Source organism: Nyctibius grandis, chromosome 4, assembly GCF_013368605.1.
Source record: "Nyctibius grandis isolate bNycGra1 chromosome 4, bNycGra1.pri, whole genome shotgun sequence".
In the NCBI taxonomy this organism is placed as follows: domain Eukaryota; kingdom Metazoa; phylum Chordata; class Aves; order Nyctibiiformes; family Nyctibiidae; genus Nyctibius; species Nyctibius grandis.
The window spans coordinates 25740345-25811544 of NC_090661.1; the positions used below are offsets into that span (position 1 = coordinate 25740345).

Genomic DNA, 71200 nt, shown 5'->3' on the forward strand with positions numbered 1-71200 from the left:
AAATGCCCAGGTTATTGGGGAGGTGGCGGTGAGAGGAGACGTATCCCAACCCAGATCTCATTGGAAGAGGTGCTGCACCGCAGCCTCCATCTCCCTGCCTGATCCCAGGAAGCTGGGAGCTGCTGCGTTCATGCTGGAAACATTCCACTTACGTTAACATATGTACTTTATATACCTAGGGTAGCTAAAAGTGCTGCATTCAGATCCCCGAGGAGGCAACTGCTGTCTGGAGTCCAAGCGGATGGATTTATTCGTCTGTCCCCGTGTGCTGTCTCCGTGTCTCACGGGCACTGGGCTGCAGCCCTGTCATGTCGCCCAGGAGATAGCAGCACTGTGCTCCTTTGCTTTCATCCTCAGGGCAGCGATGCTGGAGGTCTTGCGGTCCGGCTCGCTGTTCAGCTCGTAGCCGTTGAGGCCGGGGCTCATCCCGGCTGTGCCGAAGAGGCCGCCCATGTGAGTCTGTCCCACGTGGCTGCCGGGGCTGGAGACGCCGAGGAACTCAGAGACGCCGCTGGCGGCGTGGGGGTGAGCATGGGGGGACATGCAGGAGGGCACGGTCTCACAGGGGACGACGCAGGCGGGCACGGGAGAGGCGGCGCCATTGTTGCCAATCCAAGACGGGTTCTGGATCTGGGAGTGGGAAAAAAAGCATCAGGGCTGCCCCATGCGGGATGCGGCTGGTGGCAGGCCTGAGGGGAGAGAGCATGTCCGGCACCGGCCCCTACCGTCACGCCGCAGGGCAGCCCTGCAAACAAGGGGCAGCCGGTGCGGTGGGATGGGGTATGCTGGCCCCTGCCAGCAGCAGCATCAGCGCCCCTAGAGCCTGCGAGTTCCCTCCAAAATCCATGTGCCAGCCCTGGCAGGGGCAGGGAGTGCTGGAGACTAACTCACAGGGCAGCGGGACTGTGTCCCTTGCTCTGCCGTGTTGTCTCTCTGTTTGTCCGTTACACCTCTCCCAGCTACTTTTCTCTTTTTTTTTTTTTTTCCCCACTGTGAGCACTTTCTGGAGCTCTCAGCACAGGAGACCTGGTGTCATTGACCCTGTGTCTGTGGGCCTACCCGCTGTAGAGGGAACAGGCAGAAAGGGGTGCTGCGAGACCACCGATCCATCCTCCTGCCCCAGCTCAGGGCAGCTTTGCCGAGGCAGGAGCCTTTTTTCACCCGTTGGACATGCCTGTCGGAGCAGAGCTGCCCTCAGCCCCCAGCACAGGCAGTTCCCTTGCCCCTCTCCCCAGCCGTGCTCATTGCCCATCAAGGAAGCATCGCCTGCCCTGATGCAGCCCTGCGGGGCTGCCTCACATGGCCATCGGGGCACCTGCAGTGTCAATTATTACATGATATTGCCGAAGAAGAGAGGGGTGGCTCAGTATTTGCCAGCAGGAATAGGTGCGCTGCGGCGGGAGGGATGGGCACGCAGGATGAAAGCGGGGAGGAGGCGAGCAGCTGGCTGGAGCAAGAGAGCAAAGGGCCCTTCATCCCACCACCCCGCTGCACCACTCGCCCTTGGGCCCTCTCTGATCTCTTACCTCCTGCAAATTGCTTTTCATTTTTTTGATCTCTAGAGCAAGGAGAGGAGGGCATTATGGAGGGAGGGAGCAGTGTAAGTTACAAAGGCAAGAGAAGGGAGTGCTGAAAAGGCTGCTGAGAGTGTCCTCTGCTTGAAAAGCTGCTTTGGCATCTCTCAGCTGTTTCATAAGGGCTGCTTGTTCACTTTGGGGGAGACGCCAAGCAGGAGAGAGGTCAAACGCTCCCAGCTTGGCTGCAGGGGAGCTTTGGTGCAGTGCTGGCTGGGGAGGTAGCTGACAGCCGGGGCGTCAGGGGGAAGGACTCCCAGCAGATCTGCGAGGACAAGTTGGGTTCAGAGCATCACGCCTGCAAAACTGCACCCTCGAGCAAAGTCTGGGTGGTGGGAAGAGGAGTCAGCAGGGTGGAGGGAGTACTTTGTGGGGGCACAACCTAGCCCTCCAGCTAATGAACGCCTGTCCGCCCTGGCAGTGTCTGAAGGCAGCATTGTGAAACAGGGGCTGGCCCACTGCTTAGGATGCTACCGTGATGACAGATTTCCCAGGACGGGAGATTAAGGAGGGAGGGAGCTGTGTCACCTGCCTCCTGGGCCAGGGCAGGAACGGTCTTGACAGTCCCTGGGAGCAGCCCCAGATACCCCAACAAGGCTGGTCCCACCCTTCCTTTGGAGCACAAACCCACAAGACCCTTGGGAAGCATCCCCAGATGTCACCGAGTGCGCTGCGGGTACCACAGCCCATTGCCGGGAGACGGCTATGGGAATTTGCCAGGGGAAAAATGCTTTTGTCCAACCTCCTAAAGAAGGGACATGGAAACATAGTCACGGCAACAAGAAGCCTTCCTGGGAACTGCTAGTTTTAAGGCCTTAAATAGCCTTCAGGACCTTTTCCAAATCAGTGGGAAGTTAGTGGGCAGTAGCACATGTGATGGGAGAAGGACAGCATAATAGGATGTGCTGAGCAGAGCGACCTGTGCCCAAAGGGTGCCTGCACTACGTCACCCAGGGCTGGGCTTCATGCCTGCTTTAGAGATGGCTGCACCGGGCCAGGGCATGAGGGAGCCGGGCAGGACACCCAGCTAAATAATTCCTGGCCCTTCAGTGTTCAGTAATGTAACCCCAGCCCTGGCACTCTTGCAGCCTTGCCTGAGGGCAGGTGGAGGAACCCGAGACGCAAAGCATCACTTGGAGGGGACTGGGAGCAGAGGCAGTGTGTCCAACAGGCATCAGGACAGATGGACCAGGGCGGGGAATACACTCACCTGGGCGTAGTTCTCAGCACGGGTGAGCAGGGGCAGCTCGTAGGCGGTGGAGAAGTGGGTTCGGACCTGCTGCATCTGGCCAAACCGCTCCCGCTTGCGCCATTTCGCTCGTCGGTTCTGAAACCACACCTGGGGGAGAGGGTGACAGGGGGCTGTGAACAGTGGGGCCGGCAGTGGCTGGGAGACTGGCAGCCCTGGAGAGCCCACTGGCATGCAGGGCTATGCCAGGCAGGTGGCTGTGCATGGCATGAGGACAGGGCACTGCTCTGTGCGCAAGCCCCTGCGGGAGCAGCACTCCTGCCCCTCATCCCAGGGGGGCTGCGGCCAGCCTGCACTCCCAGACTGGGAGCACCCAGGGCAAAAGGCAATGCGCAGCTTTTGGTATCCTGCCTGTCTGGGGACATTCCCAGCTCTTGCCTCCCACAGCCTGGTTTGCCCTCGGATAACTCATCTTCCTTGTGCCCCTAAATCAGCGTTACTCAGGCACTGCCCGCAGGTCTTGTGCTCTCAGCCAGTCTTAGATGAGAATACATCCAAGTGTGCTACTACCAGGCTGAAACCAGCAGTGCTGGGGCTTTCCCCAGGCCTAATCCTGGCTATGATGGTGCCATTGGCTGAGAGGTTGCATTTCTCACTGACCTTAATTTTCTTAACTGTTAAAAAAACCAAAACGTGTCACACCCCTTCCCTTAGCTGCAGGAAAGAACAAGTGCCCTCTACAGAGTTGCATGTCCTTTGCTTTACACTGAGTTTTCTTTGCAGGGTTTGCAGCTCTCTGCTTCACAGTGCTGCTCAGATCCCTTCAAGGCAAGAGGCAAGACCAAAACACTGTTTCTGCTCTTATTTTTACTGGCTTGACATCAGTGTGGATTATTGCACTGTTGTCAGCACCATTGCTCCTGATTTGCATCAGCATAAGAGAGATCAGAGCCTGGCCTAGTGGCTTCAAAGCCTCTTGAAGCTTGTGAGTCAGGGAAACACATCAATCAAGAGCTGCTTTGAAGGCACTGAGAGATGCAGGCGATCACCAGGGGCTGGGTTGTGCAGGTCACGCCAGCGCATGAAAGGAGCAGTCCAAGAGCCGCTCGGTTCTGCTTCGAGTTTTACACAGTGACTTGCAAGGCGGGGGGCACCACTAACCAACAGCTTGGCCCTGCCTGTGCCCGGCAGCTCCGCTGCTTCACAGGCAGCTGGGGAAACCTGACGCTGGTTTTGGTTTTGCCAGCTGCCTTCTTCGGAGGGTAGCTGGGAGAGCCGGGCACTTGGCACAGGGGAGGGCAGCAGGGCGGCTACAAGGAGCAGGAGAGTGGTGGCATTTACAGCCTGTGCCAGCACAGTTAGAAGCTGCTACAGGGAGAGACAGGCCCGAGGGTCTGTCGTTTTTGGTCTGAGCTGACCTTCTTTCTTGTGCTGGGAGAGTAATTTCAGGCTCTCCTGCTTTGGTTTCTCCCTCCCCACCATGCAGGCAGCCTCACACTGGTCTCCCGCAGCCCTCCGCCGTGGCCAGCCCCACAGTACGAGTGGGCAGCTGAGGATCTGGCCATGTGCCGTGGTCTGCTTGGTGCGGGGAGCAGATGGTGCAGCGCCCGGGCATTTCCTGGCCATGTGGGCTGCCAATGGTGTAGGATATAGTACCCTGCACCGCTGTCACAGCAATGCCACTGGCGTGGGCCGTGCACAAGCCAGACAGACTAACCAGTGCACAAGCCAGACAGACTAACCATACCCAAAGCAGCAACCTGATATTAAACCCTTACCCCGAATCAAAAACCCTATGAGGATTTTCAGCGGGTGCAAAAAAGCACCAGCATGAAGGTCCCAGCTAAGCACACGCTGCACATGAAGAGAGTCCTACTGGAGCAGGTTTGATGCCCGAGGCATCTGTCTGCTTTTCTTCTACCTCTTCTTGGCACAGCCACTCCAGCCCAGCTGCAGGCCAGTCCCAGGGCTGGCCCAGATCATGCCGCTTTGATCTGCAGATTCAAAGTTAGCAGTGGTGACCCGGTTCCTCCTTGGGCGGAGGAGGCCCCGCTGTGCACAGAGGGGTAGAGAGCAGGTAGGGAGCAGAGCACTGGCTGTGCGCGAGGCTGGGGCAAACATATGCCAGGCATATGTGGCCATTCCCCCGCCTGGCGAAGGCACGGACTGGCCTGCCCGCAGCCCAGCTGCACACCTGCGCTGCCGTGCAGGGGAGCCCCCCTGAGCATCCCGCCCGGGGCACCCGCCTGGGAGCGGGGTGGCTGAGCGCAGGCTCCGACAGCGTGCCCGGCTCTGCAGCGTGACCTCCAAAGCCGACAGCACAGGGTTTGTGTGCGCAGCTTCCCCGGGCCTGCTGGAGCAGTGGGGAGGTTTCCCAGGGCCAGCAGAGGCGGAGCAGGGTCTCCAGCACTGGCTTTTCCTCTGCTGCTCCTCATTTACCCATTGAATTGAACTTGAGCAAAATGGTTTAAGCTGGCAGCTCCCAAATTGCAATCCCCACATGGCTGGTGGGCTGGGAGGCTGTGGCAAACCATCACGTTAGGCTGAAAGGAAGAGTGTCTTCAGTCCAAGCGCTGGTGCCGGGGGCACTGGAGATGCTCCAAGGGCTAGCTTTGAGCCACTGCTCCGAACCACTTGCAACAAGGTTTGGACCACTTTTTAAAGTTCTCCTCTCTCCTCTGGTCCAAGTCCTTTTAGGCTGCTTGGTATCTTGCAGTCGGGTTTCTCCAGGCCTCCACAGTGCTCCAGGGAAAACAGGGCAGGCAGGGCAATGTATAATGTGAAGATGTCAGCAAAAAACCAACTAATTCTAAGCATTTCCTGGCTTCCTCAATCTTAGAAGACACCTACTTTTAAACAGCAAATCTAAAAACCAACAGAAGTCCATTTTCCTTTCATTGTCTGTCATCTTTGGTCAAGAGAGGCTGCTATGGGATGGGGATATGGCAGCGGCGGTTGCAGCAGTCGGTGCAGCATGTCCTCAGGGGTCAGGATGGGGTAATCTGTGCACGGATAAGCAGTCATCGTGGGCTGCATCTCAGTGTTAACAATTAGAGAGGGAGTGTAGGGTAATGTCATGTATCTGACTCCTGCAGACAATGCTTTGATAAGCCCTGATGTACCAAATCAGCCCTATAAAAATCTACAGAACAGAAAATGTTTCATGTCTCCATAAACATTCAGCCATATGCTGGTACCTAAATCCATATGCATACACAGCTGACATGCTGCGGCGGGTGGAGAGGCCGAGAACGGCCCGAGACAAAGAAAGCAGGAGGCTCCTGCTCGCTCTGCTACCCTGGCACACAGCTGGCACTGCCGGTCTGCCCTTGTGACCAAGCCCCACGTGCCCCGCACAGGGTATGGGTGGATGGGCTGAGCCAGGACCTCATCCAGGCCCCTCTGGCCAGGCTGGATGGTTGGGGACTGCATCACTGCATTCGTCCTTCCTCCAAGTTAAAGAAAAAGGTGATTTCCCCTCTCTCCTACCCACCCCAGCGCAGCAATGGAGGGTGAGGCTGGCTCTGCACATGTGATGGTGGGCTGGTGTCAGCCACAGGACAGGATCTGGCTCAGCACCCCATGCCCTGTGCTCAAGCCCCCCTCACTGCATTGCTGCCCGGCAGCAGGCAAGAGCTGCCTGCCATGTTCAAACCTCACATTCTCCCACTCTCCCCTGGCAGCCTCTCAGCATCCATTCTGCTCGTCCCTGTCCCCCCAGCCCCGCTGCCCTCCTCCCTCTGTGTGTCTGTCTCTCTGTCTCCAGGGCCCCATCCCTCTGCTACTGGCCAGGCCGTCTCTCCTCTTCCCAGAGATGGCCACCAGCCCTTTGCTTTCCAGCCTGCAAGAACAGAGCCAGAATTCATCCTTGAGCACTGAAACTGGACACCATTTTATCAGTGGCCTGGAATGGGAAATTGGAGCCTGGGATGAGAGAATTGAATAACTTGAGCTTGTTTTCATTTCATGTTTAATTTCCTGCAGGCTTAGCTCAGTCTTTCCTCTCCTTCCACCAGCCTCCCAGGGTTTTATGGGGGAAAAGGGATCAAGATATATTACTTCTTGCATTGCTTCGCTTTTTTTTCTTTTCTTTTTTTTTCCAAGGTGGTGATTTCGCTACAGCGGAGTTTGACATTTCCCTCTCACTTTCATGCCCCCAACGCATCACAGGGTCACCGCTGAAAACATTTCATTAATGGTCCCAGCAATCATAAGGCTGCCTCTGAGGACGGCTGGCTGAGGGGTTATGTTCCCTGGCTGCAAAGCCTCCTTCCAGCCCCATCTCTGTCTCCTCTGCCACAGGGCAGGCCAGGAAGCAGAGATACTCATAGCCCAAGGGAGATGAGCAGCCAGGGCCAGGCTGGCGTGGGCTTGGGGATGTGTATGTGGGTGTCTGCATGCAAGGGGAAGGAGCCGTGTGTCTACCATGTTCCTCTAGTGCCACTGCCTCAGACATCTGCTACAGCTCTAGACGGACTGGAAGAAGCTCAGGCAGTTGCTGGTTCTGCAGCCCCAGACATGGAAAAGGAAGAGAAAGGAACAGGATATGCATGCTGTGTAGGACCTACATGAAAACAGCACCCACTGTGCACCCTTGCAGGTCTGTTTCTGAACCCTAGCAGCCTCTTCCTGGATGGGTGGCCCTACCTCTGTGCAGGGCTTACACACAGCTCCCACTAAGGAAAACAGGGACGTGCAGTAGCTTAATAGTACTTGGCAACAAGGGGCCAGGTTGTGGGGGGCAGGCAGGGAAAACGTTGCACTGCATTGCAGGGGAATTAGCTTTAATGTTGTCAGACACCAGCACTGGTGGCTGGAAACCAAGGCAGGCAGAGAAATGGAGCAGGAGAGAGGCCAGGCTGTGGGATGCCGCTGCTCCACAGACAGCATGGCCCGCCCCACGCCCACTGCTGGCATGAGCTCTTCTCCAGGTACTGAGATCTCTGGCAGCTATTTCCCTAATGAAGCGTGAGCTTGGGAAAGGGATGGGAAAAACCAGAGCTGCCGCTTGCCTCTCTGGGCTCTGCATCTGCTCCTGCCTGCAGTGCGGCAGCTGGTTGCGCTCCCCAGGGAGCCGAGCCTGGCCAGAGGGCATGACCTCCAGCCAAAAGCTGGCTCAGCCACAGGAGGGAGCATCCCACCTCAGACCTGCTGGGTGCCTCACCTTCCTGCTGCTCTGCTGTGCTCTGCCTTGCAGGCAGCTGAAGGTGGCCTCCAGGAAATTATTCCAGGACACTCAGCATCCCTTAGAGGACCGCACCTTCCTTGGGAGAGGGATGGTTGAGCTCCCCTCAAAGCCCATGGGGCTGTAGTAAGTGTGTGCCCAGACACCCCACAGCAGCCAGTGACCGTGCCAGCTTGGTGGAGGGCCTCTGAGTACATAGCAGCTATTTGGCTTGCAGGAGGAAAGAAGTAAGGGACTTGTGGCTTATTTGTGATTTCTGCCCTCGGCCTTGGCCCTGGTTGGGCCCTTGGTCCTTGCAGTAGGCATTTGCTTTGCCATCGGTCTCCTGGGCTGCTGTCCCATGCCCATGCCCGCTCTTCGGCTGTGAGCTGATGGCCCTTGGTGCTGCAGTGCTGGCATGGGGGGAGCCCCTGCAGAGCAGAGCTGCCCAGAGGGGTGGGAGGCCAAAGCCAAGCCTAAACAAGCTACAACATAACCCAGAGCTGGAGACAGGCACTAGGTGATTCACCAATGCCCCGGCCCCGAAAGCCTCCCTTGTGCCGTCAGCAGAAGAGCCCTGTGGCACCCCAGGCCCATCCCCATGCCTCCTGGGGGCTGCCACCACCGTGCCGAGGCTGAACACTCACTAGCCAGCAACCCCAGCCCCCTGGGAACCCACATGAAATATCTGGCACCTGGGTGCCCCTGAGCCTGCCCAGCCAGCACCCACAGCGCTCAACGCGAGCCTGCTGGTTCTCGCTCTCCAGTGACAGGGAATCTGCACTTCTATGGACAGCAAAGCAGCCCTTCATCACGAGGCGGTGGCTGGGTGCCAGCCCGTAGCCTGAGGGACAGGGTCCTTCCCGGTGGGGTTGGGGGAATGAGTGAAATGCAAGTGCTTACCCCTTTTACCCTGGGGTAAGAGCTTGAGCAGCCTGGCCACTTAGACAAGTCCTTCAGCCGCTCTGTTACACACGCCCTGTCATCGCCATCCCAAGTGAGAGGTGTGAGCTGGCGGTCACAAGAGGAGAGAGGCTGTTCTCGGCTGCCTGTGGTGGCAGGCTGCTGGGGCACTTATCTCAGGGCAGGGTGAAACCCCAGGCTGCACCCTCCCTCTGCCAGATTTCCTCCTGGCTGCCTGGGGAGGTGCTTCTGCCATCAGCTGCCATGTTATCCAGTGGCAAAGTGGGGAAAAAAAACCCTGAAATCATGGGTCATATGTAATGAACTTGTGGATTGTATCTGCCTCATCTGCCCTGGATCTGCTAGCCCACCCTGCGTGCTAGCTGGGACATGCCAGCCACACACCCTGGCTCAGGGGCGAGCAGAAGGAGCTCGCCACCCTCCATCACCTCATTCTCATTCCTGAGTGCAAGGAATTTCACACACTGTGCAGTCAGTAACCCGATGCTGTGCCTGGCCTCCCAGGAGATCCCATCAGCACTTGTGAAGTGTCCCTGGGAAATAAAGGGCAGCATCCAGTGGCAGAAGTAAAGAGCTGACGTTCATAGCGCTGCCTTCCTCTGCCCATCCCGCAGCACTCAGTACGCTATGCATGGGGCCAACGGGAACCGCACTGCTTTCTACTGAAATAGATCCGTGTCCAGCCTGAAGAGAAACAGCTGTGGGGAAGAAGGGCACACCAGCCCTGCAAACCAATTTAGGCAAGCAGACAAGAAAAATCCTGCAGCTAATTGAAACTGGAAGTGTACAGAGAAAAATGGACTTATGCAAGGATGCTGGCCTGGCTGCTTGGACTGTTTGCAACAACTGCTTGTAAAGGTTAGAGCAGAGGGCAAGCCAGGCTGCTTGGGACCTGGGAGTCTTCCTGGTATAAGAGGATAATCAGATGCCTCCACACGCCAGCTATTCTCAATGCTAATGCAGGTTCTGGGGGTGGTGAGATAATAAATGCCTGCAGGTGGAAGTCACAGGATAGCTAGGCTGGAGAATGAGAGCCTAAGCTTCAGGAGGACCTTTGATGGCCATCAAGGCGTGAGCTGTGGATGTCTGCTCCAAGTGATGGTGCTCCTTTTTGCAAATGCTTCTAAGCTCTGCCAGGCCTTCGGTTTAACCTTGACTCAGAGGAAAGAGCAGCATTCAGCGAATCATTCACTCCTTCAATGTGGAGTTTAGCTCTGCTGGACCCCCAGGTTAGTTGAGGGGAGCTAGTTCATGGGAGCTGTCACCTGTGTGGGTGGAGGTGGTGAGACTGCAGAATGGCTGTTTGACTCTCCTGCTCCTCTCAAGATGGTGGGAGCATTTTTACTCCAGATCACCAGGCTTTGTGCAGTCTCAGCACCTGCTTAGCCAAGCAGGCAGCAAGAGCTGCCTCTCGTGTCACCTCATGCTCTCTGGTACTGAATGTCCTGGTCACCTCTGCATCCCCATCTTGCCAGAAAGAGCCCATACTGTGGGAAAGCTTGCTCCCACTCAGACTAATGAACCTGTGTCCCCTGCCAAGTCTCCTGAAGAAAGGAGTTTTTGTAATAGCTTTGTTTAGGGTGATGATGAGGCTTACCTGCCTGCTGTCCCATTAGCCCAAGGACAAGAGGCCTCTCTGTGAACACTGCAGCTCAGGACACCAGCCCAAATAAAGGAGCTGACCCTAGTGTCAGACATAGATGTACCTCCCTGTCCTGTCCCTCAGCACACTGGAGAGGCGTGCCAGCCTGCGGCACAGGCTCTGGGTAGGGCTCAGCTGCCTGCAGGATGTGGTGGGGCTGCAGGTGATCTCAGGCTCAGCAAGGGACAACGAATTTGCAGGGCTCATGTCTTCATTCCCCAGAGAGCAGAGACTTGTTTGCAGCTCGCCCACCCCTCTCCCAGCCCCAGGGCATTCCCGTTACCTGTACGCGAGCCTCAGTGAGGTCTGTCCTCATGGCTAGCTGCTCCCTGGCATAGACATCTGGGTAGTGGGTCTTCTGGAAGACCTTCTCCAGCTCCTCCAGCTGGTAACTAGTGAAGGTGGTGCGGTTCCTCCGCTTTTTGCCCTTGTTGCTCTCTGAGTCGGCCTTGTCCATGGGGCTGGGGAGGTCTGTGCTGGCCCTGTCCTGGGGCACTTTCACCCCAGCCTCCTTCACACTGAGGTAGCTGCTGTCCATTCCGGAAGGGTCAGAGCTTGGCTGCAAGTCAGCCTCTCCCAAACTGCTCTCCTTACCTGTTTGAGTAGGAGGGCAGGTTTGAGCAGGGTGGGGAGGAGAGGAGAGAGAGAGAGAGAGAGAGAAGGAAACAGATGTGAATCTTTTGACCAATTAATTGGTTCAACCAATTAAAGCTAGCCATGGCAGGCAAAGAAGCTGACACCACCCTGGGCAGAGGAGGGAGGCAAGATAGAAGGCTGCTGGCCTCAGCCTCAGCGGGTGCTGGAGCTCAGCTCGGGGGCGGCATCAATGCCTGGCCGGGCTGTATTCAAGGGAGGACGTGGCTGTTATGCTGGGGGGGGCTGATCACAGCCCACAGATGCCAGCACAGATGGGGAAGGGGAGGTCGGGGCAAGCTCTGCTAGCTCTTCCCAGTCACCTTCCACAAGCCTGTTGTGCTCACATGCACACACCCTAGTGAGACCCTCCTTCACCCTCCCACTGCCCACAGTGGGACTGAACCCCACAGAGCACTACATTCCTTGGTCCTGGCCACAGGAGAGGTGTCTGAGGACAAAGGGACCCAAAGCCAGGCCTCAGAGGATGGTCCCCCGTCACCAGCCCATCTGTGCTCCCCTACCAAAAAACAGTAACGGTAGAAAACCAGAGGCACACAGCAGCTATGCATGGTGCTTGGGGGGATCTGTTTTCTGCTCATGCCTCCCCAGGCAATAGTGGTGTGTCAGCAGAGGTGTTCCTGACTGACACCCCACAGTCACCCCACAGCCTTCTGCGAGGACTTGCTATGAATGGCGCTTCGTGCCTCAGCAAAGACTTATGTGAGACACCTATGGAAACGCCCCAGCCTGTGTGCAGGGAAGAGAGGAATGAGAGGAGTCTGGCAGCAGCCTGGGAGGCTGCTCCTGCCTGGCTGCCCTGAGCAGTTAATAATTAACAGGCCATGACGTACAAGAGCAGTATGGCAAAGCAGGAGACGGATGTTTCAACCACTGCAGTGAGCTGGTTCCTCTCTAAGACTTAGCAGTGAAACCAGGTGTACGTGCACTCAGGCACAGGCAGAGGGTGCTGTGATGGGGCAACCTCTCCTGCCCACCTCCTGATTCCAGCAATGGTGCTGTCCCCTTCACTATCAAGACCACGGCCATGCCAGCAGGATCCTGGTGGGGCCCCAGTGGCATGTAGCACCTCTGACGACAAGTGGCCATGGCTCTCCCTTGCCTGCTGCCACTGCTTTGCGCAGCAGGCTGTCCCTAGACCAGAAAAAGAGCGGGTTGTGTGAGCGGCTGGCCTGCCTGCCGTGTGCTATGCAGCCCAGTGCACACCTGCCCGTGTTTCTTGGCTGGGATCTTTGGACATAAAACATGGGTAGCCCTACTGCAGGGTTTATCCTTGAGATGCTACACTCAGCTCCTAAAGGTCTGGGAAGGAAACGGTGCAGCAGTACTTCCTATCCATGCTCTCCTTACCAAGCCAAGATCATGCCAACTGGCTAATCTTTTTAAAAAAATTTCACACCAGCCTATTTTAAAATGTTCTCAGTCCTGGATCAGTCTTTCTGGGAAACAGCTCCACCATCTAGTGATGTCCCCACTGGGAGATTTCCCTCTACAGTGTCATATCCAGGGTCATTAATGCCAGCTCAGGCATCTTAGCCCATGTGTTTGGAAATCCACATTTTTTCCAGCATTGGTCCCTCGTTACAACATCCTACCACGTAATTCACTGTGTATTTACAGTTTAGCCCTTCTGTGAACAGCTCTGTCACAGCTTCATAGACAAAAGCCTGTGAGCGTGCTTCTGAGAAATGTACATATCTTTGCCCTTTACTCACTCTCGCAACTGAAAGACTGTGTTGAGGTGATTGGGGTGAAAACAGGAGGATGAAATGTAGCTGTCACCCTTGGGCACAAGGGCAAGGAAGGCCCAGGTGTAAGCCTGGGGGGATGAGCTATGAAAGGGATTTGATAAAAAAAGTGCCCAGGTAGTACAGAGGAGTCGAGGGCAGGACTGGGATGAAGGCACTGGAGATACAGGAGGTCTCTGCCACCACCACCCTACTGTGTTTTCAGATTTATTGCTTTCTCTAATACCGTTCCCTCAAGCTTTTGAGAAGCTCTATGTAAAGCTCAGCAAAGCCTAATGTTGATCTCAACTCTCTTTGCTTTGACCCTGAAGAACATTTTGTCAAGATTTGTACTCTCTGGGCACTGCGGCCAGCATCCAGGCCAGTAACTGCCACCCTGACTCCTCTTTGCACCTGCACTCTCCAACAGGCTGAGCTGCTCCACTACTCCTTGGGGATGCAGGTGGACAGGCCCATCCAAAATGGTCTTGGACAATGCCCTGCCCCACATCCTGGATAAATTGTATGCTATGGCCATGATATTTGAAGATATTTATTATCCTCAAAACTAATGATAATAAAACAGTTCCAGAAAGTCTGTAGCACCTGACTACCACCTATGAGAGTCAGTAGAGATGGAGTAATAAATAAAGTATTAGAGGAAATTTTTCCTCCTTTCTTTCATTTTTTATTATTTACGCCACCAGGAAGCTCAGTACTCCCCCGTGCCTTGTGCCGGCTGCCTCCCAAACTCCCAGGTCCCCTGCAACTCCAGCAGCAGCAAACGTAAGACCTGAGGCCTTTCCTCGGGAACTCCTCGGCCGTTTCTTACCTGCTCGAGTGGCTCAGCCAGCTGGGGAAGGTCTGCACACACACACACGCAGAGAAAAGCTCTGGGTCTGATATAATTTTGTTGACTGCATAGCTTAAACTGCAGCTGGGAGCTGGGCCCAGGGCTTTCAGCAGTGATAGTTATCTCTGCCACAAGCCATCAGCCCTGAGGAGCAAGCGACTGTCCCTGCTGTGCACGTGGCGGGTGTCCCCATGCCTGCTTGCCGCCAGCCAGAGCCCTCCTTGCTGGCTCGGACACGCTGCTCTTGTGCTCCTGCCACTGCAGTAGACACGGGCTCCATTACCTCCAGCCCCTGTGGGCACCGGCAGGGATGAGCTGTCTCCATGAGAGGGGCAGCGAGAGTGGGATGGAGGGCAGGAGGCAGGGAGCAGGGACGGCAGCATAGGGAGGGGATGGCATGCATCCACCCTCGGCTGAGCATCCAGAAGAGTAACTCTCATTGCCTAGGAACAGGCTCCCTGACCTCAAAACAGTCGTGCTAACTGCTGAAGTGAAACAAATTGCATACATCTGCATATGGATATACCCAGACTTCCTGTAACTGGAGATGGCCTCAAAGTTTCAGTGCAAAGTTTGGGGTGTCTGTTTCTAATCAAATCTAGAGAGAGACCTTGAGTTACATATTTGAAGATCTCCATGACAAGGAGGTAATGTTGAGTATCATTGTTACCCTTACAAACCCGACAGGACCCGCTTGGTGCCTCCTTCACTGCTTACGAATCTGTCTTGCCCTCATAGCAGTAGAGGAGGATATTTTCTGGCTTCCCACACTGACACCCTGCTCTCCCAGTGCCTTGGCTGCCTCCTAGATCATAAGCACTTCCAAGACCTTCTCTGAGTCACCCTGTGTCAGTTGCCAATGGGCAGGGACAGCCCAGGACAGCTGGGCACATGGGCCCCCAGCATCATGCTGCTCCTTTTCGGGCAGAAGAACTGCCTGCATCCCCAGTTCACCTGGAAGGGAAATGCCTTTCCAATCTCACCACATCTGTCCTGAGAACCCCATGAAGGAGGAATGGGGTGCAGAAAACACAGATCATGCTTCATGCATGGCCACGCTGTGAGCCCCTGAGATGTCCACGCAGATACTGCTCTGCCAACACCCCTGCTGGATGAAACAGGCATTTTAACCATGCCGTCACAACATTTGGATTCACAACTTGTATGTTTTTTTTCCTGAAGTGTGTTGTTCTGGGAAGGTGATGAAGTAAAATCTTCTCTATATACAATCTTAACCATGAAATTTAATTTAGTGCCATGTCGGCTTGGTGCATCCACACGCCAAGGGAGAACGGGATGTTTCAAATACACAACTTTGGGCTCAGCTTGAAACGATAGGTCTCTTTGCACAGCACATACATGACAAGCTGTGATTCCTTTGTGACAGGCTCCTTCACACAGATCCCGTGATTGCAGCCCCACAGCCTAAGAGGCTGGAAGACAGCTACACAGCCAGCAAAACCCAGAGTCACAGGCAGCACAGGGCTGTTTCGCCTAGGCTCCAGGCAAGGAAGCCTACAGGGTCTTGGCTTAGCTAATACGTACTGCTCTGGCAGCGTCTTGTCCGAGCTGTTATGGTCTCAGTGAGGAGCTCCACACTATCCCAGTCCCAGGGGACTCTGATAGTAGCCCAGGACACCTGGACACCTACCAGCACACAGCAGCTCACAGAGGCTGCCTGCTGGCAGCCAACCCACCTCCAAAGCACGTGTCATGGGCAGCATGTGGCTGTGCCAGGCGGCCTCTCTGCCCCCACACTAAGTGGCCTAGGGGCCTTCTGCCTTCCCTTCCAGGTGTGGGCACAGGGGTTGTCTCTCCTGCCCATCCCCAGATCCCTATGGCCTCCTACACTGGCCATTTCATGGTGCCTCTCCCTACCTGCACAGCTGTGGTCTGACTTCTACTTGCAACAATGCCTTCAAAAAACAAAACAAAACAAAACCTGGCACTTCTTTCATGTGGGTTCCCAGCTGGCACACCTCCAGGACTTGGCTGGCTGTAGTGACCTTATCCAGTCCTTGTGATCTTGCCTTAACACATGCTGAAGCCATTATGCTTGTTCCCAAGTTGTCTGTTGCAGCCTTCTGCCTCCTGTCTGTCATTGCAGCCTAGAAGTCAGCACAGGGCTATCATTTTAAAAATATCCACATTTTGGGTTATACAGAATAAAACGTAGTGGCTGGGTTTTAGACATACAAAGGCCCAAATCTTTAGGTTTATTCCCATGCAGGGAGTGAGCTTTCTTGCAGTCTGCAGATGTAGAGAAGAGTTTAAAGGTGGAGCCATGACCCAGAATTTTGTGACTGAATCTGGCATCACTGATTTTATTAGCAATGATCAGATACTTAATCATACCTTCACTCTTGGGCCCAACTAAAGTGTAAAACTGGGCAGCATTCATCTCATTTGCAGGTGGTAGAAGTCTACATAAGACACAAGCCATTGGCATCATTCTGCAAGCTGCAGTTACCCTTGCTGCTAAGCAGAAACTGGTTGGAGCATCTCCATTTCAACTCTGGATGAGGATGAACACATCTCCTTGTGTCCAGCCTACCAGCGGTTCCCTTGAGTTTGCATAAAGCACAGCTGGTTCCTGTATGAAAGTATGTCTGTCCATTTATCCCAGCCACGGAGCTCATTTGGTTCATCCTGCAGAACCCGAAGGAAAGCTGGAATATGCTCCAGGCAGCTCCTCTGCTCACGGCATGGCGCGCACTGACTTCCCGCTATGCTGAGGAGACCACTGCATGAATGTGCTCATCTGCATGGACACTGTCCATCTCTGCTGAGCCTGACCAAAGCTGCTGGCGCTGCTACTCTTCTGCCTGCAGCCTCCTGAGGCTCCACAGCAAAGGAGGGACATAATGAAACCCGCAGACTAAAAATAGCTGTGAAATACCTGGCCACCTTGGGGAGCTAATTACAGACAGAGCAAATTCCTACAGAAAAGCCTATTCATAGAAGGATGAAAGGGGGAGAGGAGTGTTTCTTTCTAGTGCACTCCTCCTGACCACACCTAGGGTCCCTCTCTTCAAGAAGAGACTTATTTTTCTGAGCACATAGCAGGAGCAAGACTAATGCCTGGAGCAGAAAAATCTCAAAAACTCCTCCTGTTCCTGAAAGGCAGTCTGGGGACAATGCCAAAGGTACCACACAGCACTGATGGGTCCACAGGCTTTTGGTGGCCTTGCAGCCAGTGTATAACATAAGTCACTGGTTCTATCTCCACTCTGCGTGCCTCAAAGATGGTTCCTTGGGAGTCAAAACCACCTCAGCCCTAGCTGCACTTAGACCCTCTTGTGCCTGGCTGGTTATGTTCCCCTCGAGTAAATCACTGTGTGGGTTTGGGGACAGACAGCTTGCTAAACGTTAACTCCAGCGCTGCTGAGAAACTAATGTCACAGCAAGCCTGGGGAACGTGTGCATGTGTGTCTGTGTGAATGTTATTTGTTTGTGGAAATTGCTGTTCCTCTTGCTTTTTTTCTGCACTAGCTTATTTTCCCCATACAAACATCTGCTTTCGAGGGCACGTATTACTTTATTGTCTGATTAGCTGAATTCATACACCCTGTGGCTACTTGGGGAGAGCTCAGCACTGTCTGTACAAATGGAACATGCACCACTTGCTCCTCTTTCATGTTATTTAAAGGATACTAACAAAACTGGCTTTTATATAAACAAATCAATTCTGAAAACTCTGCATAGAAGCTGTGGCTAGAGCAAAAAAGGCACAGTTTATGCCCCAGGTCCTTCTTCATGTGGCACATTCATTGGAACAGCAGGAAAGAGCTGACTAGCAAATCTTGGAGGCACAAAAATGCTTCTAGCAACTTGCTGTAATTGCAGCTCACTTTCTGTCTCCCAGAATGTGATATAGGAAAAGAGAAAGAGCAAGAAAATGTACTACCATTGCCTCCACAGGGAGAAAAATGAAACTGCTGTGTTGGCTTCCTCTCTACTGAATGTGAAAGATTATTGTTTATGTCAAATATTCTGAGGCTGGGGATCTTGGCTCTCCCTGAGGAACCCATGAATTTCTTCGTGACCTGGCTCTCCCCTCTCTCACCTGAATGCCTTCAGTGCCTTGGGGATGTGCTCTGCCGTGCCAGGATCAGCCACAAGATGGCTTTTTAAGTGACAGTGGAGGGAGGTGACCATCACCTCTGTGCAGCACAGTGGCAGCCAGACCCTCGGTCGATCCCACACAGTCAGCCCCAGGCTTAGGGCTGAGGGTGGTCAGCCAGGTGTTTTCAACATGCCAGGCTATGTGCAAAGTCCTGCTTGAAAGTATGACAGTCAAGATGAGTCAACTACCTCATTTTAAAATGTCTTTTATTTCCCACTGTAAGCATGTCACAAAGAGCTGGGAAATAATTTTGGGTTTCTGCTATGTCCTACTTGTGTCTCCGTCTAAAACAGTGTATGTGAACCAAAAGCCACCTAGCACCTCTGAACTGATATATCACCAGTGCTTGCCTGCCAAGGAAGATGGACAAGGCAGGCAAGGATCGAAAGGGGGCTTGAAAGGTGTTTCAGTTTCCCTTTAGCTCTGAATTTGATACCTTTTGGATAAATAGCTACCCTGTCCAAAGCAATCCTGCATTGCCTTGCCATGGCCATGGCCACGGTCACCTGTGGGTCTTGGCTTTTCTCAAGTCCCTCAGAGCTAGACGTGAGCACCTAACCGCTCTGAAGACCTGGTTCAATGCTGAATAAGTCAAAATATGGGAGCTCATAAAGAAAAAGAATCAGCATCACTAATATAGGACAAAGTATTGGATGGGATCATCTCAGTCATAGACTCATACCTACACACAGGCCAGTAGCTGTTCATTGGGAGTTAAGTCCAAAAGGGTCCACACACCCTTGGGTAAATGAAAGGCAGAATAGGCAGCTGTTTGCTGAATACTTTCACTCTCCACAGACAAGCACTACAGGCAGCTTGGGGTTTTGCATGCCCTGATCCAACATGGGGCCTCTGCCCCACTCCCATCTGAGCTGAGTGTCACCAACTGGTCATCAGCATCTGGGGCAGCATCTGCCCCATCTGCCTGTCTGCCTTATTTTAGGGTCATCCAGTTCTCTCAGGATTGTGTTTCCTTTAGAAAAATCTAGAAGAACAAGGTCGCTCCTCCCCTGCTTGGAAATTATGTCCAGCAGAGTTACACGAGGATAGTGTTTAAGGTAGCTAGGATTCAACCCCCTCCCTGCTCCGAGGCCTTATAGTCAGGCCCTGTACCTGCAGCAAGGAAAGGTAAGTGCTGGGGAACTCTGGGGCTGATGGCAGGCAGTGCCAGTGGAAACACTGAGGGTTGTTCAGATGTGAGTGACAGATGAGGGTGATGCAGGGCATAGGGTTAAGCTTTCACTCTGAAAGTAAGAGTATAAGCCGCCCCATCAGATGCAGATTTATGTATTCATCTTAACCTCACCCATGCCCTTTGGCCACTGCAAGGATCTGAAAAGATCCATTGCCTAAACACTGGAAGGAAAAAAGGGGATTCTTCACTACCGGTTGTCATCTCCTCCAGAGCTTTCCCCTGCAACCAGTCAGTGCCTCCCTCTTCCCAGCAACACGCCCCGGACATTTCCCCTACAATTTCGATCCAAGGCTGAGCGCTGGGTGAGTAGGGCATACACTCCATCGAGGTGAGAGGGAGGCACGAGGCTCCGGTGCAACCTTCCACGGTCTCAACGCGTGTTGCTTTCCATGTCAACTGCACACCACGCGAGGTACCACCAGCCGTTGCGTATGACAGCAGATCTAAATCAGCCATTTAGAGGAGAGCAGGGGATGCTCCTTCCAGCTGGTGGGGAGGGCTGGTGAGGCAAAACTGCCTGGAGGCAGTTGAGCCTTGCTCTAATGTCTGGCTATGGCACAGTTTAATTCCCTGCTGCCAGCCTGGAGAGTGATTCACCCCATCCTATGCGTCTGTGCCTGTCCAGACATCATTCATGCTGTCGGTCAGTCTGTCTCTCTCTGCATTTTTCTGTCTATCTGCTTCACCAAAGCAACCTCTTCACAGCAGAGGCAGTAATGCATTGCTGAAGTTCAGCTGCCTCCCAGAGGTGACTTCCAGTTGCCTGTTTTGTGCTGCTGGTAACAGGGCTGGAGCTGCAACCTGAAATAACCAGCGGAGCAGAGGGGCAGGAGGAGGGAGTTTAGAGCCATTTTGTCACGAGCTGAGCAAGACCTCAGCTGTCCCTGCATTATGGAGTCCTGTTTCAGATTAGTGACAGAGGAACTTCAAAAGGCTTGCAGGCACTGGCCAGAGCGGCGTCTGAGCGGGCACTGCCTAGCTCAAGCACCAGCCTGCGGCCCTAATCCAGCAAAGCGCTGCAGCATATGTGTGTCCCTGGACTACCCTTATGCCTAAAGTGAAGCATTATGTACTTCAGATGGGCAGTCAGACAAGCCCAAACAAATCCACCCAGCACAGCTCCTGTGCTGCTTCTCATGCTTCCTGATTTGGGCTCCCAGGTGCCCCCAGGGAGAAGAGTTGGGGACTCTGAGTCTGGATGAGATGTTGTGGCAGCCCCATTGCTACCCACGTACAGCACATCTCAGGGGGATTTGGGTGCTACCATTTTCGCTTGGAAACTGGAAAGCAGAAGTGATGGAAAGCTGAAGTAAAACCAGAAAACACCCAAAGCTGGCTGAACCTCACCGAACCACAGAAAGGGCTGAGTTTAAATGTTGGGCCAAAGTTTGGGCCAGGGTCTTTAAAAAAATAGTTCTGCTGTTTTTCAGTTTTATACAGATGATTAGTAAAGAAAGGCCTGGATGAGGGAAGAAACACATTCAGCCTTCCCCAAACTTGCCTGTTCTTGGAAGCACAGCTAAAATTTATTTCCATTCTGACTGCACATTGCAAAACTCAAGGCCAGCCAGGTCTGGGAATTGCTAATGTTCCTATGAGCACTAAGCTTTTAGAAGTATTCCAGAAAGAAATTAGGTTTCTGGCTACCAAACCCACCAATTCACAGTCACTGGGGCTGGGTGACAGGCTGGCATCAGCTTTTACTGGCAGAGAGAAAGAAGGCAGCAAAATCACAAACTGAAGCAAGAAGTAGCACAACCAAACTGGGAACTTGCCAACCAAGAATGAAGACAAAATAACCAACAGCAAACCTGACAGGGGCAGGTTGTTTTCCCCAGCCTCTACATCTCTCCTTGCTCCACTGCTCAGGTCACCCACTGCAAAAAAATCTCCCTGATGTGGAGTCAGGAGATGGGAACGGTGCTGCAGTCTCGTGGGGTTTTCCTGCTGAGGAGATGCTGGTGCTCAGGGAGACGGGGAGTCCCAACAGGGTCTGAGGGCACCAGCCACCCCTGCTAGCCAGGGGCTCTCGTCCTTGATCCCCATGAGCCTCCCCCATGCAGCAGAAGCAGTGCATGGCGGCCTCAAGGTCTCACCGACCAGGAGAGCTGTTTCAAGGTATTGGGGGGGCATAACTGTGCTGCATGGACTGGCCGTGAACTGCAGCATATCTACACTATTGCTGGGAGAAAGGGCAAAGAAAGAAATATTCATCTAAGACTGACCTGCCTGGAAACTCCAATTGCCCCTTATGCAGTCTAAACAAATATTTATTTAAATTACTCAAAACGCCCCAGTCGTCTTATATTTGTCCCCAAAGAGTGTCATAAAATGTCTACAAAAAGGGCTCCATTAACCTCTGCTGCCCTGCGTTAGAGGAACATATTTCAGCTCCAGTTAAACTGAAGTTTAATAAACTCTCGGCCTCTGTAGGATCCCTCCAGACCCTGCAGCAGCCAGTCCTCCCTTGCCCTAGCCTGGCTCTGGGTCTACGTCCGCTGCTGGCATTTGCCATGAAGAGCAGCCGCCAAGATGGGGAACCGTCAGCACCACTCCAACCTGCGATGGGAGCCCACCATCACTCGTGGGTGCTACACTCTCACACCTTGCATTTCTTTCTGTTGGGGCCATAGGGAGGAGGGAAAGGTTGTTTGAAACTCTCCCCCATTTCTCCTCGGCCCCAAAATCTAACCCCAACTTAGTGCACTTTTATCTCTGGAGGGTTACCTCCACATCCTTCGTATCACAGCAGAGGGAAGGTGCATGTTCCCCATGGGAGCCAGGGTAATCTGTGTCTTTTGAATTATACCAACCACTGATGCAAGCTGCTGTGCTCGGGAAAATACTGGGAAAACCTGCTTGCTTCATGGTTTAAGTGCAATGCTTTCTTCATCCAGAAAAATATATACGTGCAGTTCAATAACCTCCTGTCAATGAAGTTTTTTCAGCTTATCAAGGAGTAAAAACAATACTACATGACTTGGCCAATTACCCTTACGAGACATTTGTGCAGGAGCCCAAGCACATGGTTCACAAAAGAAACGGATGAAAATGATTTACAGAAGCAGCAAGGCAAAGGTTTATTGATAATGAGGCACTAAGAGGAAATGAGATGAATGAGCCTAAGATTCCTCTGGTAAATGAATTATGAATAGTATTCACAGCCAGCAACTTACGTTTTTCTTGTTGCGTTGAGAATAGCAAGACGCAGGGCAAATGACAGTTATTACAAAAAAAAAAATCCATTAGGTAGTACTGAACAAGGAAAACATCCACAGAAGTGTGCTCTTACTTGCAAAAGGGGAGTCGTGAATGGCTCAAAGGGTAAACTGCACTTGTCAAGTAATTCAGAGCGCTACATACTCCGAGGCCTGAGAAGGGGGATTTCATTTCACTTGAGGACTACTTCACCTTGCAACGCATTTAGTTGTCAACAGGGGAAAAAAAGAAAGAAGTAAGTTTGCGTGAGTCAAGAGAATTTGACCTTTACTTTCTTCTCCACCTCTGTGGTTCACTTCTCCCCCCAGACTGCCCATGCCCCGTGAGCCGCACTCCCACAGCATCCACCCATCCTGTGTGTGCTCTCCAGCCACTTGACCCTGGCCACTGAAGTTACCCAGGTCTGGCCACTGCATTTGGTGGTGACCGAACCAGGCCAAGATGTGGATCTCTCACCATCACCTGCACCACTGAATCCCTTTATAAAGCTACTCTGGGATCAATTTTTTCTGGGGACAGACTGGACGGAGAGGACATTCGCTGCTCATGCTGTTGCAGCTGTGGATGGTGCCCAGAGTGGCATGGCTCCACCGGCACTGATGGACTGTAGCCAACTCTGCCAGCTGGGGGTAGTCCCTGGCTGCTCAGCACCACAATTACACCCAATGCAGGGACTAAACACATCTACAGGACACCAGAGGATGAGCAGTGACAGCACCATGCAAATGGCTTTTGTGCCTTTCCTCTTATTTCTTTTCTAAAATACTTCTTGCTTCCTGGGTCTTTGGGTCATATATACTGCATCCTACTGCTGGTGAACAGTTCTCCATTTTCTTCTCATCATCCAGCGTGTGAAGGCAATCCTTCCTTACTGCACAGCATCCACACCCTCTTCAGCAGCATCCTCTGGGTTTCCCGCAGCATTCACCAAGCTGTATCAGAGAGGCACACAGAGATGCCTGAGCCACAATGAGCCCGGTGAGACAAAGCACCACTATTGCTCATGTTGTACAGATGGCAAACTGAGATGGAGAGACACCAGGCGCAGAACAACTGCTCCGAGATATCTAAGCCTGAGTTTTAAAAAGTACTTAGCATTGTCTAATATTTTTGCACCTTGGAGATGAAGGTCCTGCTGGCCTCAGTATACTTCTCAGATGCCCTGAATGACACAATACCCTTGTATTTGCCACCCAGTCCTAAGCCCACGTTCAGTCCAACATGTGACACACTCCTCAGTCTTCAGACCATTCTGCCACATCTAGTTTTCTTATCCCAGCCTTCTGCACCTTCCCCAGATACAGCTTTTCTTGTGTCTGTAGTTACATCAAACAATGTGCTTCCCTGTTTGCCTGGGTCCAAGGAAGGCTGGACCATCTGCTAGGGTAAATGGCCACCGCAAGAAGAGAAAGTTCAGACCTGTCTGGAAACATGCCCAGAACATGGAAAATCTGCAGCTTATTTAGGTGTGAAAATCAAAGCTGTTGCTACTGAGTGGGAACCACAGCTCCTTAAGGCTTGTTCTTGGACAACTTTTCAGAAGGCATGAAGCACATTTCCTCCCTGAAGCCCAGCTCCACTGCAAGTCTGACATCCTTGCTCCACAGCATAGTGCACCAGAACTTTTGAAAAAAAGACATCGTCATTTTTTTTGGACATGGAGAAAACAAAAATGTTCTTAGTTTTAGCTACGTTCTTGGAAACAGCTTAATTGATTCAGATGAAATTTAAAAAAAAAACAACACAGTATTATAAAAACAGCCAGAGGCAAACAACTGCTGTGGGAGCTTTTAGGCCAAATCGTTAAGTTTTGATTAAGTTAGTAGTAACTGGAGGTAGGATTTTGGTAGGAAGTGTCAGACAGTAGACACAAACCACCATGACTCTAGTAACACGCTTCCTAACAGAGAACAAAAAAATCATGAATCTTGGAAACAGTGAAGTTCCTGGAGCACCACTAATTCTCAGCAGAACTGGATGATTACGTGAGAGATGATGACCATGAAAATCAGCCTAAATTAAAAACTGTACTCACATCAGCTAAGCTCATGCCTGCTTTTGTGTTTGTTTCCAGTTAACATTCCAGGACGGGATCATATTGATATGAATGACTGCAAATGTCAAGTAAACATTACCAAATATTTAAAGAAATCTTTAGGAACTCGTGAAAAGGAGTATTTGCCCCAGAAACCTACTTCTGCCAGTGATGCTCCTCCAACCAGGGAACAGAAAAGACTCCTATCTCATGTGTCCACCGTGTACCTACCTTCCATTCACAACCACTGATCACCTTTCTGCTGCCTACTTCTTGCACCGGTTGACACACACACACAATCTGCTGACCAAAGATTACTCCCAAATGTCATCCCAACAACAATCCTGGGTCCCAGACAGACCTTGAAAAATCATACCTTGCTCATAGACAATTTGCAAACGTATCACGAGGGGCATTCGTTCCTCCTGCCCACTGTCTCCCAAAATACTCCCTTAGGGGAGCCCTTGTTTTGGGAGATTTCTGATCTACATGTGGGCATCCATGTGCTGACACAGCCCCCAGCTCAGACAGGCTCTGCCTAAAGAAGGTGCCATCCCCATGCCAGTGCCACAACCAGAGCTTTGGTGTGTAAAAGTTGCCTTTTCTAGCAAGGCAGGAAGCAATGGGAGGCCTTAACAGTACGTGGAAAGAGCAACTGCAGGCAAGATGGCCTAGAGAGGAGAATAAAACACACAATCATAAAACATGGGCTGGAACAAATACATGTTGAAAACACCAGTCTGAAAGGTACGTACTGCTTCAGAGTTTCCTAGCTGAGAATAAGCAAGACCCCTTTTCACCTGCTCTGTCTTCCTCCACTCTTTAGAAATAAGCCTATCTGTGAGGGTCCGGAAAGCATGAATTTGGGAAGAACAGATAAACACTCCAGTTTCCAATGTCTGAGGACTCCCGGCATTAGTTGAGCCACTAGGAACCGGCTGATCTCCACTTCCCAAAGCATCCTCAGCTCCTGGGCTCAGAGTGTCTGCAAGAAAAGCTGTTGGGGGCCGCAGCGGGTTGCTTTCTCCTTCCTTCTCGTCTCAGACTAGGCTTCCCACATGCTGTCTTCTCAGATTTACTATCTCACCGTGCATTTGGGTCATGATTTTGCAGACTTCACAAGAAGCAAACATGCCTGTATGGGAATGTGTGATTTCTGCTGCAATTCATTTAGTTCATAAGGCTCTCAGGAGAAGATATACAGTCGGACGTAAATAATGGGGCTCCAAACTACAAAACTCCTTCAGCGAACATAGTTACGAGGATGTGGCTTCCAACATGCCAGGGTTTTAGAGCCAAGGTTTTAGTGCTAGAGGAAACTGTGGAAGTTCACCATCCCAAAGAAGGGGTCAGAGAGCCTGTATGCTGTGCCTACCAGTACCGAGAGGCTTGCCTGGAATTAGGGACTGAGTACTATTTGCAGCTCGTGTCCTCTGTTTTCCAAAGCAAAGATGCAGCTTCCTGAATTGGCTTAAATCACACCGTTCTTCAGCATTGACACCTCCTGCAGCTGATGAAGCTGAGGCTTATAAACAGGGGTAGCACGACTGCTATACAGTTCAATTTGCTTCAAACTTTAGTACATACTGGACTAAATAACCTTCCCCTGTAAGTAACTCCTTTGTAAAATAACTCCCAGCTGAGAGTGATGGGGATGTGTGTGTGTGTAACTTTGTCAAGAACATGATCTGACATAAACAGAAAAGAAAACTTTAGTGCTCCATCTCCTGTCAGCAGATGCACTGTGATGTTCAGATGCTCCAGTAAGAAGCTCTATAGATTATTACCAGCCAGGGACAGTCTGGAAGTCACTGTGTTATCTCTTTATTTAATGGGTCTTGCCCCCAGGAGAAAGTGCTGCCAGGAGAGCTGAGGGCTGTGGAGCAGAGCTGTCAGCCTGGGGAAGGGGTGGGTGGCCTGGAGCAACATCTGTTTGTACAGGACATGACAGGGTGAGGAGTGGACAGGGACATCCCTGCTGGGCTCAACCATGGTGCTACGCTGCTATCACCGCCACACTGCCGGGTCCCCTGCTTACCCCTGCTCCCTGGTCCGGGTGTACCTAGCCTGCTCTGGGGTGTCCTTCGATCAGTCTTCGCTGCCTTCATCTGCTGTTTTCATCAGCTTGCCCATGCTCACACCGCTGTGTCAGTACTTGGCACGGGGCTAAGCAAAAGGCAACTGCTTTTCTCACCACCGCCAGGCACCCCTGCAAAACCACACCCTGCTCAGCCTCCTGCCAGCAGAACCCATGGACCTGCTTTGTCTCAGACATACAGGGAGGAAGAGTGTCAGAGCAACCAATGTAGCTATTTACATACTCATATCACATTTTCCCGATGGGCCATTTTCACAGAGCCAACTCGAGCTGACTCTGCTCCCACTGGGATGCCACTGCAGACTTTCAGCTGCTGCTCCCTTTCCTTTTGACCCCCTGAGAAGGAGTTCTCAGAAAAGTTTCTGGTTTTGATGAAATCTGTGGGCTAAACCAGGCCATTCCCTATTTTTCCCCAGTGGGGAACTAATTTCTGTCAGACTCAGCATCCACAGATGTATTCTTGGCTTTCAGGACCCACTCAGTTCCCCTCATAATTCCTCCTGGGCCAGGACCCACTGGCCTCTTACACGTTAATGCACATATGTGGTCACTGCTACACACCATGGTTTATCTGCTTTGGGCTCCTAATCTCTGCATCTCCATGGGATGTGGAATCAGCCAGGTTTCTACACATAAGCCTACATCAGAGAACGTGCATGTCACCTGAGGCAATACTCGCATTTGTTTTTCTCTAGAAAAACCTGAGCCATTACACTTGATCTTTGCAGAGTCCAGATAGGCCAGACCAGTGCATACCAAATGGCCCAAATTTATGAACTTCTTGCAAGGAGTGTGCTATGTTTTCTGGATAATGTCTGAAAAGGGGAACTGGGGTCAGACTGCACTCTCCCTTTCTACTTCTCTGAAAGTCATTAAAATCAACATAATAGACAAAGGGCTGGATTAGTTCTGGTCCTTTTATTGTTCTCTTGTAAAGTGACTGGGGGGTGATCCAGTTGCCCACTCATAAGTTTTTGGTGCCGTGCAAGACACACTAAGGTCTTGCATCCGAGGATGCTGACATGAGGCAGGCAGATATCAAGGCCTTGAGGAGCAGCACTGGGAGACCAGGAAGTGTAAATGGAGCATCTGGGCCAGGCGTCATGCAGTTAGCTCAATGCCTGCTTCCAGCACCAGCCTCTCCACCATCCGTAGGACGCTGGGTACCTCCTACTGCATTTACTAGCATCTGACAAACCTGCTGAAATACTTAGGCCTCAAAGTCTCTGCCTTGTTGCACGCTCTTCATGTCTAGGTCCCCAAATATGGTGAAAAATTCAACCCTTAGAAGCTTGGTTGCAATCATAGCCTCTTGGTTCCTTTTTGGGTAAGCTTCAGGTCATTTTCTAAAGAAATCCATAGCTACCAACAAATATTGTCTGGCAGATTCCATCTCAGGCAAAGGCCCAACAACATCAACAGCAATGAATCGCAGTAAGGTCCCCAGGAGACACTGCTCAGTAGGGTTTCTCCCCATCTTCGGGAACCCACTTTTGAAACACAACCCATGCAAGAAATGCGTCACATTTCCTGTAGCAATTTTCCGTCATCTGTCTGCATTTTCTTCAAAACCAGTTCTCTCCTGGCTTGACTAAGGATTTGGCAACCTCAAGATGTCCAATGGTTTTGACATCATAAAGCCTCAGAGCCTCCTTTTTGAGTGTTTCGGGTATAATGAGCTCTCATAAATACTCAACACTCATTGTTTTATTTCCCCATCTCCTATAAAACATTTCATCTTTAAATTTCAAGCTTTCTCACTATGACCAGAGAGCTTTTGCCCTGCTACTCCAAAGAGAGTCTGTATGCCAAAGCAGACACAGTTCCCAAATGAGTTTTTTTTTACTGTGAAAGAAAGGAGAAAAAAAAAGATGTACTCTCAGTCATTTCTTACTGTCCTGCTGAGGGAGGTGTCTGCCCCAAAAAAGGCATTTGAACAAGGCACTGGCAGAACCATCCTCTGGTGACTTTGGTCTCGTGTCAGTGCTGTCCCCAGCCCACAGGCACCCCCAGCTGTGTTTAGCAGAAACTGCTTCAGCTCTGAAAATGCCCAGCTGCTCTCCTCTGGCCACCGAGGTAGCTTTCCCTTCTCACAAGGAGCATGTGGAGCTTTTGTAATACTGGAAAGATCGCAGCTGAGCCTCCAGCAGCAGGATCAGTGTCCCGCAAGGCCAAGCAGGCTGACAGTGCCCTGCTCCCTTCCCTCGCATTGGGGAAGCTTTGCCCCATTACCCCTGGCTGAGCATTTGCCCAGGGTGCATGTTACACCTCTTTTCAACAGGTCACCTCACTCTGGGTTTGATTTCAGATTGGCGGCCTTGAGCTCATGACAGCCTGCTTATAAAACATTATCAGTTGCTATTAAAGGGTTTACCGTATGCCAGGATATCCTCAGCTATAACGGAGGGATTGGATGTCTGGCCATACAATACTTGCTCTGTTGGTCTCTTGAGTGAGGGCTGCCTTACACCAGCGGTGGGAGACCTGCGCTACAGTTTGCTGTGGGTTTGCCCTAACACGAAAGTCATTTTTCACCACCAGATATCCACAGTAGAAACCAAAATGAACCTAGTAAGGCACAACCCAGATATTACCTGTTAACAGTAAGGCACAAGAACCCTTTGATTAACATACTACACATCAAAGCTCTTGCTGGCCTTTTTTTCTAACCAGAACAACAGATGAGGTCCAGGAGCTGGCTACAAGCTCAAAGAGACAGCTCAGGGTCCTGCCTGTGGAGGCAAGCGCCACAAACAGATTGCTCAAACCTCTTTCTTTCACATGAGCCATGTCTTTAAAGGAAAACACCACAGATTGAAAGCCCTGCTGCTCACTGACCAGATACCAAACACAGTGATGCACACATTGAGTGTTAGTTCATCTCACATATTGAATGTTAGTTCTTCTCCCACCTTGGCTATGCTGAGCATTTTCCTGGATCCCGGTAGTCCAGTCTCCTGCAGGCATTTCTCCCCACCAAGAACACTTTCTCCAGTCCCTGCCTTCCCTCATACACATGGGGTGGCTCCATTTTGGACTGTCCCATCATCTCCCTCTCTGTCTAGTTTCAATTAGCAACTGCAGTACCTGAAGGAGCATCTGCAAAGTCTATAAATTACATATGTGATAACCCCTCTCTTGCTGCTTGGCTTCTCCCATAGCCCCCGCTCTGAAGCAGACCACTGCCAAATGGAGGCACATAGGTTATTCAACCAAGAACTCAATTTTTTGCCACCAAGGTTAAGGAAAAGGGGATTTCCAGTACAACCAGCCACAAAAGTACCCTTCCCAAAAGCAAACTAATTAAAGGCTACAAGGGAAGAGCAGGGTTCTCTGAACACCAACTTAATAGCCAGCCCTGGGCACCACAAAGCCTGACTACAGCCTCAACTCTAACTTAAAGCCAGTATCACCCAGTTTTACGTGTGCAGCTTCAGGTCCTTCTGTTTCCTGAGTTGAGTTTGGGCCTTTCAGCAGATTTTTATGAGGCTCTGCCCCGACTAGCCATATAACTACCCTCTCTGTGGATATTTCCCCTTCCCATCAGAGCCACACTTAACCGAGACGCTGCACTCGTGTTTGATGTTGTAGCCAATCCCCCATTGCTTTCTATCCTACGTAAGTCCCTTTTTCTAATAGCTTGAAGTGGTATGAACTGGATGGAAATACTCTTCTCTCTAGCACAGGACCTTATACCTATATAAAGCAACCAGCTCTCTTCCAGTAGCAGCTTTCCGACTTCTGCTCAAGGGCTGAAATGCAATATTTAAGCTTCACCATAAATCCCACAGCTTCATGGAGTGTTTCTGGCCTCCTGCACAATCTGCCTAAGTGTCTAGCAATTGGTCCATCGGCTATTTATCTTGGAAGTCCTCACTGGCATCTGGAAACGTGAAGAACACAAAATGTCTGCAGGTCCTCTGCCAATTTAGGTGGGTCTCCTCTTCCTCTTGCCTTCTAGCATTTGGCTGTGTCCTGTCTAGTTCAGACTGATATCTGGCTCCAATCTGCTTGTGAAGGTTCAGACCAAATCTTGATAAACCAGGTTATGTCTATAACACAGTGCTTCTCAGCTCTCAGGTATGGGTCCTTGCCACAGCTGTGCTCCTGACTCCGCTACAGGATGAGGTCTGGGCATGCACCATCCCAGGGAAGGCTGGAAAAGAACCACACAGTGCTCTGGAAGGTCTCACAGCCTCCCAAATTGGAGACCAGCACTGCAGTCCAGGCTATGGAGTGTACCCCTGCCCTAGCGTTTGACCTCAGACTCTTCTCTGTGAACAAGGGCTGCAGAGCAAGGCCCTGTCTGGGTCCTCTTTCTAGCTGGCCCCGTGGTGGGAATGGACACGCATCAGCCTCCCATGGAGTCCTTTCTCAAGTGGCATCACTGGGACTGGAAAAACCTAATGCTGTGGGCCTCCCTGTGCTTGCGTTACAGAGCACGCACACGGGAAATGGCCAGTCCTATGGGTGACCGAAGCCCTGCCTGGCAGACCCAACAGCCCGAGACCAACTCCACGCCCAGCAGGCTGGCACCTTGATGAGCCTTTGGTTTCCTTTTTGAGATGGTTTTCTATTATTTCAGAAACCTTGCTGTGGCTCAGGCCTCCTATTAAGTTTCAGGCTAAATAACATTTTGCTGTTTCTCCTGTTTTGTGAAACATCTTCTGGCCTGTGTCACACACGTTCCCCAGCACCTCGTGGAGCTGGGGTCTTGTAGCTGGGCCTTCGGATCTCTCTGGGAACTGTCCCAGCACAGAGTCATTCTCTGATTGTTTTTGACCTTTTCTGAGAAAATTCCTGATATTGCCCTCTCTTCCTGTGCACAGTTTACAACTTTGTTTTATTTTGATTTGATTCTGGTGTGAATTCCTTTCACTTTCCACTGCTCCTGAGTAGGTTAGATGTCTGCAAGCACCTTTGTTATCTGATCCCTCTTGCATCAAAAGAATTTATAATACGGTTCCCCGTTTCCCTCTTTGTAAACTGCAGCCTACCCCGACACCAGCGTTACCGCTGCTGACTGAAGCGTTCAGCCAATATCCCAAGTCCTGAGGAGGCAGTTTCCACTACAGGGAGGAACTGATGAGACCCAAGGTATTTGTTTTATGCAGCAATGTTCGCACACAAAGCACTGTCTCCCTAAACACAGTAGCAATCAAACAGGAGTCATTTCAAGACATTACAAGTTTCTCTTATTTCCCCCAGACAGAAGCCTGCCCAAAATGTTTGTTCTGCCTCTTCCTCAGGTCCTTTATTTCACATTGATAGCACTTTTCTGATGGGCCTTGACTTTCTGTTGACTCCCCCTCTTTGGTTTCGTAGTGTTTTCAGACTTTTACTGAATAAAGGTGGTCACTACCTTCATAAGCCCCACAGAGTTTTCACCCAGCCTCAGCGTACAGCATGTCTATCAGTGACTAAACCAGCTTACCTTTCACGCTTCATCGCTGGCTAAAAACCCACTTGCCTGTAGCTAATGAAAGGAGTTCTTGCTAATAAAGGATATATTTAGAAATAATACTGATTCAATCATCTGTTTCCAGCAAGCAGATTAACTGTATCGGGATTATTCCTTAAACTGCATTTTCACCAAAAAAAAAAAAATATCAGATTTAAATTGGCATTTAACTGCTGAGTTAGGCGATGTAATGGTCTTCAGTCAGTGCAGATAAGGACAGACCATAGTTCATGACATACCAGCTTGTCATCCTCCTGGGATTTGAAGATAGCAGCTACTAAATATTGAATCATAGCTATTCTCAACTGAGAGATAAAGAATTTGGTGGTGGTGGATTCACACTTATATAGTCCATAAAATCAGGGGCAGACCACCTTCCATAATAGCAGTGAGTCTGCCACTGCTCATCACTTCTCCAAGATCTCCTCTTCTTCTTCCCCTGCCACTTCTCATTCATCTCTGTTCCTTCCTCCTTCCATCCCTTGCCCCTGTTCCTCATTGACCTATCTCTCTTTGATCAAAAAATGGCGCTACAAGTATTGCAGTGATGACAATTGCTCTTTCACATCATACCTACTTATGTGACAGTCAAAATATGAAGATGATGTGCAAGTATGAATGAAAACATAACCAAGCAGAATCACCAGTATGTATAATAGCATTGATTCATCTGAACTTACACAGAAAATAAAGTGGAGGTCATTTATTTAATATATGTAAGCAGCTTTCTTCCTTTACTTATGAACTTTTCATTTACAAGCTGAGGCAACTGAGAGACATGTAGCTACGGTAAATTACCCTAACACTTTAGTAATATGAAATGTACCCATCCATCTCTTATGATTCTCAAATGATTCTCAAGTCACAGGGGTCCTATATTAGCTGTGTTACTACTCACGCTTCTCCTAATCCAGAACTATTTCTCTTTTCCTTTTGAAAATGTATCTACATGAAGATATTAGGCGCATGCTTTCCAAGCTGATGAACAACTGAGATGGGATTTTTTTTTCCCAAACGTGTAGGAGTAATACCTCAGAAATTACTCTTGGGGTGGGGATTTCCCAGCATTTTCTGAAAAGCAGTGACCAACCTATATCTTGTTTTGGCCAATATAGGTTGCCCACACTGATGAGTTGCTTTTTAAAGATGAGACCATTCATGTGGATTGACGGGTTGAGCCTATTTTATGTAGTGAGAGACCTCAGCATACGCGAACACACCAGTTGCTACAGCTTCTTGCACTGAGCCAGGACCTGGCTCTCAGGAAACCTAAGTTCAGTCCCCTCCGAAATCAAACACAGGACCTCTACTCTGTGTGCCCCACCCTCTGGCAGTGGGCTCCTTCTCCAGCCGGCTGAGCGCCTCCTTCTGCCGGCCCTGGAGGAGTCACACTGATGCCACGGAGTGGCGACAGCTTGACCTTGCACAAGCCACTTGCAGGTTCCGAGTGTCAGTTTTTCCAGACTCTTACTGCCACAGGATGCGTCACACTTTTTACCTGAGGATTGCTACAGCTACCCAAACGCCCTGAACAAGATTTAAGGACTCCAGGGAGCGAAACTGTCTAAAGAGCCGAGAACCAGGGTGATGGAATGGACAGGGCTGTGGCTGGAGATGTCCTTTAGCAGCAGATCTTGGCTCCAATCCTCCCAGACACCACCTCCCTCTTACAAGAGAAACTCATCACGACTTTGAACGAAGGGCTTGGAAAAGGAATAAATCTTCAAGATCTGAGGGATTGAAGTCTGCACATTAGCTCCCCTTAAACCCTGAGCGCATTTTAACTTGGGAGGTTAGAAACCACAGCCAAAGAACTCTCTTTTGATGCACAACTTGTTTTGAGCAGTCACCCATAAAGCAGCCAGTGAATCACTCCAGCCAGTTAGTCACGCAACCACACTGAACATACACTGAAAAGGCAGCACAAAATAAACAGCCTGCAGCTCCAGATAACACACACACAGCTCATTTGCACTATCTGGCATCAGCATATATTGTTAATAGGACTCCTACACCAAACCCTTAGGAAAAGACGCACTCAGTAAGCATCTCCAAATATCTCTCCCCATCAGTATTTTTCTCGTCTGCTTCGCAATGTGTTGCTTTCAAAACAATTAAGACTAGTAAAAGTTTTAAGACCCTTTCTGCGCCCTTCTTGTTGCTGGTAACGTCCTGCTGGGGTTACAAGCGTGCGCTGCAGAAGTGTAGGGCTAAAGCGGAGTTAATGCCAATCATCAGCGGACAAGGCGAAAATAAACAGCTCTAGTGCGAAAAGAAATCTTCCTGCGAGGAAGGAGCGGCAGGAATACAGGGGGAGGGAGGCTCCCGGTCCTTTGACACATGAGTGTTATAAACAGCTCGGGTCAGGAATCCTGTAAAAGCCTCCAGCCAGATCTACCGTCCAAGTCAAGAGAAGCGCAAAACGTCTTTGGGAACAGCCGCGAATAAATCTTCCTGCGCAGCCGGGGTAAGGAGCGTGAGCCCTACCTTCGCGTCCTGCTCCCTGAGAAAATCCCGCAGGGTTCCGCGGAGGAGATCCCGCACCTCCGAGCGTCTGCTCAAACAGAGGCTTAGCCGAACTCCTGGCGAGAGCTCCCTCCCCTCCCTGGGAGGGTGCCGGAGCCCTTGAATGGCAGATCTGGTGGCCCTATTGTGGAAAAGAGAGGGCGATTGCCAGGGCGGCGTCAGCAGCACGCCGGGAGCCGGCGGCCGAGCCTGGCCGGGCAGCCGGCCCTGCAGCACCCGGGAAGGGGCCGGCCCTGCCGCCCGGCTCCCCCCAGCTCACCTTCCCGCCCTCTCTGCCTCGGGTTGCTCCTGCTTCTCCCTGATGCCTTTATGCTCTCCTGTTGCCCCCCTCGGGGATGAGGGCAGCAGCATCTCCCCACCCCCCGGCCCCCCGCACCTCTCCCCGCCGGGGTGCGGGGGGAGCCCACGCACACCCCGCCTGCCTCCCCGCCGGAGCTTTTATCCGCGGGAAGGCAGCCGGGCAGGAGCCGAGGGCCCAGATCAAAGCCGAGGGGGGAAAGAAAGGGGGGACAGGACCGGGGCCGCCGCCGCAGCCCGGAATTCCCCCCGCCCCAAAGCCCTCTGCACCCCGCGGCCGCGCGAGGGACAGTGGCCCGCCCCCGCGGCCGGTGGCGGAGCGGTTCCCGCGGAGATGCGCACCGGCGAGGGCGGAGGCCCGGACGGGCCGTAACAGTTCCAGACCCCGGGGGGGGAGACACCGCATCGCCCTACGGCATCGCCCTATGTGGAGGAGCTCTGCAAGGGTCCCGGGGAGAGCACACGGCTTCGGGTGGCCTCTCCCGCCCAGAGATCGGGGCTGCGGCTGGAACCGGGGGAAGAGATGCCGCCGGTCCTCCCCGGCGCGCGGCGAGCTCTGCAAAGCCCTTGAATATCAGCGGGGGTTCTGCGCGGCGCCGCGGGGAGCCCCGAGGGCCGGGCAGCGAGCGGTCTCTCGAGGGAGGCGGAGAGAGGACCGCCAGCGAGCTCGTTCTGCCGTGCCTGCAGTTTACATTATATTAGGGGGAGGAGAAATGCATTAAAAGTGCCAATTTAAAAAAGCACGCAGCGAACCTCTGATTCCTACGGCAGTTGCTTTCTGCACTTCTATTAATAACGCACTTTAGGCTGCGCTTTTTATTTGCTCGCTAAGTAAAAGAAATGGTCGTTATTTGCATAACTCGGCACTTAAAGAATTTCCTCTGTTAGAGAAAGCCCGTTTCCTTTCTCCTGTCTCCTTTGAGCAAACATCCCCATCACATTCGCCTTCACTCCCCAAAGGATTGTTTTTCCAGTCTGTATTTCTAGACAGCAATATACATATGTACTTGTGTGTGTACACGGGTATATCCATACATGTGTTTCAAGGCATACAACTTACTTCAGCTCCACGCAGTAGAAATAGCAAATCAGATTACTACAGCACATAAATCATTCGAAAGCTTTTTCTCCTCCTAAGCCAAGATATATAACCTGTTCTGAGGGCTTTTATTTAAGATTTCGGCTTTAATTGCCGGTGGCGATCTGCGGGATAACCCGTACCCCTATTAACAACAGGGAAATCGGGGGAAGCCGTGCGAGGCCGCCGGCCCGTCGGCAGCGCGCAGGCAGGGGGGCGAGCGGCAGGGACGGCGGGGAGCCCCGCCGGAAGCCTCCCAGGGCCAGGCCGGCAGCCGCCGCTCCGAGGGGACCGTGGGGTGCCCGGCCGGGACCCAGGGCCACCCGGTACCGCCGGCCCTGCCAGCAGCCGTGATGGAAGCGCCTCGGCGACCGCCGCTCGTGTGCTCCGTGAATTTACGGGCGCAGCTCTCCCTGGCCTATATTTATCCGTACAATGCAATGGAAGGGCTCAGATCTAGAAATAGAAGCCGAGAGCAATAGATGGCAAGCACGGGCTTTTTATAACTCGAAAGGACTTGTTTATTAAAGAATTCAAACAAAATTAAACAAAAAGCGGGGGGACACCCTGTCCCGCCGACTCGCAGGGTGCCCGTCATACCTGCCGCCGCACGGCCCGGCCGCTCCGTGCTGGGCTCGCCCGAGGGCTCTGCGAGCGAGGAGGGGAAGGCGGAGGCGAGGGCCGGCTGCGGAGCCGCCGGGCGGGGAGCGGCGTCCCCCGGGCAGTGCGGAGACCGGCCCGGGCGATGGGCCCGCGGCAGCTCCCCGCGCAGCTCCGGGCGGGGGGAAAGCCGTCCGCCTGAGCACTGCCTGGCGGGAGAGCCTACGGTTTGTCGGTCTCGTTTTTCTTTTCCTCTCTCTTTTTTTTGGGGGTGTGTTGTTGTTTTTTAACTTGAGGGACTTACGGGCACGGCGTCCCACCACCCCAGCATCCTCCTCAGCCCTGGGCAACCGGCAACGCGGGGAGCCAGCAGTCCCCGCCGCCGCCGCGCTCCTTCCCCGCCTGCACAGCGCGCACGGCAGTACCAGCACCGGATCGGCGGCGGCGGGGACTCGGCGAGCGGCAGGAGGCAGCGGGGCAGCCGCCTGCTCCTCGGCTTCCCGAGCAAAACACTCCTGTAGTTCTCCCCACCCGTCTTGCTTCCCACCTGCGCATTAGCTGGCCGTGCTTATGCCCACTGCAGAGGCAGAGGACGGCTCTCTTCCCCCGCTCTTACCCACGCCGAGGGTATTTACCCGGGCTCGGTGATTTCCCGGTTCCAGTCCCTTTAGCCGGGCCAGCCGTTCCCGGGCCACAAGGCCTGCGCCCGGCGCGGTGGGTTTGGCCGTTTGGGAGAAGGCGGAGAGGTGCCTACGGGTGCTGCAGTCGCTCTGCGGAACCCCGATCTGGCTATTATTAGAGAGTTTCTCTCTTCAGTCATTAACCATTATTATTATTATTGCTATCAATTATCCTCGCGGATCCATGTGTCCCTTATTACAGCCCATCGTCTCTAGCCACATCACAAGGGGCTCGCAACGAGCGCGGGTCTGAGCCGGCCCGGGCCACCCGCCGCCGACGCGGGTCTCCTGCTGAAGTCAAGCCCGGAGCCCCGCTTGAAAATAAATCAGGGGAAACCCCGGTGGTGTTAAGGAGGGTGATAAACTCGTGTGGGTCTACCGGGGATGGTAAAGTGTCATCATAGGCTAAGACGGCGCCCTGGGCTTTGCAACCTACAAAAACAAAAGAGCCGGTTAGCGGGGAGAGGACGGCAGGGCAGGGCGGCCGGGAAGGCACCGGGGGCTTCCCTGCGCTCCCACTTCGCCCGGCGAGAGCGGAGAGCGGGTCCCCCCCGGCCGGGGCCGCGCGGCGCCGCGGGGCTCCCCCGCCCCACCGTGCCCTTCCCCGTGGGCCCTGGCCTGGCCCCAGAAGTCCTCCGCGGATGCGGAGCGGGCCTTGGCGCCGGTGTGGGTTTGTCCGCGCACCGGGAAGGGGCAGGGGAAGAACGGGAGCGGGGAAGAGGGAGAAAGTCACAGCCTAAGCCCCAGACAGAACAAGCGCGGAGGCAGCCTCCAAGACAGAGCCCTCCTGCCCCCGGCGGGGACATTCCCGCGGGAGGGGGCTTGTACCACCCGGGTGCGGTCAGGAGCCGTGCGGGCCGGGGCAGGAGCAGAGCGCGGCCCGAAGTGGGGGAACGGGACCGGCCCCTGCTCGGCCCGGCGGAGAGCGGACAGCGCGGCCGGGCACAGGGCGGCCGGGCTCTGCCTGCGGTTTCCGGTCACGGCTGCCTGGCGAGGACTTAATGCCCTTTCTCCGGGAGGGGAGTCACCTGTGTGGGGGGGAACCGAGTCTATGGACCTGGATCCATGGACAGGGAGAGGTGCGGGGACACCTTGGCTGCACGCAGGGGGTGATGGACGGTGCCTGAACGCGGCCCGGCACGCCAGGGTTTGGGAGATGGGCAGGGGGAAGGCGCCTCTACCTCCTTTTAAGTCTGGAGATGGGGGAAAGGGAAAGTGAAGAGGGCAAAGGGTACCCAAAACGACGGCGAGAGCCTAGAGGTGGGATCGCCGGCCTGACTCGGGCCTCTCCCGGCTTTCACGCGTCCCCACTCCGCAGTCACCACCGTCTTAGGGGCTCCCTGGAGACCCCAGCACAGCTCTGTCGCTGTCCCTGCCCGGCGGGTGGACCGGCACATCGAAGATAGGGCACGGCCGCCCTCCGCCAGCGCGACGCGCTGAATGCGGGCCGGGGCAGCCCCTTTTTGCCCGCTCAGAGATCACCGGGAGGGAGAGCCAGAGATCTCATTTCACTTTGTCTTCTTCGGAAAAATAATTTTGGGGGGTTATTTGGTTGTTGGCTTTTTTTTTGTTGTTTTTTTTGGGGGGGGGATTGTTTGGTTTTTTTTTTCTCCTTTTCCCTAATAGCCTCGATACAGCGAAGAAGCCTTTTGAACCCGCGCTCGGAAACGACATGAGAAGCGACCCTGTTGCAGGCAGTCCTGCCGAGAATCAGCGCAAGGGAATGCCTTAATTGTCGCTAATGACCCGCGGAGAGGATGCGAGTGGGTTATCTGTAGCCGGGCAGAAATCAATTACGGGAGCGGCAATTAGAAAGTGAGAGACAGGAAAGTGGGAGAGATCCTTACAGCAGAAAGTGAAGATTTCGGTGAAATTTTTCAGAAATTCTCCCTCTGTAAGAGGGTCCCCGTAGATAATACTTTGCGCAGCCCGGCGGTCCGCTCTCTCTTTCTCTTTCTGTTTGTGTCCCCGTTTACTGCGGATTTCCCTGCACCGCTCAAGAGCTAACGCTTCCTGGGAGCGCATCGGCCCCGCTCAGAAATGACGATTAAAATCACCGCAAAGCGGGCCAGGGAGCAAACACGGCTTCCCGCGGGCATCGCGGGCTCCAGACCCCGCTGGAATAAAGACATTGCGGGGGGGCACAGCAGCCCCCGCCCCGCACCGCGGCGGCCCCCGCTGCGGGGGCGGGAATGGGGCTGCCCGCGGCCGGCAGCGCTGCTCGGCGCGCCGGAGCCGGGCAAGGTCTCCTTGACCCTGGGAGGACTTGTCCTGCCGGGCAGCCACCCCCCCCTAACATCATTCCGCGCGGCCCACCCCCCCCCCCCCCCCCCCCCGCCCCGGGAGGCCCTTTCCAGCCCCGGGCGTCTCTCTCCGGTTTCGCCCCCGGTGCTTTCCCCGCCGCACGCCAAGGACTCACCGTAACAGGGGACCTGCAGAGCTCCGTTGTGGCCGCTGCTCTCTTGCAGCTTGAGGTTGCTCTCCGGGGGGGTTTTGCCAGGGGCCTCGCTGCATGTAGAGGTGCGGCGGCTGTTGCTGGCGGAGGGTATTTGTTAAAGGAGGCCGGAGCGCCGGCGGAGCCGGGGAGCCTGCACGCTGCCATCCAGGGACTGACATTCCTGCTGGCTGTAGCGGCTCCGGCACTTAGTGCTGGCTGTCACCAAAGCCTTGTCCTTTGCTGGCCAGGAAAGTAGGGCTGAACTTGTCACTTGCTTGGAATGCCCTAAAAGGCGAGGAGCCTTCTGTGCCCTGGAGGCTGCGTTGTAGTAGGAATCCATGGCAGCCGGATCACAATAAGAAACACAAGTATCAGCATTCATTCCTAAAATTAAAAGGCCCGAGTGTCCCTTAATGCGCTTGGAGGGGCACCAGGAACCTCTTTTCTCTCTCCCTCTCGCATACACACACACTCACAGCTGGGCCGGGGAGCTCTAAATGGATTCAGATGTTCCTGAAAGCTGACCAGATCTCCAAACCCCCTTAAGATCTCGCACAGTAAAAGGGGTCTTTTTCTTTCCCTCCCTCCCTCTCTCTCTCTCACACACACTTGCCCTCCGTCTCTCCCTCCAAACTATCTAGATTTTAAAGAAGTTCTTCTCCGCACTTCCCCCCCCCACACACAAGAGAACTAAAAAAAAAGAGAGACCTCTCCCCCAATTAATATGTAGATGATGACAGTGGAGGGGAGGGGGCCCGGGAAGGGGGGGTGTGTGTATGTGTATGGGGGTGTGTGGAAGCAGAGGGGAAGTGGAGGTCATGTCTTTTGCGTTTAAAAAAAAAAAAGGCAAACCCAAAACTATTTATGATTAAAAACCAGAAAATCAAACAGATGACACGAACGCCACGAAGGGATGGACGCGGGAGCCGCTCAGGCGGAAGCACCGGGGACGATTTAATGGTCGTGACACTCTCGGTTCGCTCCAGCCCTCTCCGCTGCTCCCTGCCCCCAGCTACGGGGACCCCCGCCTCCGCGGCCTCCTCCTCTGTATTAGAGGCAATACGGATTTCCCCCGCAGCTATATGCCTTTAAGCCTCCCCTCCGCTAACCCCGTTCAGGGCCGGCAGGTCTCCCAGAGCTGCTGTGAGCCGTTCGCGTCCCCTGGCACGGCGGTGCCGCGCTAGCCCATCACATCGCCAGGCAAGTTCTCTCGCGGCCTATCGCTGCAAGTTGATGATCGTCGTTATTTATTTACCTCTAAAACCGTGCTCTCTCCAGGTGTAAAACAACTGGATCAAAAGCGGGAGGGCGGCAGGAAGGGATTTTAAGAGGGTCGCCAGGCACGCAAAATTGGTCCCGGGCTTCTGGGACTGCCAGAGGTGAACTTGCAAAGGGACAGAGGCTGGCAGGAGCCCTATTTGGTTTAGGAGGTCAATTGTAACCCAAAAAGGGCTTAAAAATAATCAATACTCACCTTCAGTCGTCGCCCCCCCTCCCGCCATTCAACCTGATCCCCCTCCTCCCCCGGTTACTCCTGCTACCCCTTACACTTACTCTTACCCTGCCTTTCTCCCATCCTCACATCTGGTTTCTATTGCTCTCTTACCTTGAAGTTTTCAGTAATAAAGATATTACGCAAACTTCATCCACAGTTTTGCAGTCAAAAAAAAAAAAAAGAAAAAAGAAAAAGAGAAAAGAGAAAAGAGAAAAAGAAAGGAAAGGGGAAAAAATAAGGCCCTTAACCCCTTCGGGAGCGCGGGCCGCGGCGGAGCCGGCTGCGGGTGGGGAGCGGGAGCAACGGTGGCGGCTCTGGGCTCCCAGTGGGCTCCCCCTGGGGCCCGGCCCGTGTGTCCTCTCTTCTCCCCCGGCTTCCTCCCCCCCTGCGTGTAGAGACGGGGAAGACTCGTGGCTTTAATCTGTATGTGTGTTTATTTGGGTGCGCGGGGGGTAGCGGGATGCGGCTCGGTGGGGGGGAAGCGGGACAGGGCTGCGGCCCCTGGGGCGACGGCTCGGGGGGGACCGTGGGCCACCGCCACCCCCCAGGGCTTTGCCAGGAGCAAAACCAGCACCGCCGTTTTCATTAGCTCGGACCTGACAAGAACAGGCCCTCCCGCCCCTCGCACCCCAGATGCAGAAGGAATTTCTAGCGAGGTCGTCACTAAAACAGCCAAGAAACGGATTCATTTACTAGATTTCAAACCATTTTGCGAGTTTCCCTCAGAGCAGCGCTGGACTCGCTCATCTTTCTGGTCCAAGAAACCTTTCAGCGGATTTGCCTGCCTTATTCTCTTCATTACCTTGCTTAATCCTTTCCTAGTCGTTTCGCTCTCTCCTCCCAAACTCCCCCCCCCCCATCCCCCTCTCTCTCCCTTCTCCACGACTTAATAAAAAGCAAACCAACTCAGTGCAGGAGAGTCTTTCTAGAAACCATTTCGTGACTATCAGGGGAGCCGGGGCGCTGCCGGTAACCCGCAGCCTGCGAGCAGCGCACTGGCTACCGCATCCCCGGCTCCCGCATTCCCGGCTCCGCCGCAACGGACTCGCAGCCGCGCTCATGGAGGGGAATATTTGGGTGTGCGAGCGCGTTAAATACAGGTTTTCCAGCCAGTCACATCCCGAGCAATTATTTTGGCGAACAAAGAATTAGGCTGAAAGAAATTATGTGAGGGCAGTCCTCGATGCTGCGGCGTTATACTCGGCCACGGGATTTTTGTTCAGCAAAGTTAAATAATAGCAACAACAACAACAAAAACTAAAGGTAGAGATTCCGGGATCGGGCAGGAGACTAATTTTTTTAAGATTTTTTTTTTTTTTTTTTTGTATTTTTCAGAAGCGCTGCGGTGCAGGGTCTCGCAGAGGCACTCCGGATTGGCCGAGGCGAAGGAGGGCTGCCCGGGGTCTACCTCGGCCGGAGCGCTCCGCCAGCCCCTCTTTGCATTAAACTGTAACGAAAAGCCCACCAGTTCCCAATCACGGCTAATTCGCAGTGCCGCGAAAAGGACCGCAATAAACCTTTCTCTCTAACGGCCAATCTGTGTTTCTGGAAGAGGGAGGTTAACTCGGGAATCGTTACCCGAAAGTGTGCTCGCAAATACCTGGCGATCTGGCGGGGGATGGAGAGGAATAACCGGGGACTCGTTTTTCTTGACGGTTTTCGTTTGCCTGGCTTGGGTTTTGCCCGAAGTCCTCTCAGCAATTTTGACGGGGGACTGCCCCAGCCCCCATGAGCTGAGAGAGAAGCCTCGTGAACATCAAAGCAGACAGGGAGCCTGCAGCCTCCCTCCCCGTTAAATGAGGCGGCGGGGCTGCGTGTCGCGGAGCTGACAGGCGGCCGTGTCCGTCCGGCGGGTCCGGCGGTGGCGGTCTGCCCTCCCGGTCCCCCCGCACCTCCGCCGAGAGGGCTGCCGACTGCGGGACGAGGGGCGCATCCCCGACTGCGGGAGCGAGGATCGACAGAGCAGGGGCAGAAAAGGACACGCACCACTTGAAACCCAATCTCACCATTTTTCCTCCGAGTGACCCCAAACCTTCCCTGTCTCTGCACCAAATGCGTCCAAAAGGGAAGGGCGAAAGAGCGGCCGAAAGGTCTGCGCTCCGCGGCAACCAGTTGTCAATTCTGTATGTATATGTGCTTTATATCGAGACTGTTGTCAGTTACAGTCGTCGTTGGTTTTGGAAGGGGTCAGTCCCGAGCGTCCCTTCCCGCACCGGGCTGCGGGGGCCCAGGTGAGAGCCAACAGGTCCCGCGTTTAGGGACGGCAGCTCCCACCGAGCAAGTCACTGCTGGGGGAATCGCCCGGGTCTACAGCTCCGGGCGATCCAGGTGTCCCATCCCGGCGACACCCCCGGGAGAAGGGAGCAGCCCAGGGCAGCCCTGCCTGGCTTGTTTTCGAGGAGCCGTTTCCTTTCCACTGGGGCAGGAGCGGGCATCACTCTCGGGTGAGGACCCGGTGTAAGGGGCAAGCGATAGCGGTCGGATCCTACATCTCGATCTCTGCAAGAAAAGAAAAAAAAATCTTTGTTCCCGTGCGATTTAGACCCTCAGGCTTCTGTCGCGTCCCGGGAAAAGGCAGAGGTGCCCGCTGGTCTCCGCACACCGGGCGCGGCGGCGCGGGGCTGTGGGGAGTGGGTAGTGGGGAGGCAGCGGGGACGCGCCCGGCTCTCGCAGGGGGCCCGGGGGAGGAGGCAGGAATGCGCTTCTCCGCTTTCCCAGCCACCGCCGGGAGAAACCCGCCGTGTCCCCCCAAGCATCCACCACCCCACCTGGGCTCCGGCCACTCGGTGCCGGCCCGGGGCTAGTGCCGGTGACTGCAGCCGGGGCAGCGCCTGGGGCGAGGCACGGCGGGGCTCCGGAGTGCCAGGTCCAGCACCCCAGGTCCTCCCCGCTCCGTCCGGGGGATCGGAGAGTAAATACCTCTCTTCAGGGAGTGGGCTTATTTCACTGGGGAGGGGGATGGAGGGAGAGAGGGATCTTTCACACTGTTCCCTCCCGGCTTTTCGGCAGAGCCCTGCTCTTGGAAACTGCCTCCAATTTGTTTCCCCATGGGGCTGGTTTGTGTGGTCACTTCAGAGCTGCAGGCTCCTTTTGTACCGGACCGAGATCTGAAGGCGACCTATTTATAACACCACTGCTGAGGGGGGGAGAGGAGAAAAAAGTATTCGTGCTAATCTCCCAAACTTTTTTTCCCTTTTCCTTTCCAGCGGGACGAAAGTGGCATCTTCATTTCGGGAGCGGAGCTTGCCCAGCGACAGATCCACTGGTACTGCCGCCTTGCGCTCTGGCTGTTGCCGCCCGCCGGGCACCGGACTGGGGCCTGAGCTGCGCCGGGGCGAGGGCTTTGCTCTCCTGCCCTCGGCTCCTTTCCTCGGGGATAAAAGTATATATATTTATATGCGATATCGATTGTTATTTAAACACGTTCTTCGTGTCACGAAGGAGCTTACAGAGAGATGGAGCTGACCCGCTCCTCTCCTCCCCGGGGAAAGCAAAGGAGGAGGCTCTGAGTGGGGCCAGGCCGTCCCCTGCGCCTCCGGGCTTGTGCGGGCAAAGCTCTTCCCCCTCTCCCGTTCTGCGAGGTCCCCCTGCTGCCTCTTACCGCCACTTCAGCAAGGCAGCAAAGCCTGCTCCCGGGCCCCTCTTCCTGCAGGCTCTCGCCCCGCATCCGCGCTGCCTTTCTGCTGCGGCCCCACAGTCGCGCTTCCCCCGGCTCTGCAGCCCGGCCCGCCCCGCTGCTTTGGGAACGGTTGGCTCCATGCGGATCCGTAGGTGTCTGTAGCCGTGTGTGCACGTGTGTCTGTACAGCTACATGCTTTCACCGAAACCGGGCACCTGCTCGGTCCATCGGGCGCTGGGTGCGGGACAAGCCAGACCCGGGCTGCCTTCCGCGGCCGGTGCCCGGGCTGCACGGTGCAGGCTGAGGGCTTCGGGCTCTGTGGCGAGTGAGGCACCCCGGTGCCCACTCAGAGAGGAGGGGGCGAGGCGGGGGCCCCTCGGCCCGCTCCCTTCTGGGCACTGGGGGCGGCAGCAGGAGAGGGCCGGGGCTGCCACGTCCTGCTCCGCTCGCACTGCCCAGGAGAGCCCGGGCCACCCGAAGCCGGTCGGGCTCGGCGGATGGCTCCGGGCCGCAGGGGCTCCGTTCAGGCTTTCTAGCCAAGCTTTTTCCCCCCCCCCCCCACCTTTTAATTGTTTGTTTTATTTTTTTCTTTTAATTTTGTTTTGCTTCCCGGGAAGTGCCGCGCTCGCTGCAAGCTGCCGGCGGCGAACGGCATTTATTCACCCGCCCCTGCAGGCAGCCGCCGAGGCCGGGGAAGGGCGGCGGGGCCCGCTGCGGCGATGCGCGGCCGGGCAGCAGTGGAGTCCGGGACCCCCGGAGCAGCCCGAACCCCTCGGTCCCGTCCGCCCCGCACCGTCCCCAGAAAAACATGGAAGGGAAAATCGCTGCGGGGCCCCCGATGACGCCACTACGGGAGAGCCAATGGGAAGGTGGAGCAGGGGCGGCCCCGGCGCCCCCCGCGTCCCGCTCTGCGCCCGGCTCCGCGCCCTGCGCCTCCCCTCGGGTCCCGCCGGGCGCGGGTGGGCAGCGCCGGGCGCGGCGGAGCGCACCCAGCCGGCACGGGTGCCCCGGCCAGGGCTGAGCCCGGCGAGCTGGAGGCTCAGCCCGGCGGCCTCCCTCGGACCCGGCCTGGGTTTAGGCGGTCGCGCCGGGCTGGATTAAAGCCCTGCCGCCCACTTCGTCCCGCTTCCAAGTACTCCGAACATGATCTAGGGGAGGGGGTGTCTATATTTAGTATGACATCCCGGGACTGAAATTTTCAGTGGCTGTCTGTAAATTCATTCCTGAGGGGAAAAATCCACTTGCTATTCATTTCCTCGATACTTTCCGTTTGCGTGTGACCTTGCCAGACCTCGCTCTGAACTCAGGGGCTATTTTTTGCTTGAATCAGAATCCCCGGCGCAGGGAAGGCAGAGCGGCTCGCAGGCTCTCCGGGCGGCACGGCGGGCTAGCAGCTGGGTTTGCCCTGCGTCTCCTGTCTGGGGCTCCCCGGGAGGGTGCACTGCAGAGCCCGGGCAACGGAGGGAGGCGGCGGGCCGGGCTGCTCGGCGGCACCGCAGCCCGAGGGATGCGGCGCCGTGCTCTGGATACCATCCCGTTATCCCGGGGGCTGTGCTACGGGACCGGGAGGACCCACGGCCCGAAGCGCCCAGCGCCGGGCTCTGCTCCAGGTGACAGGACGAGGGCAGTCCGGTGACCTTTCGGGGCCGGTGCCGCGATGCGCCTCGGGGGAGGCATTTCCCCGTGGGGTGCGTCGGCCTGGGAATGTCCTCTTTGCCCTGCTCACGAAACAAAGAGGCCGGGGAGGAGAGGGCTCCGAGCCGAAGGCACTCAGTGGCATTTGGTGCACCTGTCAGCGCGGCGAGAGCGGCTCCCCCTGACCTTTACGAGCAGGGCAGAGTCGGGACAGCCCTCAGCGGCTGGGGGGTAGGAGGGGACAGGCTGGGGCAGGAGGGAAGGCCGAGTGAAGGGCGGCTGTAAGGGAGCTCGCCCCCGGGCCAGGCACGCCTGGTGCTGAGAGCCGGCCCCGCCGCCCGGGCCCCGGGACCGCCTGTGCCCCAGGCCGGCGACACACCTCCAGCATCCCTCGGTGAAGAGTAGCTGGCGCCTGCTGCCGAGAGCGGATGAAAAGCACTCCCAGGGAAGCGTGGATATTTTTAATTACAAATATGAGGCACTCAGTGCAAGGCGAGCCCTCGGGCCGCCGCGATGGAGCGGCCGGCTCAGCCCCGTCCCCGTTACCGCCCGGCCGTTGAATTTCGTTTGCTCCTCTCCTTGCTTCACCCTCTGACAGATATTTTCCCCCCCGGGTCGTTTGTAAAAAAATCCACCTTTCTTGTTGTAATCTCCATGTAGCTCCCCCAAACCACCCCTAAACCAAACAAAACCAGATCTCCTCAAATAACGCAACTCCTGATCCACTGCTAACAATAATAACCGTCATGATTTTTTTTTTCTGATTATAATGGCGTCCCAATTACAGAAATCACAGCACCATATTAGGCGGTCGGTACACTATGCACAAACTTATTTCCCGTGTGATTTGTGCCGATGTCTACCGACCCACCACGGCTAAGGCGCTCACGGCAACGGCTGCAGGGTTCCTCGGAGCGCTTGGCCGGGGCGGGGAGCGCCCGGGCTGCGCTCCCACACGTGCCCCGGGGCCACGGCAGCGGCTTTGACCCCATCCCGCTGCTCGACGAGCCGGTTTCCAGGGCAGTGGCGCCGGAGGAAACTCCTGTTTCTTCAGCAGGTTAATTCTGGGAGGGGTACAGGAAGTGGAATATGGCTTTTTTTGGGGGAGAGAGTTCAGGCAAACCGTGGAAAAGTCCCTTCAAGAAATGTCCCTGAAAGGGAGAGGAGCAGAACAAGTGGGATTTGCAAATAACGTGCTCGGCTTCTTGGCACGGTTTCTTCTCTCGGGACACTCCGCAGGCTGACCGCCGCCCCGCCGCCCCCCGGCTGCCCGCGCCGCCTTACCAGCGGCCGCGGGGGCCCGGGCTACGCAGCCCCGCCGCAGGCACACACCGCCGCGGCGCTCGGGCTGCCCGGCCCGCCCGGCCCGCCCGAGCTTCCCGACGGGCTCAACTTCCCAGCATGGTCGGGTCTTGCAGCCACTGCGGCGGGATCTCCGAGCAGATGTGATTCCTAGCAGGGGCTTAATGCCATTCTTCGAGTCTCCTGGACAATAGCTGTGACATTTTCTTTTCTGTTACTCTTTTGCTTGTTTATTTTTTCAAGCCTTCCAGGAACGCTGCTTTTCCTTATTTTTTGGGGTTTTTTTTGTTTTTTTTTGTTTTTTTTTTTTTGAGCTCCCACAAAAAATCCGATCAAGGCCGATTGTATCAGAGACATGCCTCATTAAGGGGGAATAGGTTCACAGGGTTCACAGATGCCCTCCACAGGATGGCCCAGGGTTACTCTTTTTTATAGAAAGCACCCATGTAATTTTGCAAGCAGTGGAGCAGGCTGAAGGGTTGCCTGGATGTACATCGCATGAGGATGCCACTTATTTATTGTGAAGTCTCACACTGAGGGAAGCACCCTTGTTCTAAGGCAGAGAAACTGAATCTCAAACAAGTGATTGCTTGAACTCACACTTAGCTACAAAATCTGCTGTCTCATGGAAGCTGGGAAAGAGCCCAGGAGTCTTGCAGGTCTCAGCCCCTCTCTCCGGTGAGCAGCTCAGCAGCACCAGCCATCCCCCCAGGTGAGCGTCTCAGCCAGCCCTCGACTTTCAGGCAGAGGTACATTATCTACTGACAGACACAGGGATCCAAATGTCTGGGATTTCCCCAGGTCCTGAGCTTCTTCAGCTTCCCCTGGAGCCAGTGAAAGCTGCAGCAGCTCAGACAGAAATCAGGCCACTGTGGTTTAGACTACTGAGTCAGAAATCCTGGTGGTGTCCACCCAATCTCCATATTGCATGGCCAACAATCTTGCCCAGCCACAGTGAGAGACCTCTGCCCAGCAGCCGTCCTCAGCTTTCAGGGGTCATCCACCCATGAAACCTTCTCACCAGGACACGACTGCAGCCAGGACACGAGGGAAAGTCACCCAAGAAAGTTTGAAAAGGTGAAGTGTCTCAACGACATCATTAGGAAACTCACTATCAAGGCAGGAGCAAGGTCTCAGTTTGACTTATCTTTGGTGGCTTAAAGATCAGAAGGACAAAAAAGAAGGAGTAAACCCAACAGCAACAACACTAACAGCAATGAAACAAATGCAGAGCCTCCACAGCCATTGCAGTCTGGAATGGAGACAGCCTGTGGCTGTACTGATGTTGGGATGGGGCAGGAGGACAGTCAGACAGACCTTCCCCAAGTTAGAAATGACAGTCAGGTCAGCTGAGCCTCAGGGCCACCTGTGTCTTCCCTGCTGCTCAGATTTATAGAGTGTAACATTTTAATAAAAAACACACACACCTTTCCACTTTGGTGCATTAAGAGATTTCTAGCAAAACACAGTAATATTGCTATAAATTTCCCTCCCAGCACCCTCACAAGTAATAACTCAAGCCCCAGCATTTTGTATTTAATGTTTATTTTGATGGCTGCATTCCAGAAAGAAAAGGGAAAAAGAGGCAAAACCTCCTCAACCACTCTCCCCATTGCTATTAGCCTGATGTTTTCAATAAAATTTAGTGCAAACTGGCAAACAAACACTTGGAAAAAGAAAGGAGGAAAACAAGCACACTTGGGCAAAATTCTCCTAGACACCTGCCAAGGCCTGGGTTCAAATCCTGGCTTAAATTACAGATGTCCTGCAATGGGTTCTCATTATGTCCTCCTCCCTTGGCATGTTTGAACAGCACCCCAGGGAGCTGTACCTGTGTTAAGCAAGGCTCAGTGCAGGATGCTCCAAAGGATTGAGACATGTGGAGGCTCAAGGTTGAAATAATGAAGTCTGGAAGTTAAAGACTGAGGCTTCTTGGCCAAATAATGCAGGGCAGAATGCTAGGGGTGCTGCCAGTCAGGTTTGAACTACGTGGCAGAGCTATTTAAAGCTTTCAGAGCACCTGCTTCTCTGTGAAGCCACCAGTCCTTCACTTGCACCAGCATTAAGCCCACATTTGTCACCAAAAAAGGATGAAACCATGCGGACAGATGGTACACCCAGACAAGCCATGGGCGTTTCCTAACCAGCATGCACGCTCCAAGAGATGACTTGTGAGAGTAGCTTAAATCCTCATACAACAGTGAATATTTACCCAGATGCGATTTAAACTTATGATTGCTTTACCCAGAAGTAGCAACCCTTGAATTCAAATTGATTCAGAAGTCAGGGTAACAAAAATGTGCTGAGAGCAGCAGCACCATGTAACCACGTGCTAACTAATGAGAGATGTGTCCCAGGCTTGCAGTGAGCGTGTGTATGTGAAGCCTGCATGGGCTAAGCCTGGAGAAGATGTGAAACTCATCTTTGTGCATCAGACCAGAAGAAGCCTATGGGCTTTAAGGAGCAATGAGATAAAAATGTTGCAGAAGCTTTTGGGCTGCCCTTCTGCAAAGCATGCTTTGCCTTGGATTCCCTGTCAGTAGCCCAGGCACATGCCGGTATGGCTGTGTCTCTGCCTTTGCATGTATAATCCAGTTGTGGCTAGATCTGGATTTTCCAGATTTCCTCCTCTTCCCAGATCACTCTACATCCCAAGCAGATTCAGAGACTGACCATATTGCTCCTTGATGTTTCCCTGAACCATCAGTGCCTGCACACACTCACTTACGACAGGCTCCACTGGTCCCTTAAAGCTTAGCAGTTCAACCAGTGCTCTCCTTTCCACATGGTTTCTCTGGTCTCTGAGTACCCATGTACGGTATTCACTTCTCCCCACTTTCCAGGAGGGAAATCAGGGAGATTCTCTGCCCTGGGTCAAGGGCACTGAATTGTCACCAACCAGTTCTGCTATGGTGGCATAGGGGTGACTTCGATCCCTTCTTGTGGTCAGCCCAACCTCGCTCTTGCGTTCATATCCAACACTGAGGCCTCTAGGGACAAAATTAACCTCTGCTGTGATGCTTTGCTTACGGCATTATGTTCATAGGGAAAGTGTTTGCTTACGGCATTATGTTCATAGGGAAAGTGTTATCCAATAAATTAGGTATTATGGTCATGACTTCCAGAAGTGGAGAGATCTATCATCTCACATTAATTTTCATATCTTGAGATAAATGATAAATTTTTGAATAAGTGCTCACAGCACCTTGCTAGGAATAAGGTTTGCTTTTCCGAAAAAGGACTTTGTGCTGTCCATGACTTTCCAAAATTTACACGCCATCTGAGTGGACTTCTGCATTGTATCTTGTCATACCAAGCAATTAAAGGCAAAAAACCCCAAATCACAGAGGGCCAAAATATATTACTCATGCCCGTGATGTCTTCCAGTGGGCCTCTGTTTTTTTTTTTCAGTGGCGTGAAAAAAGCATCAAGACTTGGTCCTGAACACACTGATAAGGGTCACTAATGCTTTCTCATCTCCCTTTTTGAGCTAACGTGACTATTTCTATTTGAATTAATCCTAGTCACACATGTGTCACAGGAAGTATGCATAAGGTGTGTGTGAACTCATGCCTACTTTACTGGAAGCAACAGGCTCATGGCAATGGTGAGCTGCCCACCAGCAAGCTCTCTGCTCGCAGGAGTGGAAACAGCTCAGTTCCTTGCCAATGGTTATCAAAACTGTATTTGCAGCCAGAAGAGGGCTAGAAAATGTCAGACTTTTCCTTACTTCAAGCTGTTTGCTCTATTGACTTCAGTGCTGCTGAGTGGTTTCAATGAGGCTAACACTAGTTTTATACCTAGAAGCTGGTCCTTTGCTTTCTTTTCACTCTTGTCTTCAACAGAAATTTAGTTGAGCAGCCTACAACACTGTAGGGTGAGGCTGTTAATTATGCCGGCAAAACAGTATTAATCAAACATGTCTTTGATATTAACTGGAGAACATCTGCTCTGTGAACAGTATGTGGGACTTTGACCTATTTTAAGAAACACATCAATCTGTGACACTGTGGGTCTGAAATATGAACCTGATGTTTCTAGAGGGGTTAAGGCAGATCTTTTTACCTGTTCTGTATTTTCCCATCTTCCTTCCCAACAGAATTCTCTACAGCAGGCTTACCGCATTGAATACCCAGGCTGTTTTTTTTACCTTGTAGAAATTGGCATGGCCATGATGACATCATGGTGATTTACACAAGGCATTTGACTATTCAGTATTTGTGTCAATTCAGAAAAGGAGAAATCAAATGATGCTTAAACTGGATAATGCTGTTCAGAAGGAGGGCTGCCTGGGTTTGTGTTGATTGTGTTCCAATAGTCGGAATCAGCAAGACTCCCAGCTAGGGTGGACAAGAGGAGAGAGTCCAGGGATGTGTCCATCTGATTTCTTTTTTCATACAACACATGGCACTGCAAAATGTTGGAAGAGGTATGGTAGTTCCTCTTCAAGGCCTCAAGCAGCACAAAGGAAATATATTCACTAAAAACCTTAAATTGACCCAGTGGACTGATAGCCAGTTCCAAGAAACTCAGCATGTTATTCTGTATTATTATTTTTTTTTACTAGGTTAATATTCTTTTTATAAGGAGAATGGGAATAACAGTTCACTCTGGATGACCAGCATGATTTACTTCAACTGCATCAGCACACTTCCAGCTCATATTCGAGGCAGCTCTTGGGTGATATTTCCGGGAGGGCAATGGAATTGTGTGATGCCATTTAAACAAAACAGAAAGCTGAAATATGATTTTTTATAGATTTCTTGAGGGACGAGAAGTGATTTGTTTTAAAAACCTTCAGTTGCCTTAAATCCATAAATTCATTCTACCTCGGGACAAGCAGTGAGGATGAGATCACTGAACTTCATGGATGAACAGAGACCTCACAGATACCACGGAAACAAGAGCCTGGTTACTTTCACGGTTGAGGGTGAAATGAAACCCTATCCGTTGCTTCCTGTCCAGTTCCCCCTGCCCAGGGACACCATTTCTGTGTTACCCTGGGTGCAAGCCTGTTAGGCTGATTTGGTGCCCTGGCTTTGGATACTGCCCAGGAAACCTGCTGCCAGAAGCAGCGGGGAGGATTTGGTGGTGTCCTCTTGGACACTTGGCCCTGATCTTCATTTCGTACCTGCACACGACAGGCTGACAGGCACTCTCTTTGTTTGTTAACAGAAGCTAGCCTGAGTTTGCTAAGCTGATCGTTTTAGACTGTCCTCCTTTGAAATCCTTTAAATAACTACAGCAGCAAAAGAAAAATGGTGTGGTTTTGACCGGAGCTGCAAGATTGTGTCCTTTGAATTGCAAATACAGTCATGGGGAACTGAATTTATCTGGAAATTAAATTAATCCACTGGAGGAAAAAAACCCTCCAGTAAAGCTAAATGCAGTGATGTTGCTATTCAGGTCTGCTGAGGATACATCCCTTGTGTTTTCTCCTTACAGAACCAGAGGCCAATTCAAGGAACTGATTTTTAAAACTCTTGAGAGATTCCTCTGGTAAGAGTACGAAGGACCACATAGAGCAGTATGGCCTCACTACAACAGTGGCTGCTCATGGTATTAAACCAGTGACCTGTAAAGAGATACTTGAGCTGGAGGGTGCAAGAACATGCAAAAGTTCTGACAAGTGTTCAAAAAACTCATTTCTTCAGCCCATCTTTCCAGCAAAAGTACACAAGCACATATGTGCAGCCAGTACAGGCATGTGGACTTTATAGTTTGTTTGTTTTTTTTTTTGGCAGGTGCCAAAAAGGGAAGTATATATGTTTTTTGGAGCTGTCCAGGAAATAGACGTCCAAGTCTGTGAGGGAAGTTGAGTTTTGGGAACTGTCTCCTTCTCTTAGTAATACGAAACTCTAGTGTTTCAAACATTTGGATGGATGTGTTTCCAAAGGGAAATCTTCTCCCTAGCCTCCTGAAACTGCATTATGTTGGTGCATAAAATCTAGATGATAGTAAGTTGTCCTAATGTCTGTGTGCTTGGGCCCAATCTGTCCTGCGCTAAAGTCAACAAAAGTTTTGCTGTTCAGCTCCTTGGCAGCAGGATTAGGCTTTCTGTTTTTACTACTTTTTTATCTGTGATTTAGTTTTTCTGCCAAGGCCTTTAACCATTGATGTCAACTGATGATAGGGGAGGTGAGAGATGATATTTTTTTACTTGAAATACTATATATTGAGCATTTAAGCATCTTACCCGTGGTGTACAAAACTTACAGTTCTTTATGCAAATGCTTACCTTCCCAGGTTAGAATAACTTGGCAAAGTTACTCTCTACTTCACCTTTGTGCAGTAGCTCTTAAAGATATTTGTACATCTTAAGCCCTTTGAGTATTATCCAAATCATTTAAGAACCAAAAGCAGGAATATGCCCATGAGTTGTTCTTCAAAAACTGAGTAAAGGATAGTCTAAAGTTAAACTTAACTTTCTTTCCTCTCTCTCTCTCTCCGGCTCATATGGGCCATAAACCAATATCCTCTATTCTCCAGAAGCAGCAAGAGCAGTGGCTAGTAGTGTAAACACACAGATATTAAAATTTGAGTTCATTCAACCATAACTGACCAAAAAGAAAATGAAGTGAAAACAAAAATCTTAGTTACACAGCTAAGAAACAAATAATGTCTTTCCCAAAGACATAAGGGTACCTTTCTCTCTCTCTGATTAGAAATCCTCAGGAGATTCAGGTTTCAAGTGGGGTTAAAAGCTTTATGATTTGTCTAGCCAACGCATGTAAACCCAAAGGCTATTTTTGACCATGAGCGTATCCTTGGTGCAGGGAGCATTTGCAAGCAGACAGTGACACTGTCCCCCCTGTGCTGCTGCCCACCTGGTAAATGAACATCCTTTCTGTGCCGCGTTGGGAGGCAGCGGCTGGAAAAGCAGCTTGGAAACAGCAATCGTGTGAGCAGGGTTTCTGCACGGCACAGGAGAAGACCAGGACGGCCAAGGGCTCCGGCAGTGATTGAGACGACACTGTGTCTTGGCGGGGCGAGTTGAATTACTCCCTACCCTGCACGGCAGAGAAAGGAAGACCAAGTGCCTAAGGGTCGCCTCTGGCTCCCAGGTCTTCCTCCCTCTTGAGTGGGAACACCTCACGGCCAGTACTGGGCTGGAGCCTTAACGCAGACCAGCTCCCCAAACCTTTGACAGACAGATGCTCTTACAAAAAAAAAAAAAAGCAAAGGAGAAACCCAATTTTCTCTAACAAAGTAATAGACTTACAGGCACAGGAATTTCTTGTGGGTTTGGATCATTGCTGCAAAATATTACTGCGAAAGTATCCTCCCTATGTCCCTTCTCCTGCACGTACAGTTAGACAGAACTGCTCCCAGTTACCCAGACTGGGCTCTCAGTTACACAGAGGTAAATGTAGGGCAAATCCACAAGACTCCAAGAATAAACAATACGAAGTCTGGGACTGAAAGAGAAGATTCAGGGATCTATAGATGGAGTAGTCTGGTATCGGTCACGGATTAAATAGTGCAACGGTTATGGTAAACAGCATGGACAAAAGTCTTTTGCCAATACATGGCTTCACAGGAATGGGTCTTGTAAGAGGAACTGCTTGTTTTTTTCAAACAAGAATACAGCCTGCTTGGTAAAGTCAATTTACATTAAATCTGCCCACTCGTATTTCTTGATGATGTCTGTCTTAATACTGCCAGTTTAAAAACTTGTATGTGGAATTAAGATGGAAATTTTTAAAATAAAAGCAAATTTGTTTATGGATTTTGATGGAAATACTACCAGTGTGACAGCAGTACTAACACTGCATATTTCTGGGAGCAGAAGTTGTACAATGCTTGGTAAAGCTGCTACTCAAATGTTGCACCCAGTTCTGCTCTCCTCTGGCTGCACAAGCACTGGAGGAAGTTGAAAAGATTTTTGGCAAGGCAAGCAAAGAAATCTCATAGCAGGAGGCTGTGCAGGGCACGATCCAGTCATCTTATTGGAGAGGAAAGGTTGGGAGATCAAGGGCTGTGCATACTTGCAAACTTGTCTGTGTACATGGGGCTTTTCCATCCTGCAAGTGCAAATGCATTGTAAGATGCAATAGCTGGAAGCTGGAGTCAAAGAAGTTCATCCTTGGAGCAAGGTGTCGTTTCATTGCCACTGAAGGCATCTCTGCCTGTCCCAGGTCGCATGAAGATTTCAAGACAAGCTTGGGTAGCTGCTTTAACCCAGCTTCTAGGAAAACCTATTGCCTGTGTAATACAGGAAGCAAACAAGATGATCACAGCTGTCCCCTCTGGTCTGGGAGCCGGTGAATAGAAGAGTGAAGGCACTTTGCTTTCACAGCGGCATATGGTGATGCAAAAGCTCCTTGGTCATTTAAGCATTTTGGGGTCTTTATTTTATAGGCAGGGATAATGTCTAAATACACATTACTTTTTTAACACCGTCACCCCCTCTTGTGCTTTGTACAGTCCCAAGCTACAGTTGCAGAGCTGTGGTCAGGATAAAAGCCGACAGACCAACCATAAATCAGCCAGAACCGAGTTCCTTAACCTTTCATATTAACCTCTTGCATTGACTTGAGTTAGGTGCTACGCTCTGCTGCTATAAATCATCCCACAGTGAATTTATGAGCTTCAGCACAATAAAGGGGTTTTTTCTTTATCCCTCCCCTCACCCCTTTCTCTTAGTGCATTTTAGAAATTACGCAGGAAAGGCCTAATGACTGGGATCTGTGAATATTGCTAACTCTCCTTCTCTACCAAAGGGATCTGGCAGGAAGATGTGGGGGTTGGGAGTTGGGGGAGAGAGACTCTTAATTTCACTTACTGGTGACACAATCAGGAAAGCCTGTTCTAAAAAACCCAAGCAACCATTAGCTGCCCCTTGGAACAGGAAAAAAAAAGCTAGTAATGAAACCCACTTGGGGGTTAAAATAGCAATCTATTCTTTTGGATACAGTCGTCACCCGCTTCTCCCTCTCCCCAAAGCACTCAGTGCATAAGGACGGTGGTTTGCTTTGCCCCGTGGACCCTGAGCACTCTGCTCTGGGCACCCCTGCATGCTCTCCAGGGGCAGAAATGCTTTGCTGGGCCCAGCCCTCTCTGTGCTCCTGAACTGCACGTGCAGGAGCAAGCCCGCGGCAGCACGAGAAGACCCCTTAGAAAATCACCTTCCTCTCTGCATTTGCTCAGTGAGGCTGTGGCACTGAAATGGAAGCCAGCAAGGTCCCGTGGCCCCCGAAGTGGCAGGCGTGCCTTGCTGCTCCCAGGGTGGCACCCGGGGAGAGGACCCGGGGCTGGCACCACTGAAGGAGGGCACGCAGATGAGGATTGCTCTGCAGGTTCCTGGTGTTACCGAGAGGGAGAAGATACAGACACCAAACGCCATAGATGCCTTTTGGTGAGAGTGGGAGCCTGACAAATCCTTCCTTCCTGCCGTTAACTCTGTAATGCTCGGGTTTGCAGTCTGCTGCCCTCCGTCCCAGAGCTGGCTGCATTTCGGTGTTATTCAGAGGTTTGGAAGTATTTTGGGATATTTATACAGTAATAAAGTATGTGACTCACATCTGCATCCTGGCATCTTTCAGCCTGTCTGTCTGTCATGGTGCAGGCGACTGCAGCAACTGACCCAAGAGCTAAGGAGTCCAGTGTCACCACCACTGAGTTTGCTCCTACCTCTAGCTCTGACACTGCAAGGCAATTAATGCTGAGGAACATTGTATCACAGGAGTGCCCAAGACCTCCTTGCCCAAGACTGGCCTTGCAAAACCAGGCTCTCTGACCCCAGGGCTGAAGGCAATACATTGTGCCTGCTGAAACTTTTGGGGGCTTGTGCACCCCGATGTTTTGGTGCCTGGCGTGGGAGCTGCTCTCCTACACAGGAATACTGTTGGGGCTAGGAAGGCTGGAGACATAGCCTTGTCGTTTCCCAACCAGCACCCCTGGGCCCCACATCATGAGGTGGTGGGGATCAGAGGTACCTCAGCTAACTCTGACACAGCTACCTCAGGAGCAAAGCATTGACATCAGCACGGCTCGCCACCTTCCTGAAGTATCTGCTTTTCTGCGGTCCTGTTGAAAATGAGCAGCCTTCTGTCCCATCTGTGGGACACTCCGTTTCAGTGGCTCTTTCAAAGATAAAATGGCCACTTCAATTAAACGTTACTACTGAGTTCCTGAAAGTCTTCTCTTTTTCCCCGGGGAGGTGATCTTACTCCGTTTTTTGTATTTATTAGTACAGCTGTTTCTCCCTAAAACCAGAGTGAGGTTGCTGAGGTGCAGGGAGCCAGCTGGGCTCTCCTGCCAGGGGAAGGTGGGGGAGCGGTGGCAGCTCCCCGGAGCCAGGACGGTGTGGGGGTTCGGCGCAGTGTTCCCTACAGAGATGCTGCTCCCGAGGGCTCTGTTTCCCCTCCCAGAAGAGCAGTGCAGCTGTTCCACGGCTAGCTGAGCAAGTGAGGCAGCGTCAGTGAGCAAAGTAAATACCCTGCAAGAAAAAAAAATTAAAAAGCGCAGGTTTCCTGGTTACCTGCAAGGTGGGGGCAAGGATCTGCATATTTTTGTGCTGGTTTTTTTTTTAGAATATGCGAAGAAAACTGAAGAGGGTTTCGCTGAAAGTTCTTCTCGTGCTTTCTGTTTCTCCTTCTCTCGCCCCTGCTCCTGTGCTCCAGCGTCTGCCCATGAACTTGCTGCTTCTCACCTACCCCAGATTTCCCTGGACCACCCCCAGCGTGTGCCCTCTCGTCTCTCACCGGGACGTACAGCACAGAATCACAGAATCACAGAATCACAGAATCACAGAATGTTAGGGATTGGAAGGGACCTCGAAAGATCATCTAGTCCAATCCCCCTGCTGGGGCAGGATTGCCTAGACCATATCACACAGGAATGCGTCCAGGCGGGTTTTGAATGTCTCCAGAGAAGGAGACTCCACAACCTCTCTGGGCAGCCTGTTCCAGTGTTTCAGTCACCCTCACCGTAAAGAAGTTTTTTCCTCAAATTTAAGTGGAACCTCCTGTGTTCCAGCTTGCACCCATTGCCCTTGTCCTGTCAAGGGATGTCACTGAGAAGAGCCTGGCTCCATCCTCTTGACACTTGCCCTTTACATATTTATAAACATTAATGAGGTCACCCCTCAGTCTCCTCTTCTCTAAGCTAAAGAGACCCAGCTCCCTCAGCCTCTCCTCATAAGGGAGATGTTCCACTCCCTTAATCATCTTCGTGGCTCTGCGCTGGACTCTCTCTAGCAGTTCCCTGTCCTTCTTGAACTGAGGGGCCCAGAACTGGACACAATACTCCAGATGCGGCCTCACCAGGGCAGAGTAGAGGGGGAGGAGAACCTCTCTCGACCTGCTGACCACACCCCTTCTAATACACCCCAGGATGCCATTGGCCTTCTTGGCCACAAGGGCACACTGCTGGCTCATGGTCATCCTGCTGTCCACTAGGACCCCCAGGTCCCTTTCCCCTACGCTGCTCTCCAACAGGTCTGCCCCCAACTTGTACTGGTACATGGGTTGTTCTTGCCCAGATGCAGGACTCTACACTTGCCCTTGTTATATTTCATTAAATTTCTCCCCGCCCAACTCTCCAGCCTGTCCAGGTCTCTCTAAATGGCTGCGCAGCCTTCCGGCACATCAGCCACTCCTCCCAGTTTTGTGTCATCAGCGAACTTGCTGACAGCGCACTCTAATCCCTCATCCAAGTCATTAATAAATATATTGAATAGAACTGGTCCCAGAACCGATCCTTGCGGAACTCCGCTAGACACAGACCTCCAACTGGACTCTGTCCCACTGACCACTACTCTCTGGCTTCTTTCCTTCAGCCAGTTCACAATCCACCTCACTACCCGATCATCCAGAGTACGGCCAAGCTGCGCCCCGGTCCCTCAGCCCGCCTGGGCTCCTGTGCCTGCGTGGGCCTTCACAGGCTTCGGTGGGCCCTGTCGAAGCCAGCAGGCAGGGGAGAGGCCGCAGCTTGTGAGGGTGAGGAAATACTCCCATTCCCCTGTTATACGGCAGTCTCAGTTTATGTTACCCTCCTTGGAGGGCTAAGGAGCATCTTGCATCTAAAAATTTGGGGTGTGCCCCAGGGCGATCTGCATGTCGTGCTGCCCTGGGCTGCTCCATGCCAGTGCCGTCACCCTGTCCTGGCTGCTATCCCTGAGGTGCGAGGGAGGGGAAGCGGGCGCCCATCGCACTCCCTGGGCTGCTGCTGGTGGGACCAGGCTGGGCTGCCCTCCCCAGCCCATGCAGCCTGACAGCCCGGCAGCCTCCGCTCTGGTCCCCGTGGACCCCAGCGTGGGGGGGACCCCCACCTCCCTTCCCTGGCAAGGGGGGAAATGGCACCAAAAAATAAAGGGAAAACAACACAAGGCCAGACCCCGCCAGCCAGATCATTCATGGGGATATTTCTAGTTCCCCATTTGTTTACCTTATAGAAAAGTTAATTGTCTCCTTTTGATCTTACAGTGAAAACCACAAAGGAAATTTTGTTAGAGTAGGAGCAAACTGAAGCCTGTGAGTTCCTCTGCTAGCTCTAGATATTCATTAAAACAATTCTGTTTGAGTTTTAATTTAAAGAAAACATTATTTTTTTTTCCCCTCACTTATTATTAAGAGCCCACTATGTCCCTAGGCTAAAGAGCTCGCTCCACAAATATCCTTCCTGACAGCTGCCAACTTGGTGCAGTTTATAACCTGCCTTTAGAATATATATATATATGTGCATATGTATACAGAAAGAGCTGTGTTTATAGTGGTGTTGTCTTTAAAAATTGCCAAATAAGCAATTCAAGATTGTTAGGAATCTTAACGGGCTAAAGGAAAATCATGATAAGTTTAGAGAACGCTACTTTATTTTTTGAAATATGCGTTTTCCCAGTGTGCTGAAATTAAAACAATTTTTTAATTCCAAGTTTGAGGCAATAAGCTGAAGATGTGACAAGAAAATATTTCTTTTTTGAGGTTGATTTAATTAGCAGAGCTATATTAGGAAAGCAAGTAAGGCAATCTATTTATGGACAGATGTATCTCTACGTAATAATAGACAGTAAAAATAAATTAAAGAGAATCACAAGGCCAAAATAGCTGATGCTTTTTCTCAAGTCTCTTCTAGTAATTTCTTGGGGACAGTAGGCAGCAGATCTCTGCTGCTTGCATTATTTTTGTTTCAAACGAAATGATTCCCTCCTCCTTTTTATGAAATCTCTGTCTATTTTTATGAAGATAGTCGAGGGCAAAAACAAGTCACCTGGCAGACTCCCCCCACCCCTGCCCCATTTAAAACTATATTGTAGAGCAGCAAAACGGGTTTAGTGAAAATATGGATTGGGACAGATGATGGCACAAACCAACCAACCAACCAACCAAGATCTGACCCCATGCTCAGGGGAAAAAACCCCCACATTTTAAACCAGATAAAATCTGAAGAGACAAACTCAGAGAAAGTTTGTGTGCCGAACGCATAAGCCCCGACAGTAAAACAGTACGTCTCGAAGGCAGGGAATTAATGGAGTGGGTTCCTGAAGGATTTTCTTCTTGTCGTTGTAAAACTTAGCTATACCTGCTGCCCATTGATCTTTCTATGTATATACATACATGGGGACAACATGACATGTTTTTCTAGCTCTTTGTCTGTACATACGCTTCCATACAAATGCAAATTCTTGTTAGAGGAGAAATACTCTGAAGACAAAAAATAAATTACCGTGCAGCAAAGCCATCAGTGTGCGATTATAAGAGCAGAATAAAGCAGGGAGTCATTCTGGAACAGGAGCGAACGCACTGTGCGTAATTACAACATCATGGTCAAGACATTTTGTTTTCAAGACATTTTGTTTTCATTTTAAAAGGCTACATAATTATTAGCCAAAACGTGACAAGTAAGCACAGCATAAATACATAACATATTAAAGACAGTTTTATAGTTTTCTTGTTATGTTTTTCAGAAGTAATTTTTGAATCAACAAATGGGACATATCAGCCATTCAAAAATAAATGGCAATATTTCTCCCCGTTGTTTTAACATGCATGTTTAAGAAGTATGATACTGTCAAAATATAGTTTTAAATAATTACAAAATAAAAGTGGAGCTAAGTTTGATATTTTTTGTAGCAGAAACAGACTCTTTAGAAAACATCCTGGAAAGATGTTACAATTCTTCTAAAAATTTTTATGTTGTGTTTGGCATTTCCAGTTGCCTTTTCCCAACCATGAATATTTCTCTTTTTCAGTCAGTATAAAGATACTCACAAACTATTATGTCAAGTAAAATAAAGACAATGGAATATTTTTGACTGGCAAAATGGGAAGGTATTGTTCCATTTTTTTTAGCAAAGAAATCATAAGAATGCATTAATGTGAACGCTATCTAATAAAAAACAAAACCTACTTGACTCTTGTTCTGTTTAAAATGAAAGGCAAATAAAACCACTTGGAGCTCTTCAGATTTATCCTCTCCAGAATACTATTCTAAACAGCATAATTTTTCCTTTTCCCCAGCAGAGACAAGTTTGTAGAATTATTGAGAAATAACATATTTTTTTTGTAACAGCAGAAGAAACAAGGAAAATAAAAATTTCTACAGGTTGGTGACTAAAATGAGATAATTCTTAAGAGGAAGGAAAGGAATGAGAGAGTGTTGAAAAGCACAATCAGGCAGCAAAACGCAAGTGTCTCTCTTGCCAAATCATGCTCAGCGTTAAAGCAAATAAATTCCTCAGCAAAGAAAGAAAAGTTCGGACCCACCTTTGTCAGCTGAAAAGTAATGGGGAATGTCTTCCAAAAGTGGGAATGACCTGCACTGACTATACGGTACGCCTTACCTTAAAATCTATACATTTCTAACCAAAACAGCTTGGAGCAATTCACATAAAACAGACCCAAATGTTGCCCATTCCATGTAAAAGATCAGGTTTCTGTCTCAGCTCAGCCTGTGATATCAGACTTCGGCTTTTTTTTTTTTTAAAAAAAAAATGTATTCTTATGTTTCCAATCCTCCGACACACTTTTTTCATCTCGGAAAGTTCTCTTTTTGGAAGGGTGTGTGGGAAGGATTTCCAACTTGTCAGGGCTCTCTCTTTTCAGTACAATTAAGCTTTCCACTTGATCATTTTGAAGGCTAGAATGATTTGCTGTGGTCACTGGCTCTTTATTATTAATATTGTTGCAGATACATAAAGTTTACTGCAAGCTGTAAATATGTCAGGTTTTACCATGGGGTTTACTAATAAAGAACTCTTAGAGGGGGATTATTGATGGGAAAGATAATCTTTTCAATAAGGGTTCCTGCTTTTTTTTTTTCCCCGGGTGAGTGCGGTGCGTGGGCACTCCCCGTCAGGGGACGCGCTGAATCTCCACACACTTCACTGTGGGCAGCGTGGGGGACACCGTGCAGGGCACTTCTGCTCCTGCCTTCCTCCCGGCCCGACATGGTTCTGTCTTTCAGCAGGATTTTAAATGCCCTATTGGTTTTATTAATACCTTTGGTGCTACGGTTTTTCAAACGGGTTTGTGACCATAAGGAACTGATTGATAGTCAAGTGACACTTCCAAGTTATTTCTGTTGGTGTCACCTTGGGTTAGCGCAGCGGTATTAAACATAGCAAATACTTTTGTTTCTTTTGAATTTTGGTCACATAATCCAGCTAATTATTTCTTTTTTTAAACAAAAAAAAAAGAGGCAAATATATTTGGATTTATCTTCTGCCATCATTTCTCTTTCTTCTTTTGAAACATCCTATTATTAAATATGTATATATTTGGTCAAGTCACAATAAGTGTCCGATCAATCATTCTTAATTCACTTTGTTATTCACTGTAATAACAATAAACAATTTTGGGCTCATCTGGTGTTAATGTGGCTGTCATACAGCTGCCCAGAAAAATTCTATGCACATTTACAATTAATTAAATGCATCATTATGAATTGTGAAAAGAGAGAGGAGGAGAGGAGAGGAGAGGAGAGGAGAAAAAGAGAAGGACACATGTGGAACCCTGTCTGGTCAGAAGTGCTTTCCTAGCTGGCTTCACAGTATTGGGAAGGAGGGGAAATTAATGGTGAAACAAGTTCAGCAGTTGCTTCAAATCCAAAGTTTAAATTTACTGTCATCTAAATAAAATCTAGCCAACACGAGAGTCTGTAGATTCTGCAAGTCTATGTTTGAAGAACTTCTTTATACTCACATAAAATAATGTCAGAGACTAAAAGACAAGGACAGAAGTGCTTTTGTTTGACACACTGCCCCTGCGTGCATGCCGTTGATTTGTTGAGGGTGGGGAAATTTTAAAACTCACAGAGCAGGTGGAATCAGTCATCTTTTCCCAAGAATGAGAGACAGGCCAGCAAATAGGCTGCTTTAGGGTAGCAAGGTCTTTAGGGTCCTAGATGCGTGCATATAGGGCCCTGTGCCTGGTGAGCAGGAGCCCTGTTTCTCTGCTGGTGGGAGAGAAGGGTATGGGAGGGGATGGGGTGGCGCAGGGGACCCTGGTGCACCTGCACCCTGTGGTGCCTTTTGTTGCCTCTCTCCCCCAGTGGTGTGTACCTTCTCATTGGTGGGGGACTTGTGGCATTGGCATATGCGCCACTGTAATGGGGAGAGGCTGCAGCTGATTGCTGGGTGGGTGGTACGGATGGAGCGAGCTGCTCAGGGACGGGCAGGGTGGCCTGGCAGGCTGGGACAGGCAGGGAGCATGGGACAGCAGGTGGCTGTGGGATTCTTAGCACCCCAATATGCATCCAGGCACCAGACAGGAGAGCCTCTGAAGCATTTCTGCATATCTAAACAATGCTGCTTGTAACTCTGTACATGTTCGTTGTCCCTCAAATTATAGCCAAACATGCAGATAGCCCTTGCTCCTGTCCGTGGCTCCTCATCCTGATGCTGCCCATGGACGGCAGATGCAGAGGATGGGACGCAGCCCCAGCCGGGTGCTTGGAGGGCTTTAGCTGCAGGCAAGGGACTGGTGGCCACCCCCAGGCACCCCCACCAGAGCAGAGGCAGCTGAGCAGCCAGCGCTGCAGGAGGAGTGGGGTCAGCGTGGCTGTGGGAGCAGGAGACATGCAGGAACTCGCGGAGAGGGTTGAATCGTCAGGGGCAGGTGTGCAGGGGGGACGACGGCACTGCTGAGGTTGCCGTGATGGAGGGGGGAGCAGGGAGATTGGGAATGCAAGGTGGGAGGAAGCTCTGCAGGCAAAAAAACCCAAACCTCAGCTGTCATCAGGATAAAATAATGAACGGCTAAGACCTAGGCTTGGTAAAGCTAGCGTGTTCAGGAAAGCCTGTAACCTCATGCTTGCTTTTAAGCGCCACTGGTGCCAAATCAGTGCTGTCCTGAGGAACGGTAGATTTAAGCATGTACTTAAGAGTTTCCTGGATTTGTGGCCCAGGATGGAGGAGGCTGGCCAGAGCAGCTGCAAGCTGCAGGCATGGGTTTTCTCCACATGGTCATAGCCGCAGTGGAGCAGAGCTGAGCCTGCTCAGAGTCAGCTCTGAGTTTTGATGTATAATTGCATGCAATTCCCATCTAGGCTCAGGAAAGCTGAACAGGGGCCTTGTTTACTTTAACCTTCTTATTTTTTCCCCTGAAGGCAAGAAGCCAGGGTTAGGTTTCAGCCTGGTGGCTACTTGGGCCAATGACGCAAAGGAACAAGGGCTCGTTTGCGCTGTCCTGCTCAGCCTGTGATAGTCTCTGGGTACTACAGCCTGACTCGTAATGTTAATAAAGTCCCTTAACATAAACAACTGCTTTTCTAACACAGTCCTCGGGGACATGGAAAAATCCCTTGGCTTCAGCTCAGGAAAAGGCTGGGGCAAACAGAGACACATAGTGGGTATAATCCACTGGAGAAAAAAACCTGATTATTTCCAACAGGTCAAGGTAGTTGTTTCAACATGATCTTTGTCTTGCCCCCTCTCTTCCCAGCTGCCTTGTGCCCATCCTTGCAGGCAGCAATGAATTAAAGTGATGTAAGAGGTTGGCTTCTTTGCATTGCCTACTTACTCCTGATGAGGTTGCCAGTTGCTGTCCTGGCACAACGGAGGCAGCAGGTCAGACATGCCTGACACCAGAAGGGCATCCTGCTCTTCTAAACTAGCCCCTGGTTCCAACGTCTCTGTTGCGAGGCAGAAACTGTTTGACAGACAGAGATTGTCTGTTGTTTTCTCAGAAGAAATGGCATGCATTGTTTTTAGTGGAGTAAACCTGGACTGTCTCTTCAAATAATAAATTATAGAGAAAAGGGAGTTCTGTAAGGACAAAAATTGTTTCAGCTGAAAAATCTGGATGGAAAAACTCACAAAATATCAAAATAGGACTTTTTAAAAACCTTTTTTTTGCAATTATATGAATCATTTTAGAAATGTAAAACTGTAACGCAGTTTAACAAAAAGACACAGGTTAAAAAAAGAAGTGGGAGAAAAGTAAATTAAATAGCTCCCAATCACTTTGAGTTGGAGGAAGCATTTGGAGCTGGAACAAAACAAAAGATGGGCAGCTTTTCCATTGTTCCCTCAAAACATAAAAATTTTTAGCTTGATGCAAGTCATCAATTTAAACCTTAGGCCAAATTTCACTTTGGCATCTGAACTAAAATACCCCCTCACTTATGCAGTACTAGTACTGACCTAAGTGGTCTGCCCAGACCTAGACAGACCTAGGATTCACTCCTCTTACAAAACTTTTCCTGAGATTTTACTGTATCGGACTTCTTCCTCATGCTGGTGAACAACAGCCCTTCCCTGGTCCATCTATTGGCATCTGTCAAAGCAGAAAACACCTCTTCTTCTGCACATTGGCCATGGTAGGGCAAGGCTGAATGTCCTTGCTCCGTGGGTGGAAATGGAGCATGGGGGTGTGACTGGAGTGCCCTGGCATGATGGAAAGCACTAATATACCCCTACAGAGAAGACAAACTTTCGTCTGTGAAAGTCACATTATTTCCCTGGTCTTGAGGAAGTCCATGTGACCTTCCTAGAGGCCTGGGAGAAGTAGATAGGCTAGAGTCTTCAGTGCAACGTGACAGTCTTACTGCCTTGCTGACTGCTCTAGCTGTAGTCCATCTGGCAAAATTAGGAAGAGCCCAGGGTAAAATAAAGTTTGTTTTCTGGGTATGAAGAGTAGAATAAAAAATGGTGGGAGCTACTACCAGTCTGAGCCCTCAGGTCTGAAAATTGTAAAATCCTTGCTTAACTGCATCCCCATCTCCATCTCACCTACCTATAATGATACTCGCTTCTGAGCCAGGAGCCTGACCAGAGCTACGTGTCTGTGGTCAGTGCAAAGACCACATGCCAGGCAGTAACCCACCCCTTCCTACGGAATGTGCCCCATGGGGACAAGGAGATGCAGGGAAGGGGTGACCGCTCTCCCCGCAGAGGTGTTGGCCTCTCTCCATTGACTGGACAGGGACTGTGCAGGGCGCTCCCAAGCTTTTGACCCCTAATGTCGGGTTAGGTAACACCTTGCTGATGTGACTGAAGGGAAGGGATGTAAAGACATATCTGAGCAAATAAGAGGAGGGTGAAGTCTTGAATATGAAAGGACTCCTCAACAGAGGCTAAATTCATCTGTCTATCTGGTACTATGACCTGCAGAGGCTGCGGTTTGTGTCCTGTCAGTTTATGTGTCATTTCCAACCTGAACAGACTGCATTTTCAGAGGGCGTCTCCAGTGTAGCAGTGATAGGGCTCTGTTTTTCATGACTGGCAGGTTTCATGCCTCTTGGGAAGAAGAGTTGTGAAATTTATCTTCTCACCAGAATCTGCATGAAATTGGTGCATCTTCCCCTTGAGAAGGCCCCTGAAACTGATCACCATCACCCAAAGAGGCCATGAAATTCTCGAGCTTACTGTAGCGCATCAGTCCTTCCCCTCCAAGCGAGCCATCAGAGGGATCTCGCAGTGCATTCCTGTGTGCTTTTCAGCCTGCCTCAGCAGAGGTGGTGAGCAGGGGCTGAGGCGGGCCATCCCCAAAGCAAGCTGTCCCAAGCTGTGCATGATGCTGTTGGAGGAGCAGTGCTGCCTTGCCAAAACAGGTGCTGCCACTTCCCCGCAGAGAGCACCTGCTCTCCACGCCGTGCTTCCTGGGGAAAAATGAGGGCTGTCACTGGCAGAGCATCTCTGCTGTGGCAGCATTAGATCAATTCAAGACAACCAAGTATACGAAATCCATTTAATAATCTTATTTAGAAAAATTCTAATTAGATTTCCTTTTGTTTTTTTTTTTTATTTCAAAATAAGAATTTTGAAAAGAACCTGATCAAGTACCTGAAGCAGCCAGCTGAAATTGAACGCCAAAGCTAAGGGAAAAAATAACCATCATCAGGGTCTTGTTTCAGCTTCTGATGTTCCAACAGACTCACTGATGTTTTAGGTGGTTCCTTTCCTGTCATACATTAAAGGGACATAAAGGAAATGTGTTATCATGATAATTAATAATGATCTCTTTGTGGCTGAGACATTAGACTCTATGCTTTGGAACCTGGAACAATTTCTTTATCTGAAGACCTGAGGATTATATCTGACATGTCACTTACCACACCTTCTTCTGAAGTACCTGTCATTTTTGGAGCCAGGACGAGAGTGCCAGGATTTCAGGCTGCTCTGACATGGCAATTCCTACATTCCTATGAAAACATTCAAAATGTAAAATTGTGACATTTCTTGCAATAGTCAACTTACCTCATAGATATATTCTGACCAGCCTGAGCTGTGTGCTTCTAGTACATTTGGCAAAAGAATTATAAATTATCTAATTTTGAAATAAATAATAAGATCAGGCAGATAGCTATTGAAGGAAGTTAATGGACAAAAATGCAGTGTATGACTGCAAAGCTCAATTGATCTACAATCAATCACCTTCTGTTCAAATCCCCTCCACTGAAGAAGGAATTAAAGCCTTCATGGGAAGCAGACTGCTGTGGGAACACGGTGCGGGGCCACCTCTGCTTCTCCATGGCTGGCAGCAGAGAGGGCTGCGACATGCTGCCGGGCTTCAAAAGCCACGTCAGCGTCTCCTACACGTGGTGCAGATCCAGGACAACACTGTCATCGGCAGAGATGACAGCTCTGAGCTGTCTATGCCCAGCACAGGATCTGAGAGCAGAGGCACAGGGAAGGTGACCCAGGAAGAACATGGGACTGAGGGGGTGGGAAGAGGGCCCAGCAGAACTTCCCCAGTGAGGATATGTATGGGGGAAAGCAAAGCTGATAAATGTAATAAAGAAGGTAAATGGAAGCAGGAGGGAAGGCTGGGGGATAAGGCACAGAGCAGAACGGGGAAAGGTTAAACAGCAATTCAGGTGTGGTTTTGATTTCTGTGCCTTTTGTCCTTATGAACATTTCTTAATTCAGGAGACATTAATTACCCTTCCTGCACCATTCCAAAGATCTGACCTTGAATTTCTCCTGCAGTGGAAGTCCTGGAGCTGACACTCCTGGAAGCAATGATAAGCATCAGAGTGAACTGAGGTGCCAGCCTTTGGTTTTTCCCTGGGTCCTGAGGTGCTTCTACTTGTTTGCCTGGTTTCTGACTGTAGGAAACCTTGTGCTAGGTCTGATGAACTAGCTGGATGAACAAACTTGGGTGGTGGCCACTGCCTACTGCTTCATAAGAAACTGGGAAAAAATAATTTATTGACAATTTTTGGGCTAAATTTCTAAAGATTTTTCTTTTTTTTTCCAGACTTTAGGCAACTGGAATTTGGCCTGTCTTGAAGCATGCTGTCCCTTATTCTTAATTACCTTGGTGCCATCTGGATATTCTTGTTATAAATATTAAATATCCCCTTTAGAAGTGGGTAGATAATACCAGGCATTGGAACAGGTGGGAAGGATCCCACCAAAGTATCAACCAAATCATACTTCTCTGCAGAGAAGACCTAATAAGAAGTGAAAATATGAGCCATAATAATTTTAAATAAGAGCCGATTAATATATCTATGGGGTACTTGAAGTTCAAGCCTTGCACATTTCCAAATGGGGGACATTGCTTAATGTTGGTATTTCACAAATTCCCTTCCTTTGAGTTGGAGAAGCCACCTCTTTACCCTTTGATGGGAGAACACAGATGTACTTTTTACAGCCATGATTGACTAAAGAAAGCCCCAAAGTCAGATTGTGGCACAAGGGACCACAAGCCAAACACACTGGAACATTTTGTTCTCAAAACACCACATCGGTTTCCACAGTCATGTTTTCTGCCCTGCAGTGGTGGCTGAGACGCATTCCCGCAGAGGGGCAGAAGCCAGCACTTGAAAATGAGTAACCTTGACTATTCCTCTCCACTCTGAGCGTGGACATCTCTGACCTGCAGCAAAACTTCTTGTTTCTGTCATGGTCTCTGTACCCCCAGCACTGCCAGCAGTCACCAGTCTGGCCCTACAGCTCTTAGTCTAATGCAGCTACTTCCCTGCACGTACCTAGGACATAAACAGATACGTTATTGAGGCATGGAGAGTGTGCATAAGCATGTGCACAGATAGGTAGCCTTGAACAGCAGAATGCAAGCCAGTTGAGGATGAGTAAAGTAGTGCTGAAACTTGCAAATTTGGCGAGGGGAAGCTCTTTGCACCAGCACCCAACCAACGCGCTGCTGACACGGGGTGACCTTCCCCTCTGTAGGTCTTTGGAGGAGATGACAGGAAAAAAGGCAGAAGCTGCTGGTATTTGAGACAGTCATGCTTTTTTCTGCACTTGGGCCTCACTCCCACGCCGATGTCTCTGCAGACCTTAGCCCAGCATCTTTGGGCAGACCTTCTATCATCTGCTGGATTTTCAGCTGTTTGAGCTTCCTTATGATGTGGGTGATTGTTTTTCAGATAAGACACGCAGTGTAGGATGGGTATATTATTGCTGTGTCGTTTTACCTCTGATCATTTCATTAAAAAGCTTTTACAGCTCCATCACAAGCTTTTAGGTCATGGGTTAAAACAGGAGGAAAAATATGCCCTGGCTTGTGGAAGATAATTTGTTTACAGGGTAAGGGGAAAGGCAGGTGCACAATGGGGAGACAGCAGCTAGATGAAGGGGAACATCTGGAAGCTGTGTAATTCCAGCTTGTAGGCTGCATACAGAAATAACTTCGTTGGTTTTGTAAGATCTTTTATATGTTTAGAGGTGCTTGTTACCATTTGCTTTTAGAAGAAATACTATTGCTCTGTGTCTGGAGGTGAGGGCAGTAGCATTGTTTTCAGTCCCAGAAGCCTTCACTAATCAGTTCTGTCCTGGTTGGTGGAAGTTTTGCACATTTTGAATTGCACCTGTGTTCTCCTGAGGGATGAGATGAGACTTATGTACTGTACTAGTCTTGTGCTGACTTTCACCTTGTTTCATGTGACATTGGCCATATTGCTTAAGATGATAGCCAAATGTAGTTGAACAGGAGACTTTTGTGACTCACCTTTAAGATGAGTTGTGACTCTTGAGACGGCAGGGGGAAAGGCACAGTAGGAAGAAAAGAAGTGGATGATGAGACAGGTACTGGACACTGTTCGTTCGTCTTCTGCTGTGGAATTCAGCCTCCGGTATCGATCAAAACCTACCACCTGATCTTTTCATGCTTTATTTTTTTTCTTTATAATTTAAAACCTAACCAGCCCTTCAACCCCGTCTTTTAAAATCTTGGATGTGGATGAATCACTTGCCTCTTTATTTGGGTCATGCCATAAATGTTCTGTTTCATAGCAGGCAATTGGCCATAAAAGATGAACTGT

At 51.2% G+C, this 71200-nt stretch overlaps 1 protein-coding gene across 1 annotated transcript; it reads right to left on the reverse strand.

Annotated features, from left to right (window-relative positions):
- Window positions 1-262: 262 nt before the first annotated feature.
- ALX4 (ALX homeobox 4) lies at window positions 263-39861 on the reverse strand. The gene is given in 9 exon segments (XM_068399612.1): window positions 263-630; window positions 2785-2913; window positions 10777-11087; window positions 39462-39537; window positions 39539-39581; window positions 39583-39626; window positions 39628-39693; window positions 39695-39795; window positions 39798-39861. Coding segments are annotated over 9 exon segments (1158 nt in total). The 3' UTR covers window positions 263-306.
- Between the last annotated feature and the right edge of the window lie 31339 nt (window positions 39862-71200).